The following is a 72089-nucleotide window of genomic DNA, read 5'->3' on the forward strand; positions in this document are numbered from 1 at the left end:
TACTTTTAGATGTGTGTATTGTTGTGAATTGTTAGATACTACTGCACTGTTGGGAACACAAGCATTTCGCTACACCCGCAATTAAATCTGCTAAATATGTGTATGTGACCAATCAAATTTGATTTGATTTGATTTGATAATTGTAGTTTTACGAAATTACATAGAAGACAACTCTGGGCCAGGGAGAGGTAGTTAGAACAGGGGATTCATTGGTCCTGTGTGTGCAATGCCAGGGTCGAAGATTCATCTTAAGATGACTGGATATAGTTATTCTGTGCCCGTCTGCTGAACAAGAGATAGGCTATCTGTATTTGTTATCTGTGATTCTTTCAACCTTTATTTATCAAGGTTAGCCTCGTTGAGATAAAATATCTTCTTCAAGAGAGACCAAGAGAGAGAGAGAAAGTTTCACCATCTGACACAAAAGACACTTCCTGATAATATACAAGGCCTTCGTCATTCTGCATTCCTTTCAGACTAGCACTCACGGACACACACATTCAGAGAGAGACAGAGAGAGAGAGAGAGAGAGAGAGAGAGAGACAGAGAGAGAGAGAGAGAGAGAGAGACAGAGAGAGAGAGAGAGAGACAGAGAGAGAGACAGAGAGAGAGACAGAGAGAGAGAGAGAGAGACAGAGCGAGAGTCAGTGAGTGAGAGAGAGAGAAAGAGAGAAACATTACTCACAGAAAACATTCATCATCTTGAGCAGAGATTCCACCTGCTTTCCCACCTAGGGACATGAATAATTCAGTCCCCAGAGAGCCCAGGGTGCCTACCGGACAGTAGGAGAGGGAGAAAGAGAGAGGTTGAGGTGGAGAGAGAATGGGATATGAGCTACTCTACCTTTTCCTGACAAATGGGGGAGAGTGGTAGAAAATATAAATAAATTAGGCGAGAGCGAGCGCGAGACAGAGACCGGGAGAAAGAAAGACAAAGGAGGAAATGCCTCATCTTTAAATGCAAGACACTAAAAACCTCAGACTACAGCCCACAAAGGGGCGCTCCTTCCATATCAGCCCCTGATCCATTCCCCCGTGGACCCCAACGTTCAGGCCTGGTTGATTCCTCCATTACTACCAGCAAGAAGCAAAAAGCAATGAAGAAATAATGTTTCAGTTTGCTTCCTGAATTTAAATGAAGCACCCTTTGCCGAGTCATGCTGAGGAGCCTGTCTGAATGGGAGTACCCACTCACCTAACTCTGCATGTCAGATCTGAATGTGAGTACCCACTCACCTAACTCTGCAGGAGGTCAGAGTTTCGGGCAGTGGAAGGCCACCTGGAGAGGGGTCCTGTTGTGACTAGGGGCCAGGCACAGCTCAGGCCAGCTAAAAGCCCTTTCTCACTCTACTCTAATAATGACATTATACTGTATGTCACACACCCAACCAATAGGCTCAAAGAAAGTGCAGGAGAAAATACATATAATACACATTGCAATCAGACGCAATTTCAAGATTTTTATTTGTTAAGCTTTCAGCTACTCTTTTAAAAGCCAAAGCCTGACAGACATTGTATGACTGCTGGGAGTAAATAACAGCTTGCATGATTACAACAGAGTCCAAAATGGCCTTGAACACAATCACAGATCATTTGAATCTCTATGTGCACTCTTTTGTTGAAGAACGATTTGGAGAAATTGGAGGGTCTGGACTGGACTTTTTTGTTCGAAAAGATAAGAAAGTATAGAAGGAGAAATGATAAAGGACTATCAAGTGTAATCAACTGAAGGCCACTTAATAAATCACAATTTCCTTTTTGTGTGAGGGTATTATATTAGCAATAACCAAATGAGCCTGTGTGTGATTGGCTGTGTGTGATTGGCTTTGCTTTAATCCTCGGTCGTGATCAGTAGGCACAAAACAGAAGAAAACCTCCCCAAACTGAGTGAAATGAGGAGGTACCATCTGAACTTGTCCAATACGAAACACTTATTTTTGTTTTACGTTTTGCTACAATGTGCCTTTCTGGACCCTGACAACGGTGGACAGAAACAACCAAACAGCCTCTGTAAAAGTCAGTACGTAGACTTGTTGACATGACTGTCTGCTGACCTTACAAGTCATCATTACAGTACAGCACAACTCTGACCACACCAGCAGGGCTAAGAAAGCAACATCCGCATTGTGCCGAGCCTACATTAGCTCAAGACCCAGGATGTGTAGAACTGGAAATGTAATGTATCATATAGCATCAATCGCCTTCGATTATAACATTAACAATTCAATATTCTAAACGCCCAAGCAAGCGTATTCGCTGTTCACATACATGTTTTTCACCACATCTCCTCTCCCCTTTGTTCCAGTTCGTCACGCTGAGTGATTGTTCTATTATTCCATGAAGCTGAATTGACATTTGATTGACCATCTTCCAGGCTCCAATGATTGATGGAGCTGGTTTACTGCTGTTCACTCAGAGAGGAAAGACTAACAACCACAGGAGAGTCAAATAATATGACCTACAGTACATTGAACAGAACATACTATACACAATGGAGCATCTCTCAGATAGCAGAGAACAGCTAAGGTTTTAGAAAACCATGAATAAACAGACAGACAGAAGAATGGATAGACAGACAGACATCTTGAGAGACACACTAACAAACCTCGAGACACACACACACACCTCTTGAGACACACACACACCTCTTGAGAAGAAGGCACTGATCATGAAGCTGAAGTTGATGGTTGCCACGGCGAAGACGAGCAGGAAGACTAATACCAGGGTGGGGTCACTATAGGTCAACACAGCTCCATTAGGGCTGACCTAGAAAAGGCCAGGACAGGAAGGAACATCATTATCATCATCAATACTAAACACACTGTATTGGACACCGACACCTTGGTTTGGATTCACTAGGGCACACTGTAGCAAAACGTAGGAAAACCTTTTGCAACACAAAACGAAAACATTTCTTATTGGACAATTTCAGGTAGTCCCTCCACGTTTCAGATGGTTTTCTTTCATTTAGTGCCTAATGAACACAACCCTGGACAGATCGCGATCAAGTAGACACTCATCTTTATTATAACAACCTTATTTCAGCCTGGTACTGTTGAGGACACTCATCTTTATTATAACAACCTTATTTCAGCCAGGTACTGTTGAGGACACTCAGCTTTATTATAACAACCTTATTTCAGCCTGGTACTGTTGAGGACACTCATCTTTATTATAACAACCTTATTCAGCCAGGTACTGTTGAGGACACTCAGCTTTATTATAACAACCTTATTTCAGCCTGGTACTGTTGAGGACACTCATCTTTATTATAACAACCTTATTCAGCCAGGTACTGTTGAGGACACTCAGCTTTATTATAACAACCTTATTCAGCCAGGTACTGTTGAGGACACTCAACTTTATTATAACAACCTTTTTCAGCCAGGTACTGTTGAGGACACTCAACTTTATTATAACAACCTTATATCAGCCAGGTACTGTTGAGGACACTCAACTTTATTATAACAACCTTATTCAGCCAGGTACTGTTGAGGACACTCAACTTTATTATAACAACCTTATTCAGACAGGTACTGTTGAGGACACTCAGCTTTATTATAACAACCTTATTCAGCCAGGTACTATTAGTCAGAGACATTCTCTTGACGTGACCTCCTTAGTCAAGAGGTGAACAGTTGAAAAAACAATTGACAATTTAGAATCATGCCCCTTCTCTAAGCAATAGAAAGAAAAAACAAGTTAAGTGTTTTTGTTTTGTAACATAACAGTTATGTAAAGTGTAAACTCACCTTGATGCAGAAGAGCAGCGTGACGAAGAACATGGAGATGGAGAGGAAGAGGAAGAACATGAGGAACCAGGCCATCCAGTGCAGCCAGTTACTGAGGCCCATCATCCGCATGTACTCCTGTAGAGAGTGAGTAGAGTGAGATTAACAGTTTGCTTGATTGACAGACAGGTAATCCACCACCTCACCCCTTCACCCACCTTGAGCTTCCTCTCCTTCTCCTGCACCACGGCCCTCACGATGTTCAGGGAGGTGTAGGTGAGGCTGAGCACCAGGAGGAGGGGCAGCTGGTTCTGGATGGCCAGTATGAACACGTCGTAGATGAACGGTGGGAAGGGAAACCGGCGGAGGACCACCCGGGTGCGGGAGAGGAGCCAGGCTGCTCCCGTGCTGTTATAGGAACGCATGATGGCCCGGTTGACCGCATGCTGCACCGCCAGGAAGCCCTCGCGGAAGTAACCTACAAAGAGGAGCCAGGTTATGTTAGAATAAATGCGTCTCAATTCTCACAATGTGGGCCCCTGTGCATTCCTCCCTATGGATCAGTAAAAGCATGGGCTGGAGCCTAGGGAGTTTCTTTCATCAGTCTCCTGACAATGTTGTCAAACACAAGTCATGATGACACTGACAAGCCATGACGACACGGACACAAGTCATGGCGACACGGACACAAGTCATGGCGACACGGACACAAGTCATGGCGACACGGACACAAGTCATGGCGACACAGACACAAGTCATGACGACACGGACACAAGTCATGACGACACGGACACAAGTCATGACGACACGGACACAAGTTTTTCCTGACCACCTGACTTGACCTGGCAAAACTCTGAGCCCTAGTTAGAGCCTATCCCTAGGGCCCATTGTTTTTCCTGTTCATGTCATATTTTGGTGGGAAAAAACATCTGGTTCTAAGTATGACACTCTTCCATTACCATGGAGATAAACAGGAAATTATGACTCATTATCTGACCTTTTTACCAGATCATTCCTTCACCCCACCAAAAGTTCATATTAACATATGCTGATCTGAAAATGATGACAACAGCTATTCACTGAACAATCTGAACTGATGAAGGGATAACTGGCATTAAGAGGCAGGAGCTAGGCCTCAGTAATGAAGAAAAAAAAAACACTGAAACAGGGAGGGACTACCAATAAGAATGGAACATTTTCATAAACGTTTTCCATTGTGTGCTTTAATGAACATGACCCTGATATCTCCCATTAGAGACACATTAACACAGCCACTTAATTTTAGATCAAAGGTCTGGCTCAGTAGAGGACACCAGAACGCCATCTCTCCTGTTCTCATCCCTCGTTAATCATCTCTTCCTCTTCCGGGAGTCAGAATATGGACATAGCTTCAAAAAGGAAGGAGGAAGGGCATCAAAAGGCCAGGATCAACGATGGAGGACCTGGAGCCATGAGCAGAGAGATGGGGCAAATCTCAAATGGCATCCTATTCTCTATATAATATACTACTTGTTATGCAACCACCACCATCGTTTCTGGAAATATTCTGGAAAAGATCTAAAAACAACTATCTGAGCCATCACTATCACCATTTATCAGAGAGAACTAAGTGCATCCATGTGGATGGACAAAAAAAAAAAAAAACATCAAGTTTCCTGATGATAAAGGCAAAGCTGTGAAAAATACAGTTTGGGTCAGAAAGGTAGTGTGACAAGAGGGTATCACTAGATTACAGGGCTCAGCCAAACACTGTGGCCCTGTGACACAAAGCCAGGGTTGCCATGGGAACAAGGAGGGAGCAGGGAGGAAATGTTATCTTTCAAGGGGCTGTGCAAATAGCTAAAGCTCTCCCATCGAGTGTGTGATCTGTGAAAACAAGAGAATGACAGTGCACCTGACTGCGGCAGTTGGTTAAACCCACCTGTGTAGGAGTACAGATTTTGACATTTTATATAGTATATGCCATTTAGGAGACACTTTTATGCAAAGTAGAGTTGTGTTTAATAAAAAAAAAGTGTTTGTCATGCTTCAGACAGCTACTGTCTCTCCACACACACAAACTCATTCCTCTCGTATCTGGCTCTGATCCACTGTTCCCGAAGGAGCCTGCAGAAACAGTTGGTGTTTGTTTACTATATTTACTGTGTTTATGCTTGAAAAGATTCACTGTCAATAATGTCTCATTAACCAACATGGATGACAGATCAGGGTGGTGTTCATTAGGGCACGCAACTGAAAATGTTTTGCAACGGAACACAAAAAGGAGTATTTCTTATTGGACCAGTCCAGATAGTTCCTCCCTGTTTCAGTCCGTTTGGGGCCTAATGAACACAACCCTGGAGTTCTCATCCAGTGAATCTATAATGCAGTACTTATCTTTTAAATATTATATTGCTCCTCTGCCCTGTCAAATAATCAGGATTTTGATTACAGAAATGATTGGAATGGACAATCACCCATAAACATACTTTGACACCCTTCTCTCCAATTCCCTCGGACTCGCTCTGAATTGATCACTCATTCCACGTCTTCTTCCCTCCCTCCCAACACTTTCCCTCACCATCTCTCTCTTCGCTCTGTCTGTCTTATCAGTAATCCGTCTTAACATGCACACAGGCAATATCTTATTTTATTAATTTTTTTATTTAACCTTTATTTAACCAGGTAAGCCAGTTGAGAACAAGTTCTCATTTACAACTGCGACCTGGCCAAGATAAAGCAAAGCAGTGCGATAAAAACAACACAGAGTTACATATGGGGTAAACAAAACATAAAGTCAAAAATACAACAGAAAATATATACAGTGGGGAAAAAAAGTATTTAGTCAGCCACCAATTGTGCAAGTTCTCCCACTTAAAAAGATGAGAGGCCTGTAATTTTCATCATAGGTACACGTCAACTATGACAGACAAATTGAGAAAAAAAAATCCAGAAAATCACATTGTCTGGGTCTTTCAGCATGACAATGATCCCAAACACACCGCCCGGGAGTGTGGATCATCAAGGAGTGGCTTCGTAAGAAGCATTTCAAGGTCCTGGAGTGGCCTAGCTAGTCTCCAGATCTCAACTCCATAGAAAATCTTTGGAGGGAGTTGAAAGTCTGTGTTGCCCAGCGACAGCCCCAAAACATCACTGCTCTAGAGGAGATCTGCATGGAGGAATGGGCCAAAATACCAGCAACAGTGTGTGAAAACGTTGTGAAGACTTACAGAAAACGTTTGACCTGTGTCATTGCCAACAAAGGGTATATAACAAAGTATTGAGAAACTTTTGTTATTGACCAAATACTTATTTTCCACCATAATTTGCAAATAAATTCATAAAAAATCCTACAATGTGATTTTCAGGATTTTTTTTTCTCATTTTGTCTGTCATAGTTGACGTGTACCTATGATGAAAATTACAGGCCTCTCTCATCTTTTTAAGTGGGAGAACTTGCACAATTGGTGGCTGACTAAATACTTTTTTCCCCCACTGTATACAGTGTGTGCGAATGTAGTAAATTATGGAGCTAAGGCAATAAATAGGCCATAGTGCAAAATAGTTACAATTTCGTATTAACACTGGAATGATAGATGTGCAAAAGATGATGTGCAAATAGAGACACTGGGGTGCAAATTAGCAAAATAAATAACAATATGGGGATGAGGTAGTTGGATGGGCTAATTTCAGAATGGCTGTGTGCAGGTGCAGTGATCGGTAAGCTGCTCTGACAACTGACGCTTAAAGTTAGTGAGGGAGATAAGAGTCTCCAGCTTCAGAGATTTTTGCAGTTCGTTCCAGTCATTGGCAGCAGAGAACTGGAAGGAATGGCGGCCAAAGGAGGTGTTGGCTTTGGGGATGACCAGTGAGATATACCTGCTGGAGCGCAGACTACTGGTGGGTGTTGCTATGGTGACCAGTGAGCTAAGATAAGACGTGGATTTGCCTAGCAGTGAATTATAGATGACCTGGAGCAGACACACAGACAAACATATAAAGCCTGAGACTGTGTGTGTGTGTGTGTGTGTGTGTGTGTGTGTGTGTATTATTATCCTCGTGGGTACCGGAAATCACTGAAAGTCCCCACAAGGATAGTAAAACAAGGAAAATTCTCCATTGTGGGGACATTTCCCACTTCCCCACGAGTACAAAGGCCATGTTAAACTTAGGGGATAGGTTTGGGGTTACAATTAGGGTTAGGGCTCACCGGGCGTGCCCCCCTGGAGGTCGTACTGCTCCCTGGGACCGGGAAGTTGGAAGAGGGGGAACAGGTTGAGGGTGTGCCAGTCAAAGTCATTGTTGATGTTTAGCTCAGACTTCTCCTGGGCCGGGGCGTTACGGGGACTAAAGGTGAACCGTAGGTGGTAGCTGACCTGTAGGGTATAAGAGGAGGAGGAGAGGAATAGAAGGAGGGAGGGAGGGAGAGTAAAAGAGAGAAAGAGAAAGACATTATGAACAACTGGAAGAGTATATTTTCTTTTTGTAGATGTGAAAGGCCAGTTGATGTACACTACCGTTCAAAAGTTTGGGATCAATTAGAAATGTCCTTGTTTTCCATGAAAACATACATGAAATGAGTTTGAATAGGAAATAATGATTTTTAATAGAAATAATAATTGTGTCCTTCAAACTTTGCTTTCATCAAAGAATGCTCCATTTGCAGCAATTACAGCCTTGCAGACCTTTGGCATTCTAATTGTCAATTTGTTGAGGTAATCTGAAGAGATTTCCCCACATGCTTCCTGAAGCACCTCCCACAAGTTGGATTGGCTTGATGGGCACTTCTTACGTACCATACGGTCAAGCTGCTCCCAAAACAGCTCAATAGGGTTGAGATCCGGTAACTGTGCTGACCACTCCATTATAGACAGAATACCAGCTGACTGCTTCTTAACTAAATAGTTATTGCATAGTTTGGAGCTGTGCTTTGGGTCATTTTCTTGTTGTAGGAGGAAATTGGCTCCAATCAAGCGCCGTCCACAGGGTATGGCATGGCGTTGCAAAATGGAGTGATAGCCTTCCTTCTTCAAGATCCCTTTTACCCTGTACAAATCTCCCACTTTACCACCACCAAAGCACCCCCAGACCATCACATTGCCTCCACCATGCTTGACAGATGGCATCAAGCACTCCTCCAGCATCTTTTCATTTGGTCTGAGTCTCACGAATGTTCTTCTTTGTGATCCGAACACCTCAAACTTCGATTCGTCTGTCCATAACACTTTTTTCCCAATCTTCCTCTGTCCAGTGTCTGTGTTCTTTTGCCCATCTTAATCTTTTCTTTTTATTGGCCAGTCTGAGATATGGCTTTTTCTTTGCAACTCTGCCTAGAAGGTCAGCATCCCGGAGTCGCCTCTTCACTGTTGACGTTGAGACTGGTGTTTTGCGGGTACTATTTAATGAAGCTGCCAGTTGAGGACCTGTGAGGCATCTGTTTCTCAAACTAGACACTCTAATGTATTTGTCCTATTGCTCAGTTGTGCACCGGGGCCTCCCACTCCTCTTTCTATTCTGGTTAGAGCCAGTTTGCGCTGTTCTGTGAAGGGAGTAGTACACAGCGTTGTATGAGATCTTCAGTTTCTTGGCAATTTCTCGCATGGAATAGCCTTCATTTCTCAGAACAAGAATAGACTGACGAGTTTCAGAAGAAAGTTCTTTGTTTTTGGCCATTTTGATCCTATAATCAAACCCACAATTGCTGATGCTCCAGATACTCAACTAGTCTCAAGAAGGCCAGTTGTATTGCTTCTTTAATCAGCACAACAGTTTTCAGCTGTGCTAACATAATTGCAAAAGGGTTTTCTAATGATCAACTAGCCTTTTAAAATGATAAACTTGGATTAGCAAACACAACGTGCCATTGGAACACAGGACTGATGGTTGCTGATAATGGGCCTCTGTACGCCTATGAAGATATTCCATAAAAAATCTGCCTTTTCCAGCAACAATAGCCAGTCACAACATTAACAATGTCTACACTGTATTTCTGATCAATTTGATGTTATTTTAAATGGACAAAACAATTGCTTTTCTTTTGAAAACAAGGACATTTCTAAGTGACCCCAAACTTTTCAACGGTAGTGTATATTGATCCACCACCATCTACCTCTCTGCCCACCCCACACCTAAGCACCACCACATTCCACTATGACAGACAGACAGACAGACACACCCTCTCTCTGTACTCCTCAGACAGACAGACAGACGCTGGGCCTGAGATCATCAAGCTATCAGCTCAGTCTGCTCATGACTGACTGACCACAGGTCTCGCTAAAAGACAGATGAAAAGAGGCAGTGAGAGAGGGAGAATGAGAGAGAGAAAAGAAGACAAGACACACTGCGATTCATCTCCCAACGGGCCCTGGTCTAAAGTAGTGCACTATATAGGGAATAGGGTGCCATTTTGGGACACAACCAAGCTCTCCATCCACCCATCAGAGCGGGCTGTGAGTGAGCCTCTCTCAGGTTAAACATGGTCCAGCTTCATAAACCTGTCAGTCAGACTAACTGCTTCAGATAAGCAATAGAGTGTGATTGGTCTGCACTCAAAAAGACGTTGCATAAAGCTTACTTCATTTTTATATTTTTGTTTTTACTGCATCAGGATAGCATACACAGAGCGTTTTACTCATCAACCAAACTTTTGGGAGAGCGCAATAGACTTACTGTTTCAGACAGACACCATCCTCCCTATGGAGATTTAACAGTATCAACCCAGCCAGGGAATTCTGTTGTCTCTTTTTCCTGATTTCCTTCCAGCAGGTCATTCCTGCTGCACAGGTTAAAAATACACTGTGAAACTTTAGCTTTTGGTGCACCTAAATGGGTGTGGCGAGGTCTGCCGCTTTCTGTCCAATGAGGTCATTTCTGTAGAATATTTCTGTCTCTATAGGGGACCCCTTTTGGCTCAAGAGCACCCCCAGAGGCAAAAGTTCTGTATAGCCTCTTCAACCAGGAGGAAATACTAAGTGTGGTTAAATGTTAGCACGTCAAGGACTTGGCTGGACTGCAGGTGACTCCAGGATTAAAGTATTTGAATGAGTGGCAATAATACCGTCAGTGAGAACCAGATGCTTTCATTTGTAAACAAAGAGCTGATTCAGGGTTCAAGATTCAAGTAGGGTAACCACATGTACCGGATTGTGTGGGACAGTCCCGCATTTTGGCCCTTCGTCCCGCAACCAAACAATCATGTCCCGCATTTTATCAACAAATTAAAACACCACTAATTTAGGAAAAAGGTACATTTGTCACGTATTTCGGTCAGACTTCCTATTCATTTGATGAGAATTGACATTCCAACCTGTCTCTTTTGCAGTCACGTTGCACTTATGACAAGATAAATATCAAGGATGTGGGGCTGGTGATGTTAAACACTTCTCCAATCGTTGTTGAGATCTGATATTCTGCACAGCGCAAGAAGAGAAGTAGGCCAATGTCATATCATCACCCAATCACATTTGTCAAATCCTTTCAGGCTAAATTCCAGCTAAACTTGGAGAGGATCGTTAACAACTTACAAAAAGCGTGCGTGCGTCTAACGAAGAGCTAGTAAGTAAATAGCCGTATTAGACTGAAAGGTCATTTCGTCAAACTTGTGAGGCTCTTCATGCTCATTAGTTGCTCAACATATTTGCTACTACTTCACTCAATCCCATTTTAAAAAGTCTCTCCTCCTAACTGTTTTACATTTCCTGAGACCAACCTGAAATGTTTCCTTGACCATATATTCCCAGATTTCCATAAAACTGCCACGCAAGTGGTCTCTCCTTTATGCATCACAACATTTTGCTTGAGGAAAAACAGTAGGCAAGGTACACTTCAATTAGCTCGCTCGGTGCAGCAGTAGGGAGATTTGTGTGCGTGTAACTTGGGAAAAACTATTCAAGTGTAGACTACACTGTCCCATGAATGTCCCGCAAAATCATACCGTTGTCCCGCATTTGGGCATTTTAAATGTGGTCACCCTAGGTTCAAGTACAGTGAAGCTGTCCAGCCAGTGTGACTGGTCACAAACATACTGTAATAAATGCATGTGTTATCTGTCTATCAACACCACATCCACGTGGTTCAGAGGGTAGGTCTTCCCCCTCTATCCAGAAAGGACAGGATTCAGATAAGAGACTTTCCCAATTCCCCCAAATACGCTCACTGCCATGAATCTCCTCTACCCCATCCCCTCTACCTTCTCGCCCGTTCCCTCACCCCTTCCCTTCCCAGTCTTGAAGCCTGCATCTCTCCTTCATCAATGATGAATGAACAAACTAAGACACAGTTTATTGGTTTGTTAGGAAACGGGCAGGCATACAGTGCGAAATGTAGGGCTGTCCCAGACTAAAAAACATCTTAGTCGACCGAAAGTAGTCTGTTCTTTTGACCAATCGATTGTATTTTTCTATATATAGACACACCGTATGTGTTTGAATAAAATCAACTATATACAGTCGTGGTCAAAAGTTTTGAGAATGACATAAGTATTGGGCTTCACAAAGTTTGCTGCTTCAGTGTTTTTAGATATTTTTGTCAGATGTTACTATGGTATACTGAAGTATAATTACAAGCATTCCGTAAGTGTCAAAGGCTTTTATTGACAATTACATTAAGTTTATGCAAAGAGTCAATATTTGCAGTGTTGACCCTTCTTTTTCAAGACCTCTGCAATCCGCCCTGGCATGCTGTCAATTAACTTCTGGGCCACATCCTGACTGATGGCAGCCCATTCTTGCATAATCAATGCTTGGAGTTTGTCAGAATTTGTGGGTTTTTGTTTCTCCACCCGCCTCTTGAGGATCGACCACAAGTTCTCAATGGGATTAAGGTCTGGGGAGTTTCCTGGCCATGGACCCAAAATGTCAATGTTTTGTTTCCCGAGCCACTTAGTTATCACTTTTGCCTTATGGCAAGGTGCTCCATCATGCTGGAAAAGGCATTGTTCGTCACCAAACTGTTCTTGGATGGTTGGGAGAAGTTGCTCTCGGAGGATGTGTTGGTACCATTCTTTATTCATGGCTGTGTTCTTAGGCAAAATTGTGAGTGAGCCCACTCCCTTGGCTGAGAAGCAACCCCACACATGAATGGTCTCAGGATGCTTTATTGTTGGCATGACACAGGACTGATGGTAGCGCTCACCTTGTCTTCTCCGGACAAGCTTTTTTCCGGATGCCCCAAACAATCAGAAAGGGGATTCATCAGAGAAAATGACTTTACCCCAGTCTTCAGCAGTCCAATCCCTGTACCTTTTGCAGAATATCAGTCTGTCCCTGATGTTTTTCCTGGAGAGAAGTGGCTTCCTCGCTGCCCTTCTTGACACCAGGCCATCCTCCAAAAGTCTTTGCCTCACTGTGCGTGCAGATGCACTCACACCTGCCTGCTGCCATTCCTGAGCAAGCTCTGTACTGGTGTTTCCCCGATCCCACAGCTGAATCAACTTTAGGAGACGGTCCTGGCGCTTGCTGGACTTTCTTGGGCGCCCTGAAGCCTTCTTCACAACAATTGAACCTCTCTCCTTGAAGTTCTTGATGATCCGATAAATGGTTGATTTAGGTGCAATCTTACTAGCAGCAATATCCTTGCCTGTGAAGCCCTTTTTGTGCAAAGCAATGATGATGGCACGTGTTTCCTTTCAGGTAACCATGGTTAACAGAGGAATAACAATGATTTCAAGCACCACCCTCCTTTTAAAGCTTCCAGTCTGTTATTCTAACTCAATCAGCATGACAGAGTGATCTCCAGCCTTGTCCTCATCAACACTCTCACCTGTGTTAACGAGAGAATCACTGACATGATGTCAGCTGGTCCTTTTGTGGCAGGGCTGAAATGCAGTGGAAATGTTTTTTGGGGATTAAGTTCATTTTCATGGCAAAGAGGGACTTTGCAATTAATTGCAATTCATCTGATCACTCTTCATAACATTCTGGAGTATATGCAAATTGCCATCATAAAAACTGAGGAAGCAGACTTTGTGAAAATTTATATTTGTGTCATTCTCAAAACTTTTGACCACTACTGGTAATTGAGCTTGTCTGATGCTTTAAGCACACTTTGATGAAATAAGACACACATGACTCAAGAGGGAGCAAGACATCAAGATAACCAGAAAAATAAAAAATAAACGTAACCTGACCATCCTCCTCCCACAACTGATGGCTTTCGCAGATTCTGCCCTTAATCTCCTGAAGTTTCCGGTAATAGTCTACACAAGGAGTTGGCAACCTTTCTCATGTGGAATGACAATGTATCTTACTATTTCTACCAATCCGCATGCCAGTTATGGTTTACAACTATTAACTTGGGTCTGGCCCGAAGCTAGCAAACTTGCAACATTGTATAAAATATTCTGGGCCCTCAGAGTTTCCTGCCCCAGGGAGCTTGGGACAGACACAGCTGTAGGCTATTTGCAGGCTATTTGCGCAAGGGATAAGAAGTAACCAGGTAAGCCTATTTTATGACGTTTCCACTGGATCAGAACATGACATTTTTCCCTTTCACACTGAGTGATTATTGAAAGGGAGAGAGCTGGAACAATTTTTCAAATACATCGAGGAACTATTTTCATTCTCAATGGATGTAAAAATAGACTTTGTTTGCTTGCTGTTTGAGGTGAAGTAAACATCCCCACGGCCTCCGCAATGGACTAGTCTCTGCCACCGCAATGGATTATTTCACTGAGCTGGGTGCGAATAAGACAGGCGTCTCATGTGCCATAAGAAATATACACTGCTCAAAAAAATAAAGGGAACACTAAAATAACACATCCTAGATCTGAATGAATGAAATAATCTTATTAAATACTTTTTTCTTTACATAGTTGAATGTGCTGACAACAAAATCACACAAAAATTATCAATGGAAATCAAATGTATCAACCCATGGAGGTCTGGATTTGGAGTCACCCTCAAAATTAAAGTGGAAAACCACACTACAGGCTGATCCAACTTTGATGTAATGTCCTTAAAACAAGTCAAAATGAGGCTCAGTAGTGTGTGTGGCCTCCACGTGCCTGTATGACCTCCCTACAATGCCTGGGCATGCTCCTAATGAGGTGGCGGATGGTCTCCTGAGGGATCTCCTCCCAGACCTGGACTAAAGCATCCGCCAACTCCTGGACAGTGTGTGATGCAACGTGGCGTTGGTGGATGGAGCGAGACATGATGTCCCAGATGTGCTCAATTGGATTCAGGTCTGGGGAACGGGCGGGCCAGTCCATAGCATCAATGCCTTCCTCTTGCAGGAACTGCTGACACACTCCAGCCACATGAGGTCTAGCATTGTCTTGCATTAGGAGGAACCCAAGGCCAACCGCACCAGCATATGGTCTCACAAGGGGTCTGAGGATCTCATCTCGGTACCTAATGGCAGTCAGGCTACCTCTGGCGAGCACATGGAGGGCTGTGCGGCCCCTCAAAGAAATGCCACCCCACACCATGACTGACCCACCGCCAAACCGGTCATGCTGGAGGATGTTGCAGGCAGCAGAACGTTCTCCACGGCGTCTCCAGACTCTGTCACGTCTGTCACGTGCTCAGTGTGAACCTGCTTTCATCTGTGAAGAGCACAGGGCGCCAGTGGCGAATTTGCCAATCTTGGTGTTCTCTGGCAAATGCCAAACGTCCTGCACGGTGTTGGGCTGTAAGCACAACCCCCACCTGTGGACGTCGGGCCCTCATACCACCCTCATGGAGTCTGTTTCTGACCGTTTGAGCAGACACATGCACATTTGTGGCCTGCTGGAGGTCATTTTGCAGGGCTCTGGCAGTGCTCCTCCTGCTCCTCCTTGCACAAAGGCGGAGGTAGCAGTCCTGCTGCTGGGTTGTTGCCCTCCTACGGCCTCCTCCACGTCTCCTGATGTACTGGCCTGTCTCCTGGTAGCGCCTCCATGCTCTGGACACTACGCTGACAGACACAGCAAACCTTCTTGCCACAGCTCGCATTGATGTGCCATCCTGGATGAGCTGCACTACCTGAGCCACTTGTGTGGGTTGTAGACTCCGTCTCATGCTACCACTAGAGTGAAAGCACCGCCAGCATTCAAAAGTGACCAAAACATCAGCCAGGAAGCATAGGAACTGAGAAGTGGTCTGTGGTCACCACCTGCAAAACCAGTCCTTTATTGGGGGGTGTCTTGCTAATTGCCTATAATTTCCACCTGTTGTCTATTCCATTTGCACAACAGCATGTGAAATGTATTGTCAATCAGTGTTGCTTCCTAAGTGGACAGTTTGATTTCACAGAAGTGTGATTGACTTGGAGTTACATTGTGTTGTTTAAGTGTTCCCTTTATTTTTTTGAGCAGTGTATATAATTTATATTTGCTACAGCGCAACTAAAAAAAATATTTGTCAACCAACAGCCTATCGACCAAACAATCGACCAGTCGACTAATTGGGGTCAGCCCTAAGTGCAATACAAACTATATGAATACACTGTTAAACCAACCTGTTGGGGCAGTGGCTCGTCATCGTGAGTGAAGGAGTGCTCAAACACCACAGCAGCCAGAACCTTCCGAGACAGAGGGTCCTTCCTCACAAAGTCCTCAAACTGCTCCTCCGTCTCAAACCCACGCACTGTTGGGGCAAACAGAGAGAGAGATTGACATTAGTTGAAGTGAGAAATTCCCATGACATGTCTACCCACACCGGACTCTCCCTTTAACCTTGTGAATTCTACCAGTTGACATCGAGAGAGAGACACACACACACACTATCTGTACTACCCTGATATGAAAGCCAGCTGAACACACAACAGGCTGATATAACAGTGGTATGATATAGACACAGTGAAGTGTTGAAATAAGCCTCAATTTCACCCCGTTTTCCAGTTATGGAAAACAAACAATATCACATCTTCAGCTCAAATGATCTTTTCCATTTATAAATTTGTCTACCTATCCCATAGATTTCAACTTACTCTGTTTACCTTATCTTGAGCACTGGTATTCAGGCCCACACGCACATACAAGCGCTCTCATTTTAAAACAGTTCAATGAAAGCTGCTGCCAAACCACACCAGTGTAAACAAGCACTCTATGGGAGCAGCTCAGCCTAGATGCACTTCCATTGTGTGTGTGTGTGTGTGTTAATGTGTCCTGTGGGTCCTGAGGACTCAGGAAACGTTTCTGAAGGAACCAGTATTCTCAGGTCAGCTGAGGCTGTTATGTGAGCCTACAATAACACCAGGGCAGTGGTACATGCTATACTAGCACAACAACATTCAGCCATATTTCATAGATGAGCCTACAGGTAACAGGAAACACCAACATAAAGTGTCTTAATAGGGTGTTGGGCCACCACGAGCCAGAACAGCTTCAATGTGCCTTGGCATACATTCTACAAGTGTCTGGAACTCTATTAGAGGTATGCGACACCTTTCTTCCACAAGAAATTCCATCAGTTGTTGTTTTGTTGATGGTGGTGGAAAACACTGTCTCAGGCGCCGCTCCAGAATCTCCCATAAGTGTTTAATTGGGTTGAGATCTGGTGACAGACGGCCATGGCATATGGTTTACATCATTTTCATGCTCATCAAACCATTCAGTCAATCAATCAATTTTATTTTATATAGCCCTTCTTACATCAGCTAATATCTCGAAGTGCTGTACAGAAACCCAGCCTAAAACCCCAAACAGCTAGTAATGCAGGTGTAGAAGCACGGTGGCTAGGAAAAACTCCCTAGAAAGGCCAAAACCTAGGAAGAAACCTAGAGAGGAACCAGGCTATGAGGGGTGGCCAGTCCTCTTCTGGCTGTGCCGGGTGGAGATTATAACAGAACCATGCCAAGATGTTCAAAAATGTTCATAAGTGACAAGCATGGTCAAATAATAATCAGGAATAAATCTCAGTTGGCTTTTCATAGCCGATCATTAAGAGTTGAAAACAGCAGGTCTGGGACAGGTAGGGGTTCCATAACCGCAGGCAGAACAGTTGAAACTGGAATAGCAGCAAGGCCAGGCGGACTGGGGACAGCAAGGAGTCACCACGGCCGGTAGTCCCGACGTATGGTCCTAGGGCTCAGGTCTCTCAGTTGGCTTTTCATAGCCGATCATTAAGAGTTGAAAACAGCAGGTCTGGGACAGGTAGGGGTTTCGTAGCCGCAGGCAGAACAGTTGAAACTGGAATAGCAGCAAGGCCAGGCGGACTGGGGACAGCAAGGTGTCATCATGCCCGGTAGTCCTGACGTATGGTCCTAGGGCTCAGGTTCTCAGAGAGAAAGAGAGAACGAGAGAATTAGAGAGAGCATACTTAAATTCACACAGGACACTGGATAAGACAGGAGAAGTACTCCAGGTATAACCAACTAACCCCAGCCCCCCGACACATAAACTACTGCAGCATAAATACTGGAGGCTGAGACAGGAGCGGTCCGGAGACACTGTGGCCCCATCCGAAGAAACCCCCGGACAGGGCCAAACAGGAAGGATATAACCCCACCCACTCCGCCAAAGCACAGCCCCCGCACCACTAGAGGGATATCCCCAACCACCAACTTACAATCCTGAGACAAGGCCGAGTATAGCCCACAGAGGTCTCCACCACAGCACAAACCAAGGGGGGGGCGCCAACCCAGACAGGAAGATCACGTCAGTAACTCAACCCACTCAAGTGACGCACCCCTCCCAGGGACGGCATGAAAGAGCACCAGCAAGCCAGTGACTCAGCCCCTGCAACAGGGTTAGAGGCAGAGAACCCCAGTGGAGAGGGGAACCGGCCTGGCAGAGACAGCAAGGGCTGTTCGTTGCTCCAGCCTTTCCGTTCACCTTCACACTCCTGGGCCAGACTACACTCAATCATATGACCTACTGAAGAGATAAGTCTTCAGTAAAGACTTAAAGGTTGAGACCGAGTCTGCGTCTCTCACATGGGTAGGCAGACTGTTCCATAAAAATGGAGATCTATAGGAGAAAGCCCTGCCTCCCGCTGTTTGCTTAGAAATTCTAGGGACAATTAGGAGGCCTGCGTCTTGTGACCGTAGCGTACGTATTGGTATGTACGGCAGGACCAACTCGGAAAGATAGGTAGGAGCAAGCCCATGTAACGCTTTATAGGTTAACAGTAAAACCTTGAAATCAGCCCTTGCCTTAACAGGAAGCCAGTGTAGGGAAGCTAGCACTGGAGTAATATGATCAAATTTCTTGGTTCTAGTCAGGATTCTAGCAGCCGTATTTAGCACTAACTGAAGTTTATTTAGTGCTTTATCCGGGTAGCCGGAAAATAGAGCATTGCAGTAGTCTAACCTAGAAGTAACAAATGCATGGATTAATTTTTCTGCATCATTTTTGGACAGAAAATTTCTGATTTTTGCAATGTTACGTAGATGGAAAAAAGCTGTCCTTGAAACAGTCTTGATATGTTCGTCAAAAGAGAGATCAGGGTCAAGAGTAACGCCGAGGTCCTTCACAGTTTTATTTGAGACGACTTTACAACCATCAAGATGAATTGTCAGATTTAACAGAAGATCTCTTTGTTTCTTGGGACCTAGAACAAGCATCTCTGTTTTGTCCGAGTTTAAAAGTAAAAAGTTTTCAGCCATCCACTTCCTTATGTCTGAAACACAGGCTTCTAGCGAGGGCAATTTTGGGGCTTCACCATGTTTCATTGAAATGTACAGCTGTGTGTCATCCGCATAGCAGTGAAAGTTAACATTATGTTTTCGAATAACATCCCCAAGAGGTAAAATATATAGTGAAAACAATAGTGGTCCTAAAACGGAACCTTGAGGAACACCGAAATGTACAGTTGATTTGTCGGAGGACAGACCATTCACAGAGACAAACTGATATCTTTCCGACAGGTAGGATCTAAACCAGGCCAGAACTTGTCCGTGTAGACCAATTTGGGTTTCCAGTCTCTCCAAAAGAATGTGGTGATCGATGGTGTCAAAGGCAGCACTAAGGTCTAGTAGCACGAGGACAGATGCAGAGCCTCGGTCTGACGCCATTAAAAGGTCATTTACCACCTTCACAAGTGCAGTCTCAGTGCTATGATGGGGTCTAAAACCAGACTGAAGCATTTCGTATACATTGTTTGTCTTCAGAAAGGCAGTGAGTTGCTGCGCAACAGCTTTTTCTAAAATTTTTGAGAGGAATGGAAGATTCGATATAGGCCGATAGTTTTTTATATTTTCCGGGTCAAGGTTTGGCTTTTTCAAGAGAGGCTTTATCACTGCCACTTTTAGTGAGTTTGGTACACATCCGGTGGATAGAGAGCTGTTTATTATGTTCAACATAGGAGGGCCAAGCACAGGAAGCAGCTCCTTCAGCAGTTTAGTAGGAATAGGATCCAGTATGCAGCTTGAAGGTTTAGAGGCCATGATTATTTTCATCATTGTGTCAAGAGATATAGTACTAAAACACTTAAGTGTCTCTCCCGATCCCAGGCCCTCGCAGAGCTGTGCAGATCCAGGACAGCTAAGCCCTGGAGGAATACGCAGATTCAAAGAGGAGTCCGTAATTTGCTTTCTAATGGTCATGATCTTTTCCTCAAAGAAGTTCATGAATTTATCACTGCTGAAGTGAAAGCCATCCTCTCTTGGGGAATGCTGCTTTTTAGTTAGCTTTGCAACAGTATCAAAAAGAAATTTTGGATTGTTCTTATTTTCCTCGATTAAGTTGGAAAAGTAGGATGATCGAGCAGCAGTGAGGGCTCTTCGGTACTGCACGGTACTGTCTTTCCAAGCTAGTCGGAAGACTTCCAGTTTGGTGTGGCGCCATTTCCGTTCCAATTTCCTGGAAGCTTGCTTCAAAGCTCGGGTATTTTCTGTATACCAGGGAGCTAGTTTCTTATGACAAATGTTTTTCGTTTTTAGGGGTGCAACTGCATCTAAGGTATTGCGCAAGGTTAAATTGAGTTCCTCAGTTAAGTGGTTAACTGATTTTTGTCCTCTGACGTCCTTGGGTAGGCAGAAGGAGTCTGGAAGGGCATCAATGAATTTTTGTGTTGTTTGAGAATTTATAGCACGACTTTTGATGCTCCTTGGTTGGGGTCTGAGCAGATTATTTGTTGCGATTGCAAATGTAATAAAATGGTGGTCCGATAGTCCAGGATTTTGTGGAAAAACATTAAGATCTACAACATTTATTCCATGGGACAAAACTAGGTCCAGAGTATGACTGTGGCAGTGAGTAGGTCCAGAGACATGTTGGACAAAACCCACTGAGTCGATAATGGCTCCGAAAGACTTTTGGAGTGGGTCTGTGGACTTCTCCATGTGAATATTAAAATCACCAAAAATTAGAATATGATCTGCTATGACTGCAAGGTCTGATAGGAATTCAGGAAACTCAGAGAGGAACGCTGTATATGGCCCAGGAGGCCTGTAAACAGTAGCTATAAAAAGTGATTGAGTAGGCTGCATAGATTTCATGACTAGAAGCTCAAAAGATGAAAACGCCATTTTTTTTTTTGTAAATTGAAATTTGCTATCGTAAATGTTAGCAACACCTCCGCCTTTGCGGGATGCACGGGGAATATGGTCACTAGTGTAACCAGGAGGTGAGGCCTCATTTAACACAGCAAATTCATCAGGCTTAAGCCATGTTTCAGTCAGGCCAATCACATCAAGATTATGATCAGTGATTAGTTCATTGACTATGACTGCCTTTGAAGTGAGGGATCTAACATTAAGTAACCCTATTTTGAGATGTGAGGTATCACGATCTCTTTCAATAATGGCAGGAATGGAGGAGGTCTTTATCCTAATAAGATTGCTAGGGTGAACACCGCCATGTTTAGTTTTGCCCAACCTAGGTCGAGGCACAGACACAGTCTCAATGGGTATGGCTGAGCTGACTACACTGACTGTGCTATTGGCAGACTCCACTAAGCTGGCAGGTTGGCTAACAGCCTGCTGCCTGGCCTGCACCCTATTTCACTGTGGGGCTAGAGGAGTTAGAGCCCTATCTATGTTGGTAGATAAGAGGAGAGCACCCCTCCAGCTAGGATGGAGTCCGTCACTCCTCAGCAGGTCAGGCTTGGTCCTGTTTGTGGGTGAGTCCCAGAAAGAGGGCCAATTATCCACAAATGTTATCTTTTGGGAGGGGCAGAAAACAGTTTTCAACCAGCGATTAAGTGCTGAGACTCTGCTGTAGAGCTCGTCACTTCCCCTAACTGGGAGGGGGCCAGAGACAATTACTCGATGCCGACACATCTTTCTAGCTGATTTACACGCTGAAGCTATGTTGCACTTGGTGACCTCTGACTGTTTCATCCTAACATCGTTGGTGCCGACGTGGATAACAATATCTCTATACTCTCTACACTCGCCAGTTTTAGCTTTAGCCAGCACCATCTTTAGATTAGCCTTAACGTCGGTAGCCCTGCCCCCTGGTAAACAGTGTATGATCGCTGGGTGATTCGTTTTAAGTCTAATACTGCGGGTAATGGAGTCGCCAATGACTAGGGTTTTCAATTTGTCAGAGCTAATGGTGGGAGCCTTCGGCGTCTCAGACCCCGTAACGGGAGGAGTAGAGACAAGAGAAGACTCAGACTCAGACTCCGACTCGCTACATAATGGGGAAAACCGGTTGAAGGTTTCTGTCGGCTGAATGAGCGACACCGGTTGAGCATTCCAACAGTATTTCCCTCCAGAAGCCATGAGAAAGTTGTCCGGCTGCGGGGAATGTGCGGGGGGATTTATACTAACGTTACTGTCTGTACTTACTGGTGGCACAGACGCTGTTTCTTCCTTTCCTACACTGAGATTACCCTTGCCTAACGATTGCGTCTGAAGCTGGGCTTGTAGCACAGCTATTCTCGCCGTAAGGCGATCGTTCTCCTGTATATTATGAGTACAGCGACTGCAATTAGAAGACATCATGTTAATGTTACTACTTAGCTTCGGCTGTTGAAGATGTTGATGAACCATGTCCAGATAAAGCGTCCGGAGTGAAAAAGTTGAATAAGGGAAAAAAGTTGCGATGGAAAAAAGGAAAATAACGTAAAGTTGGCAGCTAAAACGCACAGGAAAATGACTCTTCTGTCTTGGGATAAACGTCCGGGGTGAAAAAGTTTAACGAAAAAAGATGAGTGAGGACAAAACTAAAAAGTTGGTAAATTTGTTGAACACAGAGATTGATTAAACGTTTATTAAAAGTAAAACGTGAATAGTTTGGCAGGTAGCCAAGTAGCAACAAACAGCACAGCAGCACGGAGACAATGCGGAAGCGAGACGGAAGTCAGTGACCACTCGTGCCCTGTGGATGGGGGCATTGTCATCCTATGGGGGCATAGCCATGGTATCCAAAATAACGGCTACAGGGCCTACTATAACAGGCTACGGGGCCCACTAGAACAGGCTACATGGCCCACTACAACAGGCTACATGGCCCACTACAACAGGCTACAGGGCTCACTACAACAGGCTACAGGGCTCACTACAACAGGCTACAGGGCCCACTACAACAGGCTACAGGGCCCACTACAACAGGCTACAGGGCCCACTACAACAGGCTACAGGGCCCACTACAACAGGCTACAGGGCCCACTACAACAGGCTACAGGGCCCACTACAACAGGCTACAGGGCCCACTACAACAGGCTACAGGGCCCACTACAACAGGCTACAGGGCCCACTACAACAGGCTACAGGTCCCACTACAACAGGCTACAGGGCCCGCTACAACAGGCTACAGGGCCCGCTACAACAGGCTACAGGGCCCGCTACAACAGGCTACAGGGCCCGCTACAACAGGCTACAGGGCCCGCTATAACAGGCTACAGGGCCTACTATAACAGGCTACAGGGCCTGCTATAACAGGCTACAGGCCCTACTATAACAGGCTACAGGGCCCACTATAACAGGCTACAGGGCCCACTATAACAGGCTACAGGGCCCACTATAACAGGCTACAGGGCCCACTATAACAGGCTACAGGGCCCACTATAACAGGCTACAGGGCCCACTATAACAGGCTACAGGGCCCGCTACAACAGGCTACAGGGCCCGCTACAACAGGCTACAGGGCCCGCTACAACAGGCTACAGGGCCCGCTACAACAGGCTACAGGGCCCGCTATAACAGGCTACAGGGCCTACTATAACAGGCTACAGGGCCTGCTATAACAGGCTACAGGCCCTACTATAACAGGCTACAGGGCCCACTATAACAGGCTACAGGGCCCACTATAACAGGCTACAGGGCCCACTATAACAGGCTACAGGGCCCACTATAACAGGCTACAGGGCCCACTATAACAGGCTACAGGGCCCACTATAACAGGCTACAGGGCCCACTATAACAGGCTACAGGGCCCACTATAACAGGCTACAGGGCCCACTATAACAGGCTACAGGGCCCACTATAACAGGCTACAGGGCCACTATAACAGGCTACAGGCCCACTACAACAGGCTACAGGGCCCACTACAACAGGCTACAGGGCCCACTATAACAGGCTACAGGGCCCACTATAACAGGCTACAGGGCCCACTATAACAGGCTACAGGGCCCACTATAACAGGCTACAGGGCCAATATAACAGGCTACAGGGCCCACTATAACAGGCTACAGGCCCACTATAACAGGCTACAGGGCCCACTATAACAGGCTACAGGCCCACTACAACAGGCTACAGGGCCCACTACAACAGGCTACAGGGCCCACTATAACAGGCTACAGGGCCCACTATAACAGGCTACAGGGCCCACTATAACAGGCTACAGGGCCCACTATAACAGGCTACAGGGCCAATATAACAGGCTACAGGGCCCACTATAACAGGCTACAGGCCCACTATAACAGGCTACAGGGCCCACTACAACAGGCTACAGGGCCAACTATAACAGGCTACAGGGCCTACTATAACAGGCTACAGGGCCTACTACAACAGGCTACAGGGCCTACTATAACAGGCTACAGGCCCCACTATAACAGGCTACAGGCCCACTATAATAGGCTACAGAGCCCACTATAACAGGCTACAGGCCCACTACAACAGGCTACAGGCCCTACTATAATAGGTTACATAGCCCACTATAACAGGCTACTATAACAGCCTACTATAACAGGCTACAGAGCCCACTATAACAACATTTGTAGATTCCTATTGAATAGATCAGCCTACAACAGTACAACAACATACAAGGCAGTGACACAGGCTTAACTATAACATAGTAGATTCCTATTGAATAGATTTGCCTTTACAGTATCAAAGCTGTGCCACTGGTCACAGAAACAGCAACTTCCACCCATAATGCCTAGCATAGAGTGTAATTGGCTAAATGCATGCCACAGGAAGAGATCATTGACCTACAGTGGCACTGGGACAAAAGTGTGATTCAATCTAGTAATTCAATGAATGGCAATGTGGGCTTTGCTTTCCAGGGAAAATGGGGTCATTACAGTAACAGTATTGTATGTGACTGGGTTTCAAATGCTCAGGGCTTTCTTTAACACTATAGCCAATGATCTTTACAGGTCCATGCTTATAGAATCTCACAAATCTGCACTTAAGTGATGATAAAATTATTGTCCTGATGTTGTGTATGGCCATACAACCTTCCTCTGAACAGCTAAGGGGTCATCTTTCACAGGTCAGGATGCAGTAACAAGCTTTCACGCACACACAGGCAAGCTGTAAGTAACCCAAAATGAAATTGAACTCAACAAAGGCAATAATGTTCTCTGTTCGAGACAATGACACACTGACTACACCTGGGCAACCCAAACTAAACTGTGACATTTGCATTAGGGTTTGCATTACATTTTCCATCAATTTTTGTATCCATTATAAGATACAACTCCATGCAGGACAGTGACCAGCACAGAGATTAGGTCCCAGTCACCTCACAGCAGAACACAGACACAGGCTGGACAGACAGACGGAGCCTCTGACCCAAACCGCTACAAAGACTTGGTAGACCAGTCCCATCTTCTCTCTATGAGATGGCCTCTCACTATAGGATGCACTTAAACTGGCAGAAATGAGCTTGTTTTCATGATAAGACAGTATTGTTTTTTCCAGCAGAGGATCATCTTGTGTTCTGAGGTTTTAGTCAAACTCAACATCATCATCCGTTCCCATCTAAACCATCATCATCACTATCATCATCACATCATCAGAACCATATGGCTACAACCATGGTTAAAAGCTCCACTCTGCCACATCCTCGTCACCATTCTATTTCTAGGCTCTCCACAGCCCTCACACTCTCTCCTTTACTCACCTGAACTGATGGCGGGGCCTAGGCTGCGCTGCACGTCCTCCGCCACCCGCCGCACCACACTGGCGTTGCCCGGCACGTAGGCCAACTGGTAGTGATGGTAGAACTGGTCCAGCGGGTAAGGCAGGCCATCCACAGAGAAGCTCTGGTAGAGGGTGGCGTTGGGGTAGTCCTTGAAGGGCACGCGCTGACGCAGCACAATGAGGATGCCCGCGAAGAGCAGGGGCAGGGCGATCTCCACGAGAGTCACCAGGATCTGACGCTTCTGTAGGGGGGAGAGAACAACTACAGTGGTAGAGGAACATTGGCAAAGGTTTTAGAAAGAGAGAAGAGAGGGAGAGCGAGAGAGCAAGCGAAAGAGAGCGCGCAAGAGAGAGAGAGCGAGAATGCGAGAGCAAATGAGAGAGAGAGAGAGCGAGCGAGCGAGATGAGTGAGCTGTAAATGACAGAACATTCGTCATCTAAATCAAAAGCTTGGACTCAGTAGACAGTAAATCACAGTGATTACTATGGCATAGGAATTTTCTCAATGACCTCCTCTGACACACCGGAGGTGGCTCAGACTGAAAAAGCCAATCCATTTGAAGTACTGTAATGTACATTCCCATAGCTTCAGAAAACAATGGGTGATTTAACAATGTTGGATGAAATGTCCAAGCTGCCATTTGACCAGATGAGTCGAGACATCAATTATTTGAATGCTCATAGGAGAGATATGGTGCATTTCACAAGTTCCTCTGCTCATAAGATACGTGAACGCCACCCCTTGTACAGTGACTGGAGAAAGCAGCAGCTTGGACAGTGTTCAGTAATCACAGTGGAGCTGCCCTCATCTCACTCTCACAGGTCAGGGCTGAACCTAAACAGACATTTCTGAGACATTGCCATACAGAGTGTACAGTAGAGAACAACAGTATCCAAGAGACAGTTTCATGGGGCCACTGAGTCCCCTTGGCGATGGTACTGGGGTCACAGTACATCACTGGGGCCGAGCTCCCTGCCATCCAGGACCTCTATACCAAGCGGTGTCAAAGACTCCAACCACCCAAGTCATGCTAAGTCATGTGTAATCTCAGAACACCTACAGTGTGATACACATACAGTATACAGTCTAAAAGAGAAATCCAAAATAATGGAAGTCTAAGGTTAAAAGTTTCTGAAAATAAATAACATCCCCATGCGCTTTATAGTGAGGGATCAATACCCAAAACAAACAAGATCAAACCTAGATTGAATTCTAGGCCATATAGAAATTCTTCTTAAATGTAATCTATGATTGAATTCAAATGGATTTACCCTACCAATTTATTTATTTTTGGATGTGAAAAGAACGCGAGCAAACTTTCAAGCAATGTATCTATTAATACTCTTACATCATAGACTTCAAAACTTTTCTACTGTATGCCTTGATGACAGCTTTGCACACTCTTGGCATTCTCTCAACCAGCTTAATGAGGTAGTCACCTGGAATGCTTTTCCCCTACAATGAACTCTTCGCATCAGCTAACTATGTACTTCAGGGTCTGCATTAACAATAGTTAGCTAACTATGTACTTTAGGGTCTGTATTAACAATAGTCAGCTAACTATGTACTTCAGGGTCTGTATTAACAATAGTCAGCTAACTATGTACTTTATGGTCTGCATTAACAATAGTCAGCTAACTAACTATGTACTTCAGGGTCTGTATTAACAATAGTCAGCTAACTATGTACTTCAGGGTCTGTATTAACAATAGTCAGCTAACTATGTACTTCAGGGTCTGTATTAACAATAGTCAGCTAACTATGTACTTTAGGGTCTGTATTAACAATAGTCAGCTAACTATGTACTTTAGGGTCTGTATTAACAGTCTCACAGTAAGAGTGCTAATATAGAATCAGTTTTGCCTTTTAGATAAAAATGAATACTATTACCTGGACAGGGTTTTACCTGATCCTAGATCAGCACTCTCCTACTACTCCACCTACTCTTAGATTATTTTTGAATACAGACTTTGACGCTCACAGATCAGTTCTCTCTGGATCAATCTCTGGTTGCCTGGTATGAACCTGTGTCTCTGTGGTGGGGCCAAGATAGACACACTCTTCCTGCCTGGGCTCAATGGAGTCTCCTAGCAACCACAACTGGAGCAGCAGGAGTGTGGGTTAAAGGTAAAGCAACAATCTTAAAGGGAGGCAGAAAGCAGGAAATGGAAGCAGCTACACACACACTAACACAAGGAACTGTGGTGTGATGTTGTTGTGCATGTGTGTGTGTGTGCGTGCTTCGTTGTGCAACCACCCTCCCAGATTTGTGAAGGGGTTTGACTAAGTCTTTGATACGAGAGCCATTGTGAGGAGCTATCGTTAATAAACAGCCCAAACTACTGTGTAACAAACTCAAACACACCAGCACGTCTTATATACACAGGAAAGACTACAGAAGTGTATTTACTTAACATTCAATTCAATATTTCATCAGTGAATAAATATCCCAGCCCAGTGTGTTTCACCACCTACTGTTTCAATGCAGCATGAAGCTTGGCGATATATCAAAAGACTGAGGGTAGTCAACAGAGATACCTTTCAGGGCCCGTATTCATAAAGAGTCTCAAAGTATGAGTGCTGATCCCATCTTTCAGTCCCTCCTAAAGCCCCACCTCTTTGACAAGGCCTACCCTTAAGCCCCAATCTCGCCCCTTACCCTAAACAGGCTTCGTATACTAACCCCAATCCCGCCCCTTACCCTAAACAGGCTTCGTATACTAACTCCAATCCCGCCCCTTACCCTAAACAGGCTTCGTATACTAACCCCAATCCCGCCCCTTACCCTAAACAGGCTTCGTATACTAACCCCAATCCCGCCCCTTACCCTAAACAGGCTTCGTATACTAACCCCAATCCCGCCCCTTACCCTAAACAGGCTTCGTATACTAACCCCAATCCCGCCCCTTACCCTAAACAGGCTTCATATACTAACCCCAATCCCGCCCCTTACACCAAACAGGCTTCGTATACTAACCCCAATCCCGCCCCTTACCAGGCTTCGTATACTAACCCCAATCTCGCCCCTTACCCTAAACCAGGTTCGTATCCAAATTCCAACCCTACCCTACTGATACATCACACTCTTTCCCTTCTTTGAGCACACCCCTCTCTTTATTCATGTTTCTGTTTAGTCTGATGTTCTGTCTACTGTTCTGTTGTTTTTCTTTTCATTTCTATAATTGTAAAGCTACTTTGGGTCCTTGAAAAGCACCATATAAGTCCCATGTATTATTATTATTAACAATAATAATAATAGTACTGTACACATTTCACTCTCTGCAAAGTACAACTCACAATAAAGATCGTATTCAGATGGATAACTGTAGCATCCCCCTGAACCTTTATATTCATATCCCCTACACCCCCCACCTGCTGAAGTCAGTTCTCCCTACACCACCCACCTGCTGAAGTCAGTTCTCCCTACACCACCCACCTGCTGAAGTCAGTTCTCCCTACACCACCCACCTGCTGAAGTCAGTTCTCCCTACACCACCCACCTGCTGAAGGTAGTTCTCCCTACATCACCCACCTGCTGAAGTCAGTTCTCCCTACACCGCCCACCTGCTGAAGTCAGTCAGTTCTCCCTACACCGCCCACCTGCTGAAGTCAGTCAGTTCTCCCTACACCACCCACCTGCTGAAGTCAGTCAGTTCTCCCTACACCACCCACCTGCTGAAGTCAGTCAGTTCTCCCTACACCACCCACCTGCTGAAGTCAGTTCTCCCTACACCACCCACCTGCTGAAGTCAGTTCTCCCTACACCACCCACCTGCTGAAGTCAGTTCTCCCTACACCACCCACCTGCTGAAGTCAGTTCTCCCTACATCACCCACCTGCTGAAGGTAGTTCTCCCTACATCACCCACCTGCTGAAGTCAGTTCTCCCTACACCACCCACCTGCTGAAGTCAGTTCTCCCTACACCGCCCACCTGCTGAAGTCAGTCAGTTCTCCCTACACCACCCACCTGCTGAAGTCAGTCAGTTCTCCCTACACCACCCGCCTGCTGAAGTCAGTCAGTTCTCCCTACACCACCCGCCTGCTGAAGTCAGTCAGTTCTCCCTACACCACCCGCCTGCTGAAGTCAGTCAGTTCTCCCTACACCACCCACCTGCTGAAGTCGGGTCAGTTCTCCCTACACCACCCACCTGCTGAAGTCAGTCAGTTCTCCCTACACCACCCACCTGCTGAAGTCAGTTCTCCCTACACCACCCACCTGCTGAAGGTAGTTCTCCCTACACCACCCACCTGCTGAATGTAGTTCTTCCACAGGAGTAATCCAAACTGGCGTGCTATCGCCATTTAGAGAGGAGACTGGAGACTGACCAGAACTACTGCAGGACCTGGACAGACAAAAAGAGAAATGTTCAGTTACTACATTTATCTGGTTCTGAACTATGCCTATTGATGCATTTGGTGTGTTTAGGGAAATTTGATAGTGCCTGTACTTGAGCTATCCTACCAAACACAGTAGGTCCACAGAGGCTTTTCACCTCCAGATAACCATCATTTCACAATACAAACAAAGAAAATCAAACAAGCAAAAAAGAAAGAACTGAAACTGGTTGTTGGCTACAGTTTCCCAGCTCGGTATTTGTATAGACTGTACATGTCAAACACAATCAGAAAACCTAATTCCGGGTTCTACAAAAGGAATTTGAAGTGGGGGAAGAGAAACACCATGTCTGAGTCTGACAACTGGGGAATGACACCACTGAGCTCAATGGAGGACATGGAGAAACATGTGGGAAGGAGCCAAACAAGGGAAGAGAGGGTGAGAAGAAAACAATACTAAGCTAAAAGTATACTGTTGACAATCGCTCACCAAAGCAGTTGAACCTAGTTTGTTTAGTGAGTGTTGACAGGACATGCTTGTTTAAATGTTTTTGGACTGCCTCCACAGAGTAGGCCTATGACAGGCAGACAGACAGGAAAAAGGTTATAATAGACCAATTCTATGGAATGTTGAGCTAATTGGATAAAATTGGGCCGAATTAGACGTGTTCAGACGACCGTTAAGAAGAAGAAAAACCCCACACACCTATCACACCCATCTAAAATAACCTGTCTTTATCCCTTCGACGGGGCTGTAGTGGAGCGGGTCGAGAGCTTCAAGTTCCTCCGTGTCCAAATCACTAAGGATTTAACATTGTCCACACACAGCAACACAGTCGTGAAGACGGCACGACAACACCACTTCCCCCTCAGGAGGCTGAAAAGATTTGGCATGGGCCCTCAGATCCATAAAGAGTTATACAGCTGCACCATTGAGAGCATCTTGACTGGCTGCATCACTGCTTGGCATCCGACCGCAATGTGCTACAGAGGATAGTGCGGATGGCCTAGTACATCATTGGGGCCAAGCTCCCTACCATCCAGGACCTCTATACCAGGCGGTGTCAGAGGAAGGCCCTGGAAATTGTCAAAGACCCCAGCCACCCAAGCCATAGACTTCACTCTGCTACCGCACGGCAAGCAGTATTGGAGCGCCAAGTCTGGGACCAAAAAGCTCCTGAACAGCTTCTACCCACAAGCCATAAGACTGCTGAACAGTCAGTCAAATGGCTACCTGGACTATTTGCATTGACCCTGTTTTGCACGGACTCCCTTGCAGTGACTCTATGCACACTCAAACACACACACGCTGCTGCTACTCTGTTTATTATCTATCCTGATTGCCTAGTCACTTTTACCCCTACCCACATGTACATACGGTATTACCTCAATTACCTCAACTACCTCGTAACCCTGCACATTGACTCAGTACCAGTACTCCTTGTATATAGCCTCGTTATTGTTATTTATTGTGTTACCATAATTTTTTTTTGCTGCTAATTCTCTTACATTTTAACTCTGCATTGTTGGGAAGGACTCGTAAGTAAGCATTTCAGGGTAAAGTTTACACCTGTTGTATTCGGCACATGTGACAAATAACATTTGATTGGATTTAATTCTGGTGTTTGGCCGTCCTTAGCTATTATACAGTTTTCATACTATCGTGACCTGAACCGCACTGTTCCGGCAACTACACTATACATACAAAAGTATGAAGACATCCCTTCAAATTAGTGGATTTGGCTATTTTAGTCACACCCGTTGCTGACAGGTGTATAAAATCGAGCACACAGCCATGCAATCTCCATAGACAAACATTGGCAGTAGAATGGCCTTACTGAAGAGCTCATTGACTTTCAACGTTGCACCATCATAGGATGCCACCTTTCCAACAAGTCAGTTTGTCAACTGTAAGTGCTGTTATTGTGAAGTGGAAACCTCTAGGAACAACAACGGCTCAGCCACGAAGTGGTAGGCCACACAAGCTCACAGAACGGGACCGCCAAGTGCTGAAGCGCTAAAAAATGGTCTGTCCTTGGTTGCAACACTCACTACCGAGTTCCAAACGTCAGCACAAGAACTGTTCGTCAGGAGCTTCATGAAATGGGTTTCCATGGCCAAGCAGCCGCACACAAGCTTAAGATCACCATGTGCAATACCAAGCGTCGACTGGAGTGGTGTAAAGCTCATCGCCATTGGAAATGTGTTTTCTGGAGTGATGAATCACGCTTCACCATCTGGCAGTCCGACAGACAAATCTGGTTTTGGCGGATGCCAGGAGAACGCTACCTGCCCCAATGCATAGAACTTGACTGGCCTGCACAGAGCCCTGACTTTAACCCCATCGAACACATTTGGGATGAATTGGAACGCCGACTGCGAGCCAGGCCTAATCGCCCAACATCAGTGCCCGACCTCACTAATGCTCTTGTGACTGAATGGAATCAAGTCCCCGCAGCAATGTTCCAACATCTAGTGGAAAGCCTTCCCAGAAGAGTGGAGGTTGTTATAGCAGCAAAGGGGGGACCAACTCCATATTAATGCCCATGATTTTGGAATGAGATGTTCGACGAGCAGGTGGCCACATACTTCTGGTCACGTAGTGTATGTTTGATGCAGAACTGGGCCAGTGCAGTACAGCTCGGCTCAGGCCGGCTACACTCGGCGGTGTAAAAAGGTTATTATCCAGTTGTGAGCCATACTCTTTCCTGTCATTCTACTTCAATGGCCCCGACACTGTGTTTCAACAGCCTTGGAGAGCAACAATAAACTGTCTGCTGCTGACAGATGACAACCGCCAACCGCCTGTCATATCATTCACCACCACCAAGACCTATATCACCACTACATTCACTGTGTGTGAAGGCAAGGCAGGTAATTTCCTTTTGAAATATAAGGCATCTTTATCCTCAGTTGCTATAAATCCGATAACGTCTTTCTGTTTAGACAAAGGGCCTGCTGTTGTGACTGGCCTCAAAGAATTAGGGTCTCTCTGTGAAAGGGTAGTTATAAACAAGAATCAACCCTTGTGCTTCTTGCCAATTGTCAGTGTGTCTGCTTGTGTCACATGCAGAGGATCACACCAGAATACTACTACTACTACTACTACTAATAATAATAATAATAATAATAATTGTTAACTGGGTGAGGAAGGTAGGGAATAAAACTGTCTCAGAGGCAGTGTCTTCATGCTAAAGTTCATGTGCTGTAGAGCTAATTAAAGACGAATGTATGATAGAAAAAGCAGTGTCATTAATCTCAAAGATGAATACATCTCTTTCATGATCTAATATTAGGCCCAAATTCATTTAATCAACAAATACTCTGTCTAAGGGCTAGAATTAAGCTATTAATGTTTTATTTTTAATCATTGTATAGGGGATAGATAAAGGGCATTACCTACATGCATTTACAAATGCAATGCTGATGCAGTTAGATTATATACGATTTGTCGTTTGTGTGAAATTTGAACGTCAGTTGCTGACTAAACTAATCTAAACATCCAAGTGATGATGTTGGTCTTGATATGAACATCATAGATGTAACGCAAATAATACATCTGTATTTTTCATAGATATTACGCCCTCCTGTCTTCACGGTTATTGGTCCAACCGAATTATTCGGCCTAAATGACAGGACAAACGACCCCCAATCCCTAATAATTCCCTAAAATAACGTTTGCTTTCTGATATTTCATTTATTTCAGTCTCAGAACAACTATTAAATATAGTTTTATGAAACCTAATTGAATAATTCAAAATGCAAGGCAACCTTACCTTATAAAAGCAAGGCTCCGTATGTGAACTTCATGGGCTGTCCTTAGTCGGCGTATAAAATTCCTCCTTTATTAAAACGATGGCTTCACATTTCCTCTCCGTTTACTTTTGCCTAAACACCCGAGGTTACATTCGTTAGCCTGTAGATGTGTGTTGTTGACAGCCCTGTGTATTTTTGCTCAGTAAATGCCAGTTACTGAGGTGATGACATTGCACCAGACACCGTGCAAGGCCGAATTCAATGTGCAAATGCAGATACAATCGTCAACAGATGCAATCACGTGACCTGATCCTGTCAACCATCACGTGACCTCGCACCAGCTGTGTGCGGGTTTTGGCTGGGTCCTTGCTATCCGGGAAGTCCCAAAGATCCCGAATAGCGTTAACCGTTTTGGCCGCCTGTTCCCTTTTCTTTCCAAATACAGAAGTCATTTGGGGACATTAAACATGTATGGCTCTGGGTATTCTGTAGATAGGGTGCTTTCGTATAATCAATTAAACTTGTGACAATTGCATTGTCCAATAATTCTATAAACATCAATACTTGAATTCTACCAGTATGTGATAATATTATTTCAGGAGAAAGAAACCATTTCTCATCAGTGCAACTCTCTGCACATAATTTCGTGTTCATGTGCAAGTGCAAGTACTATCCTGGCGGTCATACTGCTCCCCTGCAGGGCAGTTGGAAGAGGTGGAGGGTGTAGCAGTCAAAGTTGATATTCAACTCAGAAGACACACAGGCAGACTTGCAGATGTTTGTTTTAATAGAAATTGATACATGGTGCACAGAAATATCTTCACACAAGTCACTTGACGGTACAATGTAGAAAAAACAAGTCAAAAGTCAACCTTTATGTAGAAAAAGGCAGTTTACTTGTCCTTTTTGGAATGAAGCCAAAACAAAACATCCAATTTCAAGTAAAAGGCATGTTGTCACAGTTCTTTCTTTTCCCCCTATTAATTTACATATGTACATAACAGACCAGGGATATAAAACAGTCTGATCTAAGAGTTAAAACATTTACAGTCAGTCACAATCATTTGTGCACAATGGGTGCGTCCGAAATGGCACCCTATTCCCTATTTAGCGCACTACTTTTGACCAGAGACCAATGGGGCCATGGTCAAAAGAAGTGCACTACATATGGAACAGGGTGCCATTTCAGACAGAGACAAAGGACTCCTCTGTGTCCTGAACTAGGCATACAGTACTTATCAACAATACATCAAGTAATAATTTGCCTTGTAGTGTCTTTACTTCCATTTCTCCAAAAGGAGGCAATGCAACTCCACTTACACCATCTGAATAACACTAGTAGTTGATTGTTCAAGCGTAGAAAATGTTACTGTGAAAAACAAAAACACTTCTCATTCAGTAGAAGTGCTAGACCTCATTCAAGATGAACCCATTGGGAGAAGCGAGTGCTAGACCTCATTCAAGATGAACCCATTGGGAAAGACGGTGGGCAAAATGAAGACTTGCTTTGACAAAACTTGTTAGATGTTCTGTACTTCAAATTTCATGTCGCACTGTGCACCTCTTAGTTACTAAACTGTGACCCCATTGGTCAATGTTCATGGCTCTAAATGTTCGGATGACATCACTGATGATTCACCCATAGAAATAAAATCTATATAAATCTATTATATTTCTACGGCATCAACTTTAGTGGTTTCTAACAGACAGATGAAATCATGTGCTCTCACCAATGGAATTAGCTTATGGGGTCAAAGGTTAGGAGTGGTGGGGCTTGACTGAAATATTCTCCTTTTACAAAATCTTCTGCTGTTTTCAAATGAAACAATACCTTGGTCTTGTTAAAGCTTGTAGAATTGATTTGTTTCTATAGTATAGGTTCTCTCCTGTGCTCCAACTCTAAACAGTAACAGGGTACAGTAGATGCAGCACAAACCGCATATTGTATTGGTAATGTCTCAGTACATACAAAACTGTAGCTAATAATTTATTTCCGTACACTTGAATTACTATCATATCAGTCTTCACAGGTAAAAGCTATTTACCCACCAATAGTCACCTCAATGAAGTTTTAAAGTACCTTTGGCATGTGAACAGACAAATGACAAAAATGGATCAGAGAAAATTCATACAATCAAAATAAGGCTTTAGACTTCACAATCGTAGATATCTAAAGAACTGATTGAACCTGGAATCCAAACTGAATATGGCTGTGTTTCACTACTCTGTTTGGACCCCAGGCTAGTACAGAGTAGCCAAATCCTGACCATTCTGTACAGGCAGTGCATATATCAGAATCTCTTCACTGGTATAAACGGTGATTCATGAAACTCCCAACATTAGGAGAGTTGCAGAGAGCAAAACAAAACTGTTGCATTGATTAATAATTGTAATCAATTATAGTCAATACAGTCACAATAACGCAGGTTGTGGTTCTTTTCACATGAGAAAGTCTTCATACAGACATATTTCAAAATGGTCCATGAGGTCTTTTTTTTAGGTGGTAGCTGCAATCCTTTGACATCTGAGATAGGTTGTTGTTGCAAAAGTCAATGTGTGAGACCAGCGCAGAACACAATCTGGATCAATGCAATGTAACAAAGTCCTGAGGTGGAGAGTGAAGTGTTGTTCCAGTGGTTCAGGCTGATGAAGTGTCTGTCACAAATAACACCCTATTCCCCATGTAGTGCACTACTTTTGACCAGGGCTCGTAGGAATCTGGTCAAAAGTAGTGCACTACATAGGGAATAGGGTGTCATTTTGGACGCAGACAAAGTCAGTGAAAGATGAGAGGGAGCCACCTTATCTTTGTCAAGCAGAAGATGTCTGTTGTTTACTCGTGTGAAATGTGAGGAATGAAAGAAGAAAAGGCAGGATTCTGGTATGACTGTTTGAGTTGGCGTGTTCTCGTTTCCCTTTATCTTCTTAAAGCTTACAATAGGTCTTTGTGATCTTATGGCATTCCGGGAACCAGTGCAGATTTCAGGCCTTTATGGAGTGAAGAAGAGTATCGTCAACAACGACAAGACAGTGCTCCTGGGTTGTGTTCATTAGGGCAGGAACGTTTAAAAACGTTTTACAACAGGTAGTCCCTCTGCTTTTGGGTCTGTTTGTCTTCAGTTTGGTGCCTAATGAACACGACCATGGCAAAAGAGGGTGAAGTTAAGGCAAGGTGGTAGAAAAACATCGGGATCCATTCAACTGTCAGTTAAGTCAGTTCTTATAGGCTTAGGAAACCTACACTTGAGGCATATACCACCTCTTCATCTTCCCCTTCCCTCTCCATCTCTCCTCCGCTGTGCGCTGCTGCGTTCTTCCTCTTCACCTGTCTGCGAGCTGCAGCCGCTGCAGCCCGGGGTCTTTGCACCGGCACTAGGAGGCGGAACCCAGGCAGAGCCACCGTGGCGCTGGAGGCAGAGCCTGGTGTGGGGGGCACCGCCGTGAAGGTGCAGGGCATCAGGAGGGAAGAGGAGTTGGAGCAAGGGCTGACACTCTGGACAGAGGAGTAGCCCGAGCTGTGGAGGTCGGTTGTGATGAAGGAGGAGAGGGGCTCTCGCGGTCGGCTCCTGGCGCTCCCCTCCCCCTCACAGAAACTGTCATCGTCGCTGGAGAGGGCTCGGCAGTGCAGTTTGGAGTCCTCGGGCTCTGTTGCTAGCTCCAGTGTCATGGCCAGAACGGAGGCTGCACAGAAGAAGAGACCGTTAGCTTGGCAGCATATCATAGTGAAGTGTATTGACTTACTGTGAACAAAAATCCAACCCATGTCAATTATTAGGGCTGTGAATTGCCAGGGACCTCACGATACACGATTCTATATGTATTACGATTCTCAATGTATTGCGATTTGATACTGCAATTATATTACGATTTGATGTTCCCAACATATTGCTCACTGTCTGCTGCAGAGAGACAAGAGAACATAAGAAAACGAGTTTTGATCAGTCACGGAAATAAAAGTGCTGAAAATATGTCTCACTATTTAAAAAGATTGAGAACAAGCTATACGACGACAAATACCGGAGATTTGGCGCAAGTACAGCCGACTAGCGCTAGTTACAGTAGATATTTTTTATTTATTTTTTACAAATCAATACGTGGGAGTCAACTATCGATATTGCGATATGCAACTATCGATTCTCCCCCCCCAATCACTATCAATTATGGATGCCTTAAAAGAAAACTCCACACAAAAACTATTGGTATTTGTTTAATTAGTCCATTGTTGATATATTCACAAAATGTTGTGCATGTCAGCAATACACTTTCAAAATACATAAATACAGCCGGTACGATGCATTTTGCATCATATGATGCTGCGTTAAGCATGCGTGTCTGCCTCTGAGCAGTCTGCTCTGTACCCCACATCTGGAGGATAATGTCTGACTAAGTCTTCCAGTACATAGTGATGCCACTACATCCAGTAAACCAGTTAGAATGGCCAGCGTGACACACTCGTCTTCCATTAACCCCCCATCTATAGATAGGGCTGGGCTGTATTCATTAGTGCAAGTTTTGCAACGGAAAACAGGCGTTTCTTATTGGACACATTCAGGTAGGTCCCTCCCCATTTTTGCCCATTTGGTTCCTAGTGAATACACCCCTGGTATAGAGGTGATCATAAATTATCAGAACTCATGTAGTTGATTCCCTCCACTCACTCTCTCCCTCCTTGGCCTCCTTCTCTCCTTCGCTTTCCTGGTCCCCCTCGTATCCGGAGCAGGAGGTGTCCAGGCTCCAGTCCAGCATGTCCCCCAACAGGGTCTCTTCCTGAGTGGACAGCTCAGCCGTGGGTGTGGCCACAAAGCTGCCTCGGTACACAGGCAAGGACTCCTCCCGTCTCCTGGGGGAGAGAAACACAGCAGATTGCAGTGAGTCAGTAACCACAACAGCTGTGATGGAAACAGGAAGTTTCGTTACAATTTGATAAATGCAGACAGATAATTTGTTATTTTGACGCGGTGGGATCTTCTTGTGACGGTAAAATTAATTATGAAAGAAATGGCGGCGGAAACACCTTTATGCGCAAATATTGATATAATACCCATCATATCGAAGTAAACTTGGAGTCAAGCGATATGATGTGTGGTCCTCTCACTACGACTTGGGAAACCATGCAGTTTATTAGGCTACAGAAGAAAGTTATGATTAACGTCACAGGGTGGAGAAAGTGCACGATGAGCTTGATGCTCCTTTCCAATAAATATCGAGGGTCTTATTCTATTGACATGGCAATCAATGCTTCACAAATGAAAATATTCTCGCTCTTCTCTATAATAATCTCATAATGTAGACTAGCCTACCCGCACTGCAGGCTGTTGGCTAGAGCGCACGTGCCAAGACCAGAGTAGGCATATTTTCTATTTAACCTCTAAAGCTTAAATTCTTGTTAATCTAACTACACTGTCCAATTTACAGTAGCTATTACAGTGAAAAAATACCATGCTATTGTTTTAGGAGAGTGCACAACAACAAAAACGTATCACAGTAACTGGTTTGATACATTCACCTCTGAAGGTAAATAATGTACTTACATTCAGTAATCTTGCTCTGATTTGTCATCCTAAGGGTCCCAGAGATAAAATGTAGCATAGTTTTGTTTGATAAAATCCATTTTTATATTCAAAATGTAGGAACTGGGTTCTACAGTTTGAACCCTGCTGTCTAGGTGAGGGGTAGTGGGGTCGACTTAGGTTAGGGTGAGAGAGACACTGTGCACTTTCCGTATGAATCCGATCTTACATTTGTGTGGCTTAACGGCAGTAACTCACCTCTTGCTGTTGCTAGAGGGGGAGGAGAGGAAGGTGTGGATGTCTGCTGGCTGGCCCGTGGGGCTGGGCAGCACCATGTGGGGCTCCACCTCCGGCACCTCCAGGATCTGACACAGCTCCTTGAAGTCAATCACCTGGGAGAGAGCGTGAGAGAACACAGGTACACAAACGCACTGGTTAGGGTAGTGTTCAGTTGGCATGAAATGGAAGACAAAGCTCTTAAATAGAGAGGTACTATCTGAACTTGTCCAATAAGACATTTTTGGACAATATTATATTGATACCGATTTTTTTTTAAATAATTATATATATATATATATATATATATATATATATATATATATATATATATATATATATATATATATATATATATATATATATATATATATATACACACACTACCGTTCAAAAGTTTGGGGTCACTTAGAAATGTCCTTGTTTTCGAAAGAAAAGCAAAAAAAATTGCCCATTAAAATAACATAAAATTAATCAGAAATACAGTGTAGACATTGTTAATGTTGTAAATGGCTATTGTAGCTGGAAACGGCTGATTTTTTATGGAATATCTACATAGGCATACAGAGGCCCATTACTAGACACTAATGTATTTGTCCTCTTGCTCAGTTGTGCACCGGGGCCTCCCACTCCTCTTTCTATTCTGGTTAGGGCCAGTTTGCGCTGTTCTGTGAAGGGAGTAGTACACAGCGTTGTACGAGATCTTCAGTTTCTTGGCAATTTCTCACATGGAATAGCCTTCATTTCTCAGAACAAGAATAGACTGACAAGTTTCAGAAGAAAGTTATTTGTTTCTGGCCATTTTGAGCCTGTAATCGAACCCACAATTGCTGATGTTCCAGATACTCAACTAGTCTCAAGAAGACCAGTTTTATTGCTTCTTTAAATCAGCACAACAGTTTTCAGCTGTGCTAACATAATTGCAAAATGGTTTTCTAATGATCAATTAGCCTTTTAAAATGATCAACTTGGATTAGCAAACACAACGTGCCATTGGAACACAGGACTGATGGTTGCTGATAATGGGCCTCTGTACGCCTATGTAGATATTCCTTTTTTTTTTTTTTTATCAGCCGTTTCCAGCTACAATAGCCATTTACAACATTAACAATGTCTACACTGTATTTCAGATTAATTTGATGTTATTTTAATGGACCATTTTTTTTTTTTTTTCTTTCAAAAACAAGGACATTTCTAAGTGATCCCAAACTTTTGAACGTTAATGTAGTGTGTGTGTGTGTGTGTATATATATATATATATATATATATATATATATATATATATATATACACACAGACACACAGCTAGGTAACGACACTCCCATCTTTTTTTTTTTTTTGTGAGCCAACATGTTTTTAGCACTTTTATTTCCCTGGCTAATCAAAACTCATTCTCTCTGTAGCAGACATATAGTGACCAATATGTTTGGAACATCAAATCGCAAAACAGAATCACAGTATCGAACCGCAATACATATAGAATCGTGAGAATCGCAATACATATCGTATCAGCACCAAAGTATTGTAATAATAACGTATTGCAATTCCCAGCCCTAGTTTTGCGACGGTGTGTCCTAATGAGCACAACACCGGTACAGCCAAAAGGAGAATATCCGGGCCAGCAGCCCAGCACAGTGCACTTTGGGTCGACATACTAGTTTGAAAAGAGCAACAGTCCATGTCAAGAGGAGATGACAAGCTCACCTTTTCTTTGCTGATGTGTTGGTAGGCCTCATCCTCGAACCTCTGCTTGACGCCTGTCAGAGACATGTGCCTGTAGTCTTTGGGTACATCCTTACTGAAGCTGTTAGAAAGAGAGAAGAGAGAAAGAGAAGAGAGAGGAGAAAGAGAGGTGAAAGAGCGAGCAAGAGGAGAGAGAGCGCGCGAGAGGAGAGAGAGAGAGCGCGAGAGGAGAGAGAGAGAGCGCGAGAGGAGAGAGAGAGCGCGAGAGGAGAGAGAGAGAGCGCGAGAGGAGAGAGCGCGAGGGAGAGCGCGAGAGGAGAGAGAGAGCGAGCGAGAGGAGAGAGAGAGCGAGCGAGAGGAGAGCGAGAGGAGAGCGAGCGAGAGGAGAGCGAGCGAGAGGAGAGCGAGCGAGAGGAGAGCGAGCGAGAGGAGAGAGAGCGAGAGGAGAGAGCGAGCGAGCGAGAGGAGAGAGAGAGCGAGAGGAGAGAGAGAGCGAGCGAGAGGAGAGAGAGAGCGAGCGAGAGGAGAGAGAGAGCGAGCGAGAGGAGAAAGAGAGAGAGCGAGAGGAGAAAGAGAGAGAGGAGAAAGAGAGAGAGGAGAACAAGAGGAGCGTGGTTAATCATCCAGTCTATATGTTCTCCAACTGTGTTATACCCAATGGGAAATCATATTAGTATATGATATTACCTTCTGTTTGAAAATTGGACGTTGTCGATAAAGTGCAGTGCCTCTCACTAGTCTGACTCACACACGTATGGTGCAGGGTGAGTCATCATCACCCCCCCCCCCCCCACACACCCAAAGTCCAGCAGCCTCCCATCCACCCTTACACACACCTAACCATCCCGCACACACACCCCCTCCCTCCCTGTTACACACAAACCCTAGGTGCAGCTCCCTCCCACTCACCTTTCGATCCCAGCCAACACCCCACCCCTACGGCTCTCTGCATCCTGGTCACTGTGGCCCTTCGCTAATGATGATCTACATCGTGATTAACACGAGCAGATAAACAGTCTGCATCCCACTCCCTACACATTGCACTACGTTGGAAAACATGTGCACTAGAGAATAGGAGGCCATTTAGGACACAGCCACAAACAACCAACCTGATCTTCTAATCAATACCATTGTCCAATTTGTCTGTCTGCAGCGCTGGCTAGCAACAGTCCAAGACATCGCCACACCACTTGGTTCATTTGTCTTTATAAGTATGTGACTTCATGTGATTTTCAACAGTGGCTGTGGAAATACAACGAGTGCTCAAAGAACTGCAGGAGGGAAAACGCAGAACGTTAAGAGCTGGCCTCTGTACGTGTGCGGTGAACGACAAACAGCGGTCGGTGTATTTTACTGGCTTTATAATGAGACGGCAACGGACAGCCCTCCAGCCGGTGCCATGAAGGAGAGGGAGGTGGGGGGAGGTTGTGAGTGGGCAGTCTTAACAACCATCCCTGTGGTAAAAACAACCTGCCACACACAAGCACACACCGAGAACAAACCCAGTCTGATCAAAGGGCTAAGAGGACCAAAACACCACCTTTCACCTCTTCAAATAAAATCACTATAGAGATTGGCATTCCTCGCCTGCTGGAAATCACACTCGTATTGAAAAGAAGCAAGGCATTCATCAGAACTGCTACCTTTCTGACCTGCAGGGGGTCCCACAGTAATGGTGCCCAAAGAGCACTTCAGATGGTAATAATGAAATCTACTGTAGCAGTCATTTAAATAGCACTTCACATTGACTACCGTGTGTGGAAAATGAACCGAGGAACGAAAAAAACATCTCAGTAAGTTATATCAAGTTGTCTTTGCACAAACACGTTCTAAAGAACACAGCTGCATGTACGTTAACGTTGCCTTTTTCCCCTAATGAAGACTCCAAGTTAAGTATTTAAAAAAAAAATCAAGCTAATGATTTGCTCTAATTGGCTAATTACTCAATAGGAGCTAAACGCCTGTTGCATTCCCATCTGCCTGATCCTCCTATCCAACAGGCCCGGCTAATCAAACCCAGAGCAGCAGGTGATGAGCTGTCAAAGGGAACCTCCAGGAGAGTCTGTGGAGGGTTAGCAGTTAGCTGACAGCGTTAATTATCGCCTAGTGAATTAGCACAACTACCCTCCGTCTTAGTTATTCCCCCATTGCTGCTTCCCCGAAAGAGTTGCCACTAGATAACACATCCACAAAGTCAAAAATTAGCTACATCGCAAAAAATCATTTACGGTTAGGATTGGGCACAAGGTTAGCAGTGTGGGTTAAGGTTAAGTGTATCTTCTTAAAATCTGAAATAGGCAGGGTTTATGGCTTTGTGGCTGTGTTAACTAGTAACAACCCGAAAAAGGGGGGAAATGCTAATTGCTAGAATACTAATTGCTAGCAGGATGGGCCTGCTGAGGAACAATGGGGATCTCCAGGAAGAGGGGCTATTGATACTCACCACAGCTAGCCTTGCATGCTAACAAGGTTGTTTACTACCACAACCACCAGACAAGCTTCAATAGAAACAGCTGGGTTTCAATTGTAGTCAACAATGAATGGTCACAAAAGCTCTCAGACTAAGGCTGGACGATGTGTAAACTTAATAAAACAAGCCATACTGGCAGTTGCAGTATGGAGGACTTTCTTTTCTCTATGTAATTGCTAACATCGTGGAACTATCAGCTTGAAGACCTAAGGTCAAATCTCTCTAGCCAATCAACTTTTACTGTGTATTTGTCGCAGTGGGGTGAGGGTTGTGTGTTTTGCTTTCACAGCTAGCACTCCTATACACCAGCCCCCCCCCCCCTCCTCCCATGTCACTCTATCACCTAGGTAACACTCATCAGAACAGAGTCAAGCCAGCGAGTACCCCTTGCTTGTCAGACATTGGATTTACAAGGGAGAGAAATAGAAGGAATAAATGTTGGAGAAAGAACAGTCCAAGAGAGAGGGGGACAAAGATATACTAGAGGTAGTAGACTTTCTGGACTCTGACCCAGACTAACATTAGCCAGTGTATCTAGTATGTATATAACATTGAATTCCATATATAACTGTTTTATAACCTGTAATAGTGATTTATAAGATCTCCGTGGTATGTAGTATAACTTACCACTTGACATAGAGTAGTACAGCGCAGGGGACCAGGTCCTGCTTGGAGAAGCCTGTATACTCAGCCAGCTGGATGGGCCAGATGGGAGCTGCAATGCAGAGAGAGGAGGGGAAGAGCAGGGGTCAAGGACATAAACTAGAGCAGGGGTCAAGGACAAACTAGAGCAGGGGTCAAGGATATAAACTAGAGCAGGGGTCAAGGATATAAACTAGAGCCGGGGTCAAGGATATAAACTAGAGCAGGGGTCAAGGAAATAAACTAGAGCAGGGGTCAAGGATATAAACTAGAGCAGGGGTCAAGGACATAAACTAGAGCAGGGGTCAAGGACATAAACTAGAGCAGGGGTCAAGGATATAAACTAGAGCAGGGGTCAAGGATATAAACTAGAGCAGGGGTCAAGGACATAAACTAGAGCAGGGGTCAAGGACATAAACTAGAGCAGGGGTCAAGGACATAAACTAGAGCAGGGGTCAAGGATATAAACTAGAGCAGGGGTCAAGGACATAAACTAGAGCAGGGGTCAAGGACATAAACTAGAGCAGGGGTCAAGGACATAAACTAGAGCAGGGGTCAAGGACATAAACTAGAGCAGGGGTCAAGGATATAAACTAGAGCAGGGGTCAAGGACATACACTAGAGCAGGGGTCAAGGATAAACTACACTAGAGCATTAATACTGATATGACGTCCAACTGTTCAGCAAATAATAAAATAATGCCTCAGAAGTCTTAATGAGAAGCTGATGAACTACAGCTAGACTCTAAGGCAGTGGTATTCAAAGTCAGGTCGCGGGGAACTGCAGTGGGGTCGTCATAAAAATGTGGGTTGCGAGAAATTCTTTTGGGAAAAAATGGGTCCCCAGAACTTCTGGTGGGAAATAAACGGAGTCCCTGCTGAAAATATTTGAATACCACTGCTCTAGGGGTGTTTGAAAACCTAGGTCAACAGTGTGTGTCATGTATGGTTGTTCAGCAACTCCCTTGGGACTGGGGATACAGCACTTACAGTGAGGGAAAAAAGGATTTGATCCCCTGCTGATTTTGTACATTTGCCCACTGACAAAGACATGATTAGTCTATAATTTTAATGGTAGGTTTATTTGAACAGTGAGAGACAGAATAACAACAAAAATCCAGAAAAATGCATGTCAAAAATGTTATAAATTGATTTGCATTTTAATGAGGGAAATAAGTAAGTATTTGACCCCACTGCAAAACATGATTTAGTACTTGGTGGCAAAACCCTTATTGGCAATCACAGAGGTCAGACGTTTCTTGTAGTTGGCCACCAGGTTTGCACACATCTCAGGAGGGATTTTGTCCCACTCCTCTTTGCAGATCTTCTCCAAGTCATTATGGTTTCAAGGCTGACGTTTGGCAACTCGAACCTTCAGCTCCCTCCACAGATTTTCTATGGGATTAAGGTCTGGAGACTGGCTAGGCCACTCCAGGACCTTAATGTGCTTCTTCTTGAGCCACTCCTTTGTTGCCTTGGCCGTGTGTTTTGGGTCATTGTCATGCTGGAATACCCATCCACGACCCATTTTCAATGCCCTGGCTGAGGGAAGGAAGTTCTCACCCAAGATTTGACGGTACATGGCTCCGTCCATCGTCCCTTTGATGCGGTGAAGTTGTCCTGTCCCCTTAGCAGAAAAACACCCCCAAAGCATGTTTCCACCTCCATGTTTGACGGTGGGGATGGTGTTCTTGGGGTCATAGGCAGCATTCCTCCTCCTCCAAACACGGCAAGTTGAGTTGATGCCAAAGAGCTCGATTTTGGTCTCATCTGACCACAACACTTTCACCCAGTTCTCCTCTGAATCATTCAGATGTTCATTGGCAAACTTCAGAAGGGCCTGTATATGTGCTTTCTTGAGCAGGGGGACCTTGCGGGCGCTGCAGGATTTCAGTCCTTCACGGCGTAGTGTGTTACCAATTGTTTTCTTGGTGACATTGGTCCCAGCTGCCTTGAGGTCATTGACAAGATCCTCCCGTGTAGTTCTGGGCTGATTCCTCACAGACCTCATGATCATTGCAACTCCACGAGGTGAGATCTTGCATAGAGCCCCAGGCCGAGGGAGATTGACAGTTCTTTTGTGTTTCTTCCATTTGCTAATAATCACAACAACTGTTGTCACCTTCTCACCAAGCTGCTTGGCGATGGTCTTGTAGCCCATTCCAGCCTTGTGTAGGTCTACAATCTTGTCCCTGACATCCTTGGAGAGCTCTTTGGTCTTGGCCATGGTGGAGAGTTTGGAATCTGATTGATTGATTGCTTCTGTGGACAGGTGTCTTTTATACAGGTAACAAACTGAGATTAGGAGCACTCCCTTTAAGAGTGGGCTCCAAATCTCAGCTCGTTACCTGTATAAAAGACACCTGGGAGCCAGAAATCTTTCTGATTGAGAGGGGGTCAAATACTTATTTCCCTCATTAAAATGCAAATCAATTTATAACATTTTTGACATGCGTTTTTCTGGATTTTTTTGTTGTTATTCTGTCTCTCACTGTTCAATTAAACCTACCATTAAAATTACAGACTGATCATTTCTTTGTCAGTGGGCAAACGTACAAAATCAGCAGGGGATCAAATACTTTTTTCCCTCACTGTAGATAACTCTCAATTTTGAAGACGTCCCCAGAAAGATTTTTTTGTTGCACTTCAGCTCAAGTGAATACAGAAGTACATCATCGGGGCAGATTACATATCAGTTTGTAGACAAACAGACAGTGTGTAGAAGACAAACGGGCCGTGTCCCAAATGGCACCCCATTCACTATATAGTGCCCTATGTGCCATTTGGGACACAGCCGTAGACCGCGTGTTCACCCGCCTTACCGTAGTGGTGCAGTGCCCGTGTGAGCAGCAGGGTGGCGTTGGCCAGGTGGGCTGAGGAGTATGTAGTGAGGGCTGAGTAGAGCAGGGTGAGCTCACACAAGTAGCTGAACATGTGGATACTGAGCCTCTCTAGGGGTAACAGAGACAGCAGCACCTGGCCGTAGTCCAGCAGGGTGGGAGTCTGCAGAGGCACAACACCAAATGAGTTAAACCCATAGAAATACAATGACTAGACAGGACTACAACAAGACTTCAACAGCCAAGACTGTTGTGAATTTTGAAAACCCCTCAACAGAGGCCTTTAGCCCAAGCTGATGAAACGAATACAGAAGCCATCATTGGGGCAGATTATAAAATGTTTACAGAAGAGGAGTATAGACTACGTGTGTGTGTGGCTGTATGTGTGGTGCGTGTCCACTCCACTCACCCTGATCTTGCCCTTCAGCACAGAGATGACCTCCCCCATCATGCGGACAAGGTCCTCATACTTGTAGGTGTTGTCTGTGAGCCACACCGCCTCCCGGATGGTCAGGATGTCCTTACTGATGTACCTAGAGAGAGACGTGGGTCGTATTCATTAGGCACCAAACTGAAGAAAACAGACAAACACGGAGGAACTACCTGAACTAGTCCAATAAATAAAACGCTTGTCTCAGAACTCTGAATATTGAAAACCCCTCAGAAAGATTTTTTATTGCACTTCAGCTCGAGCCTTTAGCCAAAGCTGATCAAGTGAATACAGAAGTACATCATCGGGGCAGATTACATAGAGGATCAAATACAGACCAGTTTGTATCATGCTTAGGGGTGCGTGCTCAGTCCCCTCCTGTACTCTCTGTTCACCCATGACTGCATGGCCAGGCACGACTCCAACACCATCATTAAGTTTGCCGACGACACAACAGTGGTAGGCCTGATCACCGACAACGATGAGACAGCCTATAGGGAGGAGGTCAGAGATCTGGCCGTGTGGTGCCAGGACAACAACCTCTCCCTCAACGTGACCAAGACAAAGGAGATGATTGTGGACTACAGGAAAAAAAAGAGGACTGAGCACGCCCCCATTCTCATCGACGGGGCTGTAGTGGAACAGGTTGAGAGCTTCAAGTTCCTTGGTGTCCACATCACCAACGAACTATCATGGTCCAAACACACCAAGACAGTCGTGAAGAGGGCACGACAAAGCCTATTCCCCCTCAGGAGACTAAAAAGATTTGGCATGGGTCCTCAGATCCTCAAAAAATTCTACAGCTGCACCATCGAGAGCATCCTGACTGGTTGCATCACCGCCTGGTATGGCAACTGCTTGGCCTCTGACCGCAAGGCACTACAGAGGGTAGTGCGTACGGCCCAGTACATCACAGGGGCAAAGCTCCCTGCCATCCAGGACCTCTATACCAGGCGGTGTCAGAGGAAGGCCCTCAAAATTGTCAAAGACTCCAGTCACCCTAGTCATAGACTGTTCTCTCTGCTACCGCACGGCAAGCGGTACCGGAGTGCCAAGTCTAGGTCCAAAAGACTTCTCAACAGCTTCTACCCCCAAGCCATAAGACTCCTGAACAGCTAATCATGGCTACCCGGACTATTTGCACTGCCCCCCCACCCCATACTTTTTACGCTGCTGCTACTCTGTTAAGTATTTATGCATAGTCACTTTAACTCTACCCACATGTACATATTACCTCAACTACCTCAACTAGCCGGTGCCCCCGCACATTGACTATGCAACGGTACCCCCCTGTATATATAGCCTCCCTACTGTCACTTTATTTTTACTTCTGCTCTTTTTTTCTCAACACTTTTTTGTTGTTGTTTTATTCTTACTTTTTTGTTTAAAATAAATGCACTGTTGGTTAAGGGCTGTAAGTAAGCATTTCACTGTAATGTCTGCACCTGTTGTATTCGGCGCATGTGACCAATAAAATTTGATTTGATTTGATTTGATTTGAAAATTCCAGTTACTTTCCCAAAATCAGGAAGGAATAAGCAGGAAAACCAGAATTCTCCAACCAGGATTTCTGGAAAACCTGTGAATTCTGGGAAAATTACAAGAATGTTGCAACCCTAATCATCCAGGCTCTGTCATAGCCGGCCGCGACCGGGAGACCAATGGGGCGGCGCGCAATTGGCCCAGCGTCGTCCAGGGTAGGGGAGGGAATGGCCGGCAGGGATGTAGCTCAGTTGATAGAGCATGGCGTTTGCAACGCCAGGGTTGTGGGTTTGATTCCCACAGGGGGTATGAAAAAAATGCATTAACTGTAAGTCGCTCTGGATAAGAGCGTCTGCGAAATGACTAAAATGTAAATGTAAAAATGTAATGTAAATGGTTCGATTCCCACGGGGGGCCAGTATGAAAAAATAATAATGTATGCACTCACTAACTGTAAGTCGCTCTGGATAAGAGCGTCTGCTAAATGACTAAAATGTAAAATGCTACATCCATATACAGCGTTTTTCTGTCTCGTACCGCGTGCAGACGACCATGCAGGCGATGCCCAGCAGCTGCAGGCGGGCCTTGGGTACAGAGCGCAGGGCCAGGTAGCGGTCCACGCAGCTCACCGTCACGTGGAGGGTCAGGCTGGAGAAGTCCTTCATGGTGGTTACCTCCACCAGCCAGTCCACCAGGATGTATCTAGAGAGGTTGATGGGAGAGAGAGAGATGAATACTGTTATGTACCTAGAGAAGTGGGGGGGGGGACACTTATGTACAGTGGCTTGCTAAAGTATTCACCGCCCATGGCATTTTTCCTATTTTGTTGCATTACAAACTGGAATTACAATTGAATTTTTTTGGGGGGGGTTTGTATCATTTGATTTACACAACATGCCTACCACTGAAGATGCAAAATATTTTTTTGATTGTGAAACAAACAAGAAAAAAAGAAAAAAAAGAAAAGAAAACGTGAGCGTGCATAACTATTCACCCCCCCCCCCACCCAAAAAAAAATCAATACTTTGTAGAGCCACCTTTTGCAGCAATTACAGCTGCAAGTCTCTTGGGGTATGTCTCTATAAAAACTTGGCACATCTAGCCACTGAGATTTTTGCCCATTCTTCAAGGCAAAACTGCTCCAGCTCCTTCAAGTTGGATGGGTTCCGCTTGTGTACAGCAATCTTTAAGTCATACCACAGATTCTCAATTGGATTGAGGTCTGGGCTTTGACTAGGCCATTCCAAGATATTTCAATGTTTCCCCTTAAACCACTCAAGTGTTGCTTTAGAAGTATGCTTAGGGTCATTGTCCTGCTGGAAGGTGAACCTCCGCCCCAGTCTCAAATCTCTGGAAGACTGAAACAGGTTTCCCTCAAGAACTTCCCTGTATTTAGTGCCATCCATCATTCCTTCAATTCTGACCAGTTTCCCAGTCCCTGCCGATGAAAAACATCCCCACAGCATGATGCTGCCACCACCATGCTTCACTGTGGGGATGGTGTTCCCGGGGTGATGAGAGGAGTTGCGTTTGCGCCAGACATAGCGTTTTCCTTGATGGTCAAAAAGCTCAATTTTTGTCTCATCTGACCAGAGTACCTTCTTCCATATGTTTGGGGAGTCTCCCACATGCCTTTTGGCGAACACCAAATGTGTTTACTTATTTTTTCTTTAAGCAATGGCTTTTTTCAGGCCACTCTTCCGTAAAGCCCAGCTCTGTGGAGTGTACGGCTTAAAGTGGTCCTATGGACAGATACGCCAATCTCCGCTGTGGAGCTTTGCAGCTCCTTCAGGGTTATCTTTGGTCTCTTTGTTGCCTCTGATTAATACCCTCCCTTGCCTGGGCCGTGAGTTTTGGTGGGCAGCCCTCTCTTGGCAGGTTTGTTGTGGTGCCATATTCTTTCCATTTTTAAATAACGGATTGAATGGTGCTCCGTGGGATGTTCAAAGTTTCGGATAACATTTTTCATAACACAACCCTGTACTTCTCCACAACTTTGTCCCTGACCTGTTTGGAGAGCTCCTTGGTCTTCAATGTGCCGCTTGCTTGGTGGTGCCCCTTGCTTAGTGGTGTTGCAGACTCTGGGGCCTTTCAGAACAGGTGTATATATATACACACTGAGATCATGTGACAGATCATGTGACACAGTTAAATAAAGTCCACCTGTGTGCAATCTAATTATGTGACTTCTGAAGGTAATTGGTTGCACCAGATCTTATTTAGGGGCTTCATAGCAAAGGGGGTGAATACATATGCACACACCACTTTTCCGTTATGTCTTTTTTTGAATTATTTGAAACAAGTTTTTTTTTTTTTCATTTCACTTCACCAATTGGGACTATTTTGTGCATCTCCATTACATGAAATCCAAATAAAAATCTATTTAAATTACAGGTGGTAATGCAACAAAATAGGAAAAACGCCAAGGGGATGAATACTTTTGCAAGGCACTGTACCTAGAGAGTGGAGAGGAGAGGGGTGGGAGAGAGAGATTCCTACTGTTATGTACCTAGAGAGGGGAGAGGCGAGGGGTGGGAGAGAGAGATTCCTACTGTTATGTACCTAGAGAGGGGAGAGGCGAGGGGTGGGAGAGAGAGATTCCTACTGTTATGTACCTAGAGAGGGGAGAGGAGAGGGACGGGAGAGAGAGACTCATACTGTTACGTACCTAGAAAAATGTGTGGTTATGGTAGTAAATTGCATGAGAAAGAGTGCTTAGAATTTTGAAAGCCACCTCAGACTAAGAATCTTCGCCCTTAACTCGAGCCATTAACCAAAATTGATAAAACAACTCAATTGGTACAGAGTCAAGTGATCTTCAGCGTCAGTTCCAGACCAAACCGGTATGTTACCTCATAGTGTCATTGATGCCCTGTCGGAGCACCTCCTCTGCCCTGCGTCGGGGCACGGGGGGACAGGAGCGAAACAGCTGGGCCACAAGGTCGGCACAGGCCCTCTGCTCCAGACCCAGCGGGTTGTCACTGCTGCACACCTTGGCCAGGGACAGCTGGACGCACACATACACACAGAGAGAGATAGAGAGGGTCAAAGGGCACAGGTCAAAAGTCATGCCAGGCTTGCCAAGCAAGCAGGACAGGAGGGCAAATGTAATTAAACATCACCTGTGCTCAGTAACAGCCTCAATGACTCATCCACTTTAATTGGTTGGGAGAATAAACAAAACCATAGATTTTATTTGTGTGTAGATTTGGACTGCCTGTTACAGTCAATGGATACATTATCATGTCTATGCCATTGGATATAGAGGAGTCTCTCTCCGTAAACACACACCAAGGCTGCGTTTACACAGACAAACCAATTCTGACCCTTTTCCACTAATTGTTCTTTTGACCAATCAGATCTTTTTTTATTAAAGATCAGAATTAATCAGAATTGGCCTGTCTGTGTAAACGAAGCCAAATAGACACACACCTGTGCTTCCCAGCATCCTTTGGCTGCGTAGTCCCTGAGCGTGCGTATGAACTGGAGGTACCTGCCTGGGTCCGCCATCTGAGAAGAGAGACAGCACAGAACCACAGTAAGTTATGAGGTCGTTTTTTGACTTACCCGACACTTACATCAACACAACACATGTGTTTCTCATCACATTTTACAACCTTTAGCTACACAACATACATTGTAACATAAACAAAGCCTTTTGAGATGGGGACAACCAGAGAGGAGTGAAACTCACTGCGGTTTTACGGTTATGTTCCCACAGCAGGTAAGAGCTCTGTAGACAGCCCGACTGAGACGACTCTTCTAGTAATGTCAGGGCCTCGGAGCGCTTGTCATCCTCCTGAAACACACACACACATTAAACCATGTTTTCAATATTGGATGTTTCACACAGCATACAGCATATTAAATACTCCTCTCTATCCAGCACAAGGCCTACTGAATATGTAACACAGGGTTCTGAGTATGCAGTATGTTAGTCAAGACCAGCCCATCATAATAATAATTAATATATATTTTGTGAGTGTGAATGTGTGTACGTATAAAACAACATTTATCCCATCTGGGCTGATGACTAGCAGGGCTGCCTACAGTGTGACGGTGCCTTCACAGCCTCATCAGAAACTAACTGGAACTGTGTGGTGGTTTGGTTACCATAGAAATGGAAGACAGCTGTTACTACAAAAAAAAATCACCACACTGCAACACCTGTGCCTTTCTGAAAGAATCGCAGAGGTGTGTGTGTGTGCACTTACATCAAAAAGCTGGAGGACTCTGGCCAGACAGTGCAGCAACGGTCCCCTCCTCTCCTATAAAAAATTACAACGGCAAAATGTGAAAATGTTGCCTAATAAAATCATTGTTAGAGCGCAACCATATCGTCTACAAAACATTTCACTCTTTTTATAGAAACACTGGAGTTTCCATTAAAGTCCATTCATTCCAATGAGCAAAGAAGACAGGCCCATCTATTTACAAAATCACTGGACAAAACATAGGTGATACATGCAGGGCACAACAAGAGAGGACAGGCAAAAACAGGCTATAAGGGATGGAACTTTCTGGCGGTGCCTGTTGGTCATAAATAAATGGGGGGCGAGACACACCGTTGCACAAAGCAGCATAACAGTCTCTCCCCATTTGTCTTCACTACCAAGGTCTAGTAGGCCTTCGGCAGACAATTTTTGGCAACATGTTTCCCAATCCATCTCGCCTTTCTTCCCATGCAGTATTAGATGCATACATTTAAGTAATTTAGCAGACGCTCTTATCCAGAGCGACTTACAGAAGCAATTAGGGTTAAGTGCCTTGCTCAAGGGCACATTCACCTAGTCGGCTCAGGGATTCGAACCAGCGACCTTTCGGTTACTGGCACAACGCTCTTAAATGCTAGGCTACCTGCCAGCTTCACACATCTTAATCAGTGTTGATAATGGATGGATAGACGATGGACAGTTCTGAGTGAATGAACCAGGAAGGTACAACCATAGAAACAGAATCAACATTCCTCATTATATACAGTGGGGAGAACAAGTATTTGATACACTGCCGATTTTGCAGGTTTTCCTACTTACAAAGCATGTAGAGGTCTGTAATTTTTATCATAGGTACACTTCAACTGTGAGAGACAAAAATCCAGAAAATCACATTGTATGATTTTTAAGTAATTAATTTGCATTTTATTGCATGACATAAGTATTTGATACATCAGAAAAGCAGAACTTAATATTTGGTACAGAAACCTTTTCTTTCTTCTTGCAATTACAGAGATCATACGTTTCCTGTAGGTCTTGACCAGGTTTGCACACACTGCAGCAGGGATTTTGGCCCACTCCTCCATACAGACCTCCAGATCCTTCAGGTTTCGGGGCTGTCGCTGGGCAATACGGACTTTCAGCACCCTCCAAAGATTTTCTATTGAGTTAAGGTCTGGAGACTGGCTAGGCCACTCCAGGACCTTGAGATGCTTCTTACGGAGCCACTCCTTAGTTGCCCTGGCTGTGTGTTTCGGGTCGTTGTCATGCGGGAAGACCCAGCCACGACCCATCTTCAATGCTCTTACTGAGGGAAGGAGGTTGTTGGCCAAGATCTCGCGATACATGGCCTCATCCATCCTCCCCTCAATACGGTGCAGTCGTCCTGTCCCCTTTGCAGAAAAGCATCCCCAAAGAATGATGTTTCCACCTCCATGCTTCACGGTTGGGATGGTTTTCTTGGGGTTGTACTCATCCTTCTTCCTCCAAACACCGCGAGTGGAGTTTAGACCAAAAAGCTCTATTTTTGTCTCATCAGACCACATGACCTTCTCCCATTCCTCCTCTGGATCATCCAGATGGTCATTGGCAAACTTCAGACGGGCCTAGACATGCGCTGGCTTGAGCAGGGGGACCTTGCGTGCGCTGCAGGATTTTAATCCATGACGGCGTAGTGTGTTACTAATGGTTCTCTTTGAGACTGTGGTCCCAGCTCTCTTCAGGTCATTGACCAGGTCCTGCCGTGTAGTTCTGGGCTGATCCCTCACCTTCCTCATGATCATTGATGCCCCACGAGGTGAGATCTTGCATGGAGCCCCAGACCGAGGGTGATTGACCGTCATCTTGAACTTCTTCCATTTTCTAATAATTGCGCCAACAGTTGTTGCCTTCTCACCAAGCTGCTTGCCTATTGTCCTGTAGCCCATCCCAGCCTTGTGCAGGTCTACAATTTTATCCCTGATGTCCTTACACAGCTCTCTGGTCTTGGCCATTGTGGAGAGGTTGGAGTCTGTTTGATTGAGTGTGTGGACAGGTGTCTTTTATACAGGTAACGAGTTCAAACAGGTGCAGTTAATACAGGTAATGAGTGGAGAACAGGAGGTCTTCTTAAAGAAAAACTAACAGGTCTGTGAGAGCTGGAATTCTTACTGGTTGGTAGGTGATCAAATACTTATGTCATGCAATAAAATGCAAATTAATTACTTAAATTATACAATGTGATTTTCTGGATTTTTGTTTTAGATTCCATCTCTCACAGTTGAAGTGTACCTATGATAAAAATTACAGACCTCTACATGCTTTGTAAGTAGGAAAACCTGCAAAATCGGCATTGTATCAAATACTTGTTCTCCCCACTGTATTTCTATGGGTAAAACAGCCCTCTAATTTGTATCCAGGATATTAGACTAAACTTGTGTTTATCCAATAGGAACCAAGGGAGATGACAGTGATGGTTGCTGAGGTTGGCTGTGTCTATGGCTGCCCATCTCCCCCAGCCAAGCTCAACCAGGCCTAGCCTGGTAACCACTTACCACATTGGTTTCACACTCGGCCTTGAGCCTATCGAACACCACAGCCTTGCAGCAGCTCCCAGTGGGGGACCAGGGCGGACGGATGAACACCCAGATGAAGGGGTCGGCGGTAGGGGAACGCAGGCTCTCCGCCAGGCTGAAGAACTGGGATGCCTTCCGGCCGCACACGTCGGCCCGCCCTTCGTCACTCAGCAACGCTGGGACAGAGAAGAGGGTGATTATTATACAGGAATTTATTAAGTGATTTGGTCAATGTCAATCAGTGATCAACCTCATAACCAATTCAGTGAGAAACAATGGAAGACAAGTGCAGTGAGACTTACGTCCTTCATTGTACAAATATGCAATCCCTAGTTTCACAGCTGCCTCAAAGTTTCCCTTCTCTGCGGCCCTGAAAGAGGAGACAGAATTCGAGAAACGTATTAGGGTATGCAGACCGTCAGTCTCCCTGATGTGAAACTAACATATTGGAAGATGTACAGAGTTGAGGGCATGGTTGGGGTGTGGGAGGAGTCTATCCTACCTCTCAAAGAGCCAGACTGTGTTGGGGGATGGCCAGGTATCCCTGAAACTGACCTGGGCCCAAACACTGGAGTGGTTATCAATGATGTCACAGAGCTGAGAGTGTACCTGGGAGATAACAACCAAATGCCTCAGTTAGCCTCCAACATGGCAATCCTCTATGCATGTTCTTCTTCCTTTCAATAACTGAGTAAACATAACATTCCTTATACATGCTAAAGGAGGTGTATATAAGAGGAGACTGACACACATTGTGACTCACCAATTCAGGTGGTGACAAGATGTTCAGAAGAGACTCGCTCAAATGATATGTGTACTCCAGAGGCTGTTCAATTGTTTGAGTGTGTGTGAGAGTGTTTTAGGAGTGTGAGTGTGTTTTAGGCGTGTGTTTTAGGTGTGTGTATGTGGACGTGTTTAACTATACTTGTGGGGACCAGAAGTCACCACAAGAATATTAAAAACAAACATTTGGTTTTCAGGTTAATGTTAGGGAAAATGGGATTTTGAATGGGCCTGAATTGTATGTCGCCACAACGTTAGTTAAACAAGACTGTGTGTTTGTGTGACTTACAGCTCTGACAGCCAACAGGTCCTCAGCAGAGAGGCATTGGAGCACACACAGAAGCACCTCTTCGGGTAGAGACAGCAGTGTCAGGCCTGGAACACGCTTACGGATCCGCTTCCGTGCTGGAACCGTGAAGCATTTGGAACAACGACAGTGTAGCACTAAAGAAGAAAGGAAAAAGAGGGAGAAATAAAAAATGTAATCACTCTTGCCATTTTAGATACAGATAACCATCAAATGCAAAAAACGTCCCTCTTTCCTACTCAACTGACTCTCCAACTAAACTGACTCTTACTCACAGTGCCCCCATACATTTAGTCTTCATCCTAACTGTGGGACACCGTTTACTACTGACAATGTTTCAGACACTGTTTATTCAATAGTATTTGTTTACAGTTCTCATCTATGTGCTGCACCAGAAACAGTAATTCCAACCTGAATGTCAGTTAACGGTTGCTACAGCTTGCTGGCTCAAACTAAATCAAAACAGGCAAAAGTGACCCAGTTAGATATAATTAATAATTGCATGATATATCGGTAGTTATAACCAATGGAATCTATTTTGACTAATTAAGTTATCTGGCCGAGTTCTGCCTAATGTTTGAGCTCAGTTTAACTCAGCGCCCAAATTTCCCTCCTCAAACCTACGTTCACTTACAAGCAACTGTAAAGCTTCTTATTTCAGTCAAATCCAAAAACATGAATTATCTATTTGCGTCGCTTTCAAAACCACACAAAGGTATTGACTTTACAACGTAGTTAACTATGATATAAATGTTACGAATGCTCTATTTTCAAATAAGGCACATTTATAACGTTAGCCACTGAATTAACGACTGGCTCTAGTACTGGCACCAAGCTGGGTACCAGTAGTAGCTAGCTAGCTAACCAGCCATCATTACATTAGCAAACCAGAATAGATAGCTAGCTAGCAGGCTAGTTAGCAGCTAACGTTACCAAGTCAGTTAGCTACTGTAGCTATAAACTGTTCATGTTATTCACTCTTACACAGTGCAAGTTCTCTAACCTAAATTGTATAAGCTGAAACAGGTTTCTGACTAAAACGTTTAAATGTTTAGCTAGATAGATAACACATTCACACGCTAGCTAATTGAGTCCGATAGATACTTACCGCCCGCTTTCATTTCGTGGAGAGATCACCCTAATTCTGGCAAGCTCCCTAGCTTTAAAGTTGTGCAAACACAAAGCTGACAGTGTGAACAAAATACGAGTAAATATAACTTCTGTTATAAACTATGGCAATTCTAATGAATGGTCAATTTGTCTAATTCTAAAACACAGCCTGAGAGGGCTGTCTAGCTTGTTGTGATGTTGTGAAATTGATAGCTTGAATTCAAATCCATGCATGCATCCCTCTCAACTTTTGAGATCCTCCCAAAATTGGCTAAGCACCGCCTGCGCGCAGAGTTTAAACATCAACTTCGATTTTATTGGCGGAAAACGAGAAAGCCCAGCTATTATCTAGCGAGCTTCCGATTCGTCTAGGAGAAGAGCGACAACTTCGATTGGTTTGTCGTTACAAATAATTAAATAGAGACCACTGATTGGATAACATCAAACCATTTTCGAAGTACGCGCTTCCAAATAGATGCATTTGGTTGGTCAAAGGGGTTACCAAAAACGATGACGAATTTTGGGATATGTAGTAGTCACAATTTACGTTTTAAACGTGCCATATTTAAAGAGACATTAAAAATAAAATAGGGTATCGCTCAAGATTATTAATTGAATAAAAACATATTTCTTAAATATGTTAATGGTATAATTTTTATTAATGACAATTTTACATAGCTAAGGGAGCGTCGACATTTACAGAATTATTACCTGGAGGAAAATGGGGGAGGGTCAGGCTTTTTCAATTCCAGTAAGGGGGATGGTTTAGTATTTGTTTATTTAGTCCAGGGGAGGGTCATGTCATTTGTAATCGATTAAATATCATATTGCTCAGTGTTTGAGAATTAGTTGCTTATTATATCTCGATGTGTGCCTGATGCTGCCCCTCATCCCTGATTCTCTGCTGGGCGCACAATATCAAGGGTCACCTAGTGTGTTCTCAATCAAATTATCCATAGCCTATACTATAGGCTATAGGCCTAGGCTATACGAAGAGCATGCTCGGAGAAGTACAGGGCAAATTAATATTTCTAAGAAAATGTACTTCCTTCCCGATTTTTTCCGCTGCTGGGATGGTGCATATAAAACTAGGCAACACTGCATTACACACTGCAATGGATAGGCTATTCCAACCATAAGCCCTGCACTTGCTGATGTAAACCCTTTTGTGCTGCCTAACCAATGGCTGTGCTGTGGCACTTCAGGAGCCGAGTCAAAGGCTTCTTCCGGAAAAAAAAATATTAGTAAAAAATTATATTTGTGCGGGCAGACTAGGACTACTGATGTCCTGTTCAGTTTGAAAGGGAGAGCCAAAGATGAAAAGGAGGACCGGAGGTAAGCTTGCTACTGCTATAATTGTTTTGAATAAAAACAAAATGTTTCATTGCCCATAATGAAGCTATTTATCAGCGTTATTGACCTCACAATAAGGCATATTCAAGTAATTTGCATAACTTACATTACTATGAAGCGGCAGGCGTGGAGATGGACAGTGCATGGGTGCTGAAAGTAGGCTAATTTGAAAAGGCCTAATTCATTTAAACAGTTAATTTTAATTTGACATTAAGCTACTAACAACAAGAGGGCTTTCAAGACATAAGAGGTAGGCCTACCTGTTTGACAAACAAAATTATAGTCTACTATCCATAGATTTTGTCAGCCAATTCTTTCAGTCACCATGCACTCCTTAAAGATCTCAGTGTCAGTGAAGGGCTTGGTGTGTTAAGTTAAAACCAGGGCTGGAATTGAGGGGGTATGTGAGAGCATGTGAGGGTATTGGGGCTTAAAAAAAATAGAAAATGGCTAAAAGCAGAGGCCTACCCCTTGTTAGCTTAAAATAAAAAAATCTACAAAATGATGGACCTGATTATATAAAGCCATCTATAACGAGGCTTTAGTCCGCAATGCTACAAACAAGCTGTAAAATGCTGGGGAAAGACGTGACTTCGATGCATATGGGATATCTTTGGTTTATCTCTATGACATTCAGAGGCTACACTGCAACCTTCTATAGCCAAGGAGACAAAGAATGTACTTTGCTTGGGAAGTAATGTGTGATTCTGTCACTATCAATTGACATTCAACATTTTAACAGGCTATTAAACAACACACTAACTCCAAATCAGTCAGGAGCAAGCCAGCTAGCCTAAGAAGGAACGAAAATGAAATATTTAGGCTATATTATTATTATTTCAAGGCTATAGCCTGCCATTTAAGAAATCAATAGTGAAGCATTTGTGACACGCTGGCATGAGCGCTCAGCATTTCAACAACACATCAACAACAGAACCTAACAACATACCTATACATTTCGTATTTAGGCTGTATAAAATGAAATAAATTACTTAGAATTAAATAATAATGAAACAAAAAATGCCTTATTAGGATACATTTTATGAAGCAAAGTTTACAGATAGGCCTACGTCTCTGTTGAAACTCTTTTCAGAAACCCAGACAGGATGCTTATTAAATGGGTCTTATGGGGAAGGAAAGGAGGGGTAGGAAATAACCAGAAAGATTAGGGGGGCAAGCCAGATAAACTGTGACTGACTCAAACCAATCTTTTCAAATATGAGCTCTAGCAATCTTTTCCAAAATGATGAGCTTCAAACTTGAATAAACCCAGTCAATCCAAGACGGAAAGGAGTGAAACTGGCTCTGAGGAGGAAGATGGAAAGATGATTGCCGATTGTTTGTTTTTGTTTCATCATCTCAGGCAAAACTTCTATAGAAGTTGATTGGCTTGGTGTTTGATTACCTATGTGTGTTTGACAGGTCAAATCAAATCTAAGTGAAGTTTTTAAATCATTCCACATTGAAGAACAGGCCTACGTATCATTTAAGTCCCAAGGGACATGACTGGGTTGGGGTTCCTCTGAAAAGTTTACAACTCAGAAGGTCACAGTCAGCTGCGATTATTACAGATATGGGTCTTGTCAAGCAACAGTGATTTTTTTATCTGAATAATGGTTTTCTTCACAATTTCCCCACCATGCCATATACTTTTTATAATGACTCATGTCTCGTGACAATGTGTGAATAATGTGAATATCCTATTAATATTCTGAATTTTTTCCTCCTTGTCAGAACTTCATTACTAAAAATAGAAGCCATCTTAACCATTTGAAATCAGTGCAGTCAGAATTTCCCCTCACATTGCAACCTCACATTCTCAGAAGATCCAAAATATCTCCTGATCTATCTTAGTGGAGTCACCTCCGTGACAGGAAGTGATGAACCTGAATACTAAATGGTGGACTTGAATGAAATGGGATGCATAGATTAACCTTTGCAGACAGCTTCTCATCATAGAGACGAGGAGGCAAGGACACATTCATTAGTTATCATGGAACGGATGGCGGAAATATAGCACCATGGTGGTCAAAGACTCTGTAATAAGACGCTAGACAAAGAATGAGCAAATGAGAAATACCATGACGTAGAGGGAAATGTAGATAGTTGTATTATGGATGAGCAGCCATGCATCAGCATCATTCATTTGTCCTCCCTATAATCAAACACCACAATAAAGAATCAATACAGGCATCGTATGAAGTCATTTTCATCCTCAAGCACACACAGACACATTCCAGACCCTTCTCCATCACACACACACATAAACATGAATCATAATCAGGGGTGATGATGCAGACAGGTAGTTGGCAGAGGCAGAGATTAGATGTTTACCCTAAGTGAGACAGCAGCTGCTGTGTCTGTGGACATGATGTGATGGTTAGGTCTACTCTGTTCCCCATGGAAATAAAGAGGGCGATGGTATTTCCAATAATAGTAGCTCCCTTTGATCGCTGACCACTTGAATGTCATCAAAGCGAGCACAGTGCAGCTGAACCACCACAGACAATGTGGTCCTTATGTTCTTCCTGGCTCTCTCTTTAGTGACCTCACCTTCATCTTCTTCTGTAAGGTGAATTCTGAAAAAGTGGGACACTTTTAGCATTTCCGTCTTCTGTAACCTCTTTCAACATCTATCCAACATGTTAGCCCAACACATGATACATTTCTGAAACCCTCAATATGTTTCCTAATCACACACACACACAATCATGATAGCATATTCACAGGAGGCATGACACACCCATTTGTGTACACTGAGTCAAAATCATATTTTCAGTTCGCATTTGGTAGACTGGGACAGCAGAATATATAAACTGGGACACCATTATTATAGTCCTAATTGTACCCCAATGACAATTCAATTCAATTTTGTGTTATTAGGAAACATCTGAGATTTTCAGAAATGTATGATGTGTTATGCTAATATGTTGGATAGATGTCTGAAGAGGTTACAGAGGACGGAAATGCAAATAGTGTCCCATTTATTCTGATTTCACTCAAATAGCAGAACTAATAACAGTAGTAATCACAGTACTACAATAAAACAATTCACAGGATATAGTACTACAAGAACAAGAGCCCTGCCTAACCTAAGTACAGGGGGTACCCAATGTAAATGGTATCACTTTAACTACTCAATTCTGTACTACTTTAGCTAGCTATGGTTGGTAAACCAAAAAAATGACTGAATTACAAAATTGAAACATAATATTGGCAACTTTTTAAAATGTATTTTGATGCACAAGTTCATAGTATGCACATTTACATCACAATTTGGCACAGTGCATTATTTATGACAGTTTTGTAACCTTAACATCGAAACAGAAAAAAGCTATGTCACTGATCTTACCGTGTGCTTTGTGGGGTGAGCTTCCTGTTTGAAGCTTGCTCTGCCCCCCTCTAGGATATAACACCAATTAAGTTATGTGATTTTTATCATGTGGTTTCTTTGCAAGGGCTTAGTAACAATATCTTTGATTTTCTCTTGTCAGACCAATAAATAAACGTGTCAGGATTAAGCTTTCCCAGTTTATATGATGTCCTACTCTTTCCGAATTCACCCTACCCCACCCTTAACCTTTCCTTTCTCCCTAGTACTCTCTATATATTTATCTTGTATTTTTCCTCCATTCATCTTCAGTTCCTGAACCAACATTTGCCAGGCCGTCATTGTAAATAAGAATTTGTTGACCTGTCTGGGTAAAATTTTTAAACATCCCATATAGGACAGCCACAAGCCTAATCCTTATTTTCTCCCTAGTTCATCATTTAATCTTCAGTACCTGACCCAAGATACGCTCTCATCCTTCCACCACCCCCACAACACCCACCACTACCACCACCACCACCACTACCATTACATTTACATTTTACATTTTAGTCATTTTAGCAGACACTCTTATCCAGAGCGACTTACAGTTAGTGAGTGCATACATTATTTTATATATTTTTATATATTTATTTTTTATACTGAATTACCTATGTAGTGAAAAGGGGAATTACCTATGTAATGTAAAGGGGAATCACCTATGTAGTGAAAAGGGGAATTACCTATGTAATGTAAAGGGGAATTACCTATGTAATGTAAAGGGGAATTACCTATGTAATGTAAAGGGGAACTACCTATGTAATGTAAAGGGGAATTACCTATGTAATGTAAAGGGGAATTACCTATGTAATGTAAAGGGGAATTACCTATGTAGTGAAAAGGGAATTACCTATGTAATGTAAAGGGGAATTACCTATGTAATGTAAAGGGGAATTACCTATGTAATGTAAAGGGGAATTACCTATGTCATGAAAAGTGGAATTACCTATGTAATGTAAAGGGGAATTACCTATGTAATGTAAAGGGAATTACCTATGTAATGTAAAGGGGAATTACCTATGTAATGTAAAGGGTGTTGTAATGTAATGTACATTGCATGTACATATTACAACTGTACCACTCTTCATGGCTACACAGGCATGTTTGTTTGAAATTGTAAACAGATTTTTGTTGTTGGTGAGTGACCTATGATATTTCATCTATATTATGACCCATTTACTGTTTCCAAAGCAACTCCTCAGGGTTAAAATAAGGTGAGGTAGGCATATGATAAGCAATCTGGTTGGATGAGTTGTATTCTCCAGTGCAGTCCAAAGCATACATTTATGGTGTTTACTGCAAAAGAACAGTTCTATTGTCCCCAGGCTTATTTCTAAAAGTACGACTATGTTCATACTTTGTAGCATGTTGATTAGTTATTCCACTGACGTTACATCTCCATTTAATTGCATTCTGGAGTGAGAACAAACATTGTTGCTTAGTGGGAATTATTACTCTCTCTGGAGAATCTGCATGTAATATTTAGCTGTTCTTTTGGTAATACAATTCAACAGACTGTGTCATTCAGGTTGCTTTACAAACATACATTTGCTCTCAAAAAGTGTAATTTCTATTTAAAGCCATGGTTGGTGGAAGAGATGAGTGAGGCATACACACTATCAGAAGCTATAATTCTACCTGTTCAGAGAAATTACTACAGATGGAAGAGCAATTTACCACACACAGGCTCTCTCGGCCAATTCAGAAGTAACCACGTATTCAGTAGAGTGTGTGATCTATTCAGGTTTCCCTGACTAAAAGCTTTCAGGAGAGAATAGGACCTACTGGATGTACCAACGAGAGAGAGGGGGGGGGGGGGTGAGGAGGGAGAGAGAGAGAGAGAGAGAGAGAGAGAGAGAGAGAGAGAGAAGAGAGAGAGAGAGAGAGAGCGAGAGAGAGAGAGAGAGAGAGAGAGAGAGAGAGAGAGAGAGAGAGAGAGAGAGAGAGAGAGAGAGAGAGAAAGAAAGAGAGAGAGAGAGAAAGAAAGAGAGAGAGGAGCAACACAATTAGACCCAACCATATCATGAGAAAACAAAAAGATAATTACTTGACACATTGGAAAGAATTAACAAAAAAACAGAGCAAACTAGAATGCTATTTGGCCCTAAACAGAGAGTACACAGTGGCAGAATATCTGACCACTGTGACTGACCCAAAATTAAGGAAATCTTTGACTATGTACAGACTTGCTATTGAGAAAGGCCGCCGAAGGCAGATCTGGCTCTCAAGAGAAGACAGGCTATGTGCACACTGCCCACAAAATGAGGTGGAAACTGAGCTGCACTTCCTAACTTCCTGCCAAATGTATGACCATATTAGAGACACATATTTCCCTCAGATTACCAAGACCCACAAAGAATTTGAAAACAAATCCAATTTTGATAAACTCCCATATCCATTGGGTGAAATACCACAGTGTGCAATCACATCAGCAAGATTTGTGACCTGTTGCCACAAGAAAAGGGCAACAAGTGAAGAACAAACACCATTGTAAATACAACCTATATTTATGTTGATTTATTTCCCCTTTTGTACTTTTGCACGTCATTACAACACTATATATAGACATAATATGACACTTTTGGAACGTTTGTGAGTGTAATGGTTACTGTTTGTTTTGTTTTGTTAATTTCACTTTTGTTTATTATTTATTTCACTTGCTTTGGCAATGTAAACATATGTTTCCCATGCCAATAAAGCCCCTTAAACTGAAATTGAATTGAGAGAGAGAGAGAGAAAGAGAGAGAGCACCCATGTTTGTGGTTACAGTGCTCAATTTTGTCAACCAGAGTAGAAAGCACCAAGACAGAGTAAGTGGACTGTGATTAATGTTGCAGCTTTTTTCTTAATCTGTAATGTTCATCCAAACATCCCAGCCCTATGCTGTTTGTTTAGTACTTGATTTCTGACCTGCTCCATTCTGCTCCATCATCATCATCATCATCATCTTCATCACCACCACCATCACCACCACCACCATCACCACCTCCACCATCATCAACATACAGTATGAACAAAGCAGCAGAGAGGCAGTGAGTCATCAGCACTGAGAAATAATTGTCCTTTTTTAATTTCCCCTACCAGGCATTGTTGGATATCTCCCAAACAAAGAGAGAGATGATCGTAGTAATTTACACTCAACACTGCTGCTCAGTACAGCAGTGTCTGGAGCATAGAGATCCTGTTCAATTACTATTCACAATTCCTCATTCTATGGTCTGGAGTGCATTATCAGGCACAGTGCTGCTTCTGAATTAATTATCTTTCATTCAGGGCCCATATTCATGAAGCTTCAGAGTAGGAATGCTGATCTAGGATCAGGTCCTCACTGTCCATGTAATCATATTCATGATGATCTAAAAGGCAAGACTGATCCCAGATTAGCACTCCTATTCTGAGACGCCTTATGAATATGGGCCCTGATGTCTCAGAGCATTTGGCAGAATAGAACACTGACAGTATGTCAGAATAGAACACTGACAGTATGTCAGAATAGAACACTGACAGTATGTCAGAATAGAACACGGACAGTATGTCAGAATAGAACACTGACAGTATGCCAGAATAGAACAATGACAGTATGCCAGAATAGAACACTGACAGTATGCCAGAATAGAACACTGACAGTATGTCAGAATAGAACACTGACAGTATGTCAGAATATAACACTGACAGTATGCCAGAATAGAACACTGACAGTATGTCAGAATAGAACACTGACAGTATGTCAGAATAGAACACTGACAGTATGCCAGTATAGAACACTGACAGTATGCCAGAATAGAACACTAACAGTATGCCAGAATAGAACACTGACAGTATGTCAGAATAGAACAATGACAGTATGCCAGAATAGAACACTGACAGTATGCCAGAATAGAACACTGACAGTATGTCAGAATAGAACACTGACAGTATGTCAGAATAGAACACTGACAGTATGCCAGAATAGAACAATGACAGTATGCCAGAATAGAACACTGACAGTATGCCAGAATAGAACACTGACAGTATGTCAGAATAGAACAATGGACAGTATGTCAGAATAGAACACTGACAGTATGTCAGAATAGAACACTGACAGTATGTCAGAATAGAACACTGACAGTATGCCAGTATAGAACACTGACAGTATGCCAGAATAGAACACTAACAGTATGCCAGAATAGAACACTGACAGTATGTCAGAATAGAACAATGACAGTATGCCAGAATAGAACACTGACAGTATGCCAGAATAGAACACTGACAGTATGTCAGAATAGAACACTGACAGTATGTCAGAATAGAACACTGACAGTATGTCAGAATAGAACACTGACAGTATGTCAGAATAGAACACTGACAGTATGCCAGAATAGAACAATGACAGTATGCCAGAATAGAACACTGACAGTATGCCAGAATAGAACACTGACAGTATGTCAGAATAGAACAATGACAGTATGTCAGAATAGAACACTGACAGTATGTCAGAATAGAACACTGACAGTATGCCAGAATAGAACAATGACAGTATGCCAGAATAGAACACTGACAGTATGCCAGAATAGAATCAATCAATCAATCAATTTTATTTTATATAGCCCTTCGTACATCAGCTAATATCTCGAAGTGCTGTACAGAAACCCAGCCTAAAACCCCAAACAGCTAGTAATGCAGGTGTAGAAGCACGGTGGCTAGGAAAAACTCCCTAGAAAGGCCAAAACCTAGGAAGAAACCTAGAGAGGAACCAGGCTATGAGGGGTGGCCAGTCCTCTTCTGGCTGTGCCGGGTGGAGGTTATAACAGAACCATGCCAAGATGTTCAAAAATGTTCATAAGTGACAAGCATGGTCAAATAATAATCAGGAATAAATCTCAGTTGGCTTTTCATAGCCGATCATTAAGAGTTGAAAACAGCAGGTCTGGGACAGGTAGGGGTTCCATAACCGCAGGCAGAACAGTTGAAACTGGAATAGCAGCAAGGCCAGGCGGACTGGGGACAGCAAGGAGTCACCACGGCCGGTAGTCCCGACGTATGGTCCTAGGGCTCAGGTCTCTCAGTTGGCTTTTCATAGCCGATCATTAAGAGTTGAAAACAGCAGGTCTGGGACAGGTAGGGGTTTCGTAACCGCAGGCAGAACAGTTGAAACTGGAATAGCAGCAAGGCCAGGCGGACTGGGGACAGCAAGGTGTCAGCATGCCCGGTAGTCCTGACGTATGGTCCTAGGGCTCAGGTTCTCAGAGAGAAAGAGAGAACGAGAGAATTAGAGAGAGCATACTTAAATTCACACAGGACACTGGATAAGACAGGAGAAGTACTCCAGGTATAACCAACTAACCCCAGCCCCCCGACACATAAACTACTGCAGCATAAATACTGGAGGCTGAGACAGGAGCGGTCCGGAGACACTGTGGCCCCATCCGAAGAAACCCCCGGACAGGGCCAAACAGGAAGGATATAACCCCACCCACTCTGCCAAAGCACAGCCCCCGCACCACTAGAGGGATATCCTCAACCACCAACTTACAATCCTGAGACAAGGCCGAGTATAGCCCACAGAGGTCTCCACCACAGCACAAACCAAGGGGGGGCGCCAACCCAGACAGGAAGATCACGTCAGTAACTCAACCCACTCAAGTGACGCACCCCTCCTAGGGACGGCATGAAAGAGCACCAGCAAGCCAGTGACTCAGCCCCTGTAACAGGGTTAGAGGCAGAGAACCCCAGTGGAGAGAGGGGAACCGGCCTGGCAGAGACAGCAAGGGCTGTTCGTTGCTCCAGAGCCTTTCCGTTCACCTTCACACTCCTGGGCCAGACTACACTCAATCATATGACCTACTGAAGAGATAAGTCTTCAGTAAAGACTTAAAGGTTGAGACCGAGTCTGCGTCTCTCACATGGGTAGGCAGACTGTTCCATAAAAATGGAGATCTATAGGAGAAACACTGACAGTATGCCAGAATAGAACACTGACAGTATGTCAGAATAGAACACTGACAGTATGCCAGTATAGAACACTGACAGTATGCCCGAATAGAACACTAACAGTATGCCAGAATAGAACACTGACAGTATGTCAGAATAGAACAATGACAGTATGTCAGAATAGAACACTGACAGTATGCCAGAATAGAACACTGACAGTATGTCAGAATAGAACAATGACAGTATGTCAGAATAGAACACTGACAGTATGTCAGAATAGAACACTGACAGTATGCCAGAATAGAACAATGACAGTATGCCAGAATAGAACACTGACAGTATGCCAGAATAGAACACCGACAGTATGTCAGAATAGAACAATGACAGTATGTCAGAATAGAACACTGACAGTATGTAATTCAGTACATGATTTAACCAAGTTGGCAGAATAGTGTGTCAAGTCTCTGTGGATGGGTGAGGCTGCAGATGAGCACCCCAGCCAAATTCCTGTAATCTGTATCTGTACAGACCTCGAACATCCAGCTAACTACTTCCCCTCCATCTGCACTCTGGCCAGACTGATCCCTTCACCCCTCTCCACCCCTCTGCTCCACCCCTCTACTACACCCTCCCTCCACCCAACCCCAAACACACTCACCCCAGTCCCTACATCCACACCCGTTTCCCATCACCACTGACTACTAGGCCATCTGTACCTTGTACAGGGCTTTCAGTTCATGGAATGCTACATCAATACATGTATATTTCACATTACAGTCACCTAGGCTATAGTCTTGTCCAAAGCAACTTACAATAAGAGCATTATATGGCATCTATTTGGTACAGTGCTTTCGGTTGATGTGAATGCCACCTGACATCTATAACCTATTTCACATGTTAGTCATGTAGTCTTATTCAGAGCGACTAATAATACATGCATTATACGGCATCTGTGGTGATCATTGACAACAATGATTTATGCTACATTTGGAGGTAATGTGTTGTTATAGTTATGGCTGGATCTCTATGTGGTTTTCAGTGCAGTGTTCATGATACACCAAAAATGAGATTCTGCTGAGCTGAAATTGGTGAATAGATATGATAATCTGGTGGCTCACATGTAGGCTAAGCAACGCTGCTGAATGGTGTTTTCATGTTGCATGGCTGCCTCAACACAAAAGAGAACACCCACCATGCATCACTCCTACCATGTGATGAGAAGACACAGAGAAAGAAGAGATAGTGAAGGAAGAGATAGTGAATGAAGAGATAGTGAAAGAAGAGAGTGAAAGAAGAGATAGTGAAAGAAGAGATAGTGAAGGAAGAGATAGTGAAGGAAGAGAGTGAAGGAAGAGATAGTGAAAGAAGAGATAGTGAAGGAAGAGATAGTAAAGGAAGAGATAATGAAGGAAGGGATAGTTAAATAGAGCAGGAGAGATGGGAGGAAAAAACAAAGGGAAAGAGACAGAGGAGGAGAATGGGACAGAATGATAATGATAATGAGAGAGTGATAATATGTGTGTGTGTGTGTGTGTGTCTGTGTCAGAGGCAGGGCTGGACAAATGAGGATAGATGGCTTTTGTTGTGAATATGATTTTCTGATATCCCCATTTCACCAGTAGGTGGTGCCTTTCGTTGAGCCAACTTCCCGGGCCCTAAGGTTTTCCTTGACCATGTGACTTGACAAGGAACATCTCTGGGCCTTAGTGATAGCAGATTTATTTATTCCTTGAGTTTCTTCACTACAATGTTCTGTGATGAGACAGGTTTCCTGTTTTGAAATGACAGTTAGAATTCACACAACAGGTTACATGAATCAAGACAGAACATAGCTGGTTTAATGACTCTGGCACTGAGAGGTGATGCAATGAAGACGTGTTTATGAATGGAAGCACTCTCTCTCTCTTCATACTGTTGGTATAATGTTGTTATGATCTAGTTATGACGAAGAGGTTGTGTTCTGTGAATTCTGTTGTCCCTTAAATAAACAGATAATTATTTGGAAAAACAATTAGTCAAAATGACTCAATACGACATGACCACCATTCACACAAACATGCATATATCGGTCTCCAGGCTTTCCAAGAAAAATAGCACATTGTCTTTCTCGCTCTCGCCCCCCCCCCCTCCCCCCCTCGCTCTCTCTCTCTCTCTCCCCCCCTCTCTCGCTCTCTCTTTCTCCACCCACTCCTTCCCTCCCCCTACTCTTCCTCTATTTTTAGCCCAGTCCTACGGAACAGAAATCCTGACAGATCTATAGGGATAAACCAAGAGTCCAGGTTTGCCTGAGCATCAATGGAGACTCAGCAGCTCTGTAAACACCTCACAATGCACAAACACTAATTGTGTTATGGTCAAATTAAAGGGACAGTTCAGCTAAATTACATATTTAGATAAGTGTTTCCTTACTTTGAAGGCAGACTATCCCTTTAAACCTCTTAGCCAAAACAGAGTTATCCTTTCTTCGATCAAATCCTTATACCAAGAGATGACAGAAAGAGACAGGACTTTCATATCACTGCTTTAAATAACCTTTTACTGCAGTGGGCTAAATCAGGGTCACACAGTGTTTCTTGTTAGTCTTAAGCAAATCTACTTTGGAACAAAAGTATACACCTCACACACAAAAAAATAAGATGTCAGATATAGAGTTAAAATGTATCCCAATATTACACTTTAAATACATCACAGAAGAGTGAAATATAACAAAACTGTTTGACACAGAAACACTGAATTTTCTGCGGGTAAAAAAAAAGTAATGTTTATTAATTATGAAATTATAAAAAATATGAATAACATTCCACCCATGAGGCCAATAGGTCATTTGACTGCAGGAAAGGGCTACTAAAACAATTAAAATATACACGTTCAGATATATAAATATACAAATATAAATACAGTTGTATTCACCATAGAATATTCATATTGGGCAGACAGACATATATTTTCTGTCACTAGAGTGACAAATAAACAGCATTGGTTTCAGCAGACAGACATGGCTGTCCACTATTTGTTAAAGACATCCCTCACCCGTAGTAGAGGTAGATTTCCCTCTTTTTCTCTCTTCTCTTTTGCAGCATAATCATCATTCCATCTTTACATCACATCATCTCATACCAGGGACGTGTTCATTAGGGACCGAATGGAAGAAAACAGACCGAAGCAGTGTGGAATT

At 43.8% G+C, this 72089-nt stretch overlaps 2 protein-coding genes across 2 annotated transcripts; both read right to left on the bottom strand.

The window, feature by feature from the left end:
- Positions 1–2645: 2645 nt before the first annotated feature.
- LOC311121030 (phospholipid-transporting ATPase ABCA3-like) lies at positions 2646–34250 on the bottom strand (the record flags this gene model as incomplete). Its single annotated transcript, XM_084195572.1, has 8 exons — positions 34004–34250; positions 30141–30235; positions 25870–26131; positions 16149–16276; positions 7921–8086; positions 3950–4209; positions 3753–3869; positions 2646–2766 (listed from the first exon to the last, which is right to left on the bottom strand). Coding segments are annotated over exons 2-8 (1108 nt in total), but the record flags the coding sequence as incomplete, so codon positions are not given.
- A 2953-nt stretch (positions 34251–37203) lies between these two features.
- Positions 37204–58304, bottom strand: LOC311121029 (cyclin-F-like; the record flags this gene model as incomplete). Its single annotated transcript, XM_084195571.1, has 17 exons — positions 58280–58304; positions 57154–57308; positions 56584–56690; positions 56384–56451; positions 56061–56257; positions 53530–53583; positions 53010–53114; positions 52748–52825; positions 52168–52322; positions 49853–50017; positions 47813–47936; positions 47386–47566; positions 44550–44637; positions 41474–41573; positions 39752–39885; positions 38642–38823; positions 37204–37664 (listed from the first exon to the last, which is right to left on the bottom strand). The coding sequence occupies exons 1-17, from the start codon at positions 58290–58292 to the stop codon at positions 37204–37206; spliced, it is 2367 nt and encodes a 788-aa protein (XP_084051697.1). The 5' UTR covers positions 58293–58304.
- Between the last annotated feature and the right edge of the window lie 13785 nt (positions 58305–72089).

The sequence above is a fragment of the Coregonus lavaretus genome (genome assembly GCF_964263955.1).
Source record: "Coregonus lavaretus genome assembly, contig: HAP1_SCAFFOLD_2762, whole genome shotgun sequence".
NCBI classification, from domain to species: domain Eukaryota; kingdom Metazoa; phylum Chordata; class Actinopteri; order Salmoniformes; family Salmonidae; genus Coregonus; species Coregonus lavaretus.